Source organism: Quercus robur, chromosome 2, assembly GCF_932294415.1.
Source record: "Quercus robur chromosome 2, dhQueRobu3.1, whole genome shotgun sequence".
NCBI classification, from domain to species: domain Eukaryota; kingdom Viridiplantae; phylum Streptophyta; class Magnoliopsida; order Fagales; family Fagaceae; genus Quercus; species Quercus robur.
In genome coordinates, this window is record NC_065535.1 from 42,545,310 (window position 1) to 42,617,398 (window position 72,089).

Below are 72,089 nucleotides of genomic sequence, written 5' to 3' on the forward strand. Positions count from 1 at the left end.
TTTTTCTTTCTAGAAGGTTCCTTAGGTCACGGGTGCCCCTCCCTCCTTCTTCTTCTTCTAGGATGGGTGCCCCTGGAGTCCTCGGGGCGAGGCTCTCATCATCTGGTTCTAACTCATCATAGAACATTGTTTCTACAAAGTTTACTTCTCCCTGACTGAAAGGGTTACGGTTGGCAGGGATTCTCACGGGCCTCCCATTGCTTATGAAGCCACGGGCGTCCTAACAACACATGGTAAAATACTTCTGCATTAATCACATGAAATCTTGTCAAGGCTACTATTGGCCCTACCCTTAAGGCTAGCTGCACGTATCCTTCTGTTGATTCCACCGATCCTCCAAATACTGTTATTTCCATGGGAGCCCCCAGAATTCTTCTGTCAACTAAGCCCCACAGCTTCTAGGGTACTCAAGGCTATGAGATTGAGCGACGCCCCCATGTCCACCAGTGCTCTTCTGATTTGGACACCGTTTATGGTGGCCATTAGATAAAGGGGCCTATAGTGGTCTGGGTGTTCAATCTCCATGTCTTCATCGGTGAAGGTTATTGCATTGGTTGTCTCCAGGAAAGCTTGACTAGCATGTGACTCTGCTATAAAGCATTCCATTTCTGAATCCGCTGCTATGCTCATGAGAGACTCTGTGGCCACCCTTCTTGCTTCTGGTCCGAATCCCAGTTGGTTGAATAGTGACCTGAACTTGGGATTCTTCTGGAGGGTCCTGACTGTGCTCGGGTGGAAGGATCCTTCGACTTCTCCTGCTTCTGTCGGGTTCCAATGAATTACTACTGCTACCACCCCTTTCCCTTTATGGTTAGGCAATGGGTTTCTCTGTACTTCTGGCTCCTTCTGAGTGAGTTCCAAGGTTCTTTCCCTCAGTTTTTTGTGGAAGAGTCTGCGAAGGGTCCAGCAATCCTTGGTGGAATTCTTGACATAATTATGGATTCTGCAAAATAAAGGGTTCTTCCTTTCTTCTTCAGTTGGTGGCCTGGACACAATAAATGGCCTAACAACTCCATCTCCGATCCATTTATCTAAGACATGGCTTAACTCTTCAGCTGTACATGGGATCACTGGTGGTTCCTCGAACACCTTCCCATCTGGCCTCTTCCTTTTTTCTCCTACTGATGTTGTCATAGCTTGGGACACGGGCATCCTTTTTGTCCTTATAGTTTGTGCTGTCCTTCTGGTTCTTTGTAACAGGTCAGCAAACTGCGTGATACACAGATTTTCAAGGTTGAGCCTGTAATCAAAAAGCATGTTGGCTACACAGGTTTCCACGAGCTCCTTTTCTTCGTGGTCCCCATAGCAATCTAGGGACACATCTTCAAATCTTTTAATGAATTGGACGGGATCCTCTCCAGGTCTCTACCTTACCATCTGAAGGTTCTGGAAAGTGATATTGTCTTCACCAGGATAATTTTTGGCACAGAATCTTTCCATCATTTCATCCCAGGTTTTGATAGACCCGGGTCTCAGTGTGGTGTACCAAGTGTATGCCCTATCCACTAAGGATTTGGCAAATTCCCTTAGATATAGTTCTCTGTCTCCTGCATAGGGGCCCATAGTGTGAATAAACCTACTCACATGTTCCACAGCACTTCCACTTCTTTCATCGAAAGGATGGAACTTTGGGGGTTCATACCCCTTAGGGTATGGTTTGCCAAGAAGTTCTGGAGGGAACGAGGGATCCTGAGAGAATTGCTTGGGAATCCTCGAGAGTTTTTCCCTTTCTTGTTCCAGGAGGGCATTGACATCTGCTAGTGTTAAGTATTGAGGGTTGGCTCTTCCTCCCACTACTGACCCTCCTTCTGGCTGCGTTCCATCTTGGTTACCAGCAGGGGAGACATTGTCCCTGATTTCCTGTGTCCTGCCTTCCTTGAGAAGACGAACTTCTTGCTCCAAATCCATCAACATTGCTGTCATCCTGGCCATGAGGTCTGGTTCTTGCCTTGTGTGTCTTTGTCCTGACACAACCTCCTGTTCTACCAGGGGTACCTCGCCTCTTTGCCTGGAAGCTACCTCGTTTTCTCCTACAGGCTTAGAGGCCGTAGGTGGCACATTAGTTCCTTTGCTGTTTTTTTTGTCTTGGAGGCATACTCTGTGAAGGGATTGCTTCTTCCGTCTTCTTTGCCCAGTCCCCAGTGAAGTCGCCAAAATGTGACTCGCCTTTTTTTTGTTGACACTCAGGCCCAAGGATCCCGGGCCTAATAAGTGGTTTGGTGGACCGGGCCTTGATTCACCACAGCTAACAGGCTGTTTAAGAATTAAGTGATGCACAGGGGATGCTTCCTACAATACATGTAAAATGACAAGCAAGTATATTCGTATTGAAAGACATATCAAAAACAACAAGGTAAATGCAGAGAACAGGATCAACAAAGGAGCATAAAATAATGTTATAAGGATCTTTGAATCAGTGGGACATATTTCATTAATATGTTCTTTGTTATGGTTACAGAATACTCACTAAGACGTGATACAAGGTTCAATCAAGCTCAAAAATTACAGTCTTGAATGGCTATTTCAGCCTTCAAAACTTGCAAAGTTTGATTCTCTTTGAATCCGAGTATGTGCAATAGTGACTTTTTACAGGATACCGGGAAGCAATATTATTAACTTTCCCTCAGTTTTCCCTTCTTTTACAAAACTTTACTGATAGTTTTTTCTCTCTAAAAATCCCTGCCTTTTCTTCGTAACCTACCCCTCCTTTTATAGTGAAATTCTGGCATCCCAGGGGAACCATTGGTTCCCCTGTTTCGTCTTATGGTTAACAGAGCCTATTCCGTGCTCATCACTCGGTAGGTTCTATTTCATGTTTTTTTTTTTTTTTTCGTTCTTTCCCTCTTTTAGCTTTGATTCCTTTGAAAGTCCATGGCTGGTTACCTACTTCGGGATGTGCTGAGGTATGCCTTTCTCGATCTCACCGTTTGGCAGTTCTCCCTTTTTGCCCTTTTTCCCATCTGGGCGGAATCCCATTTTGCCGACTTGAAAGTCACCTGTTGCCATTCCCCTTTTCGTATTTCTCCATTTTGGTTCCCCGAGACGCTTCGCACTTATGCCATGAGAGGTCACTGGTTTTTTCTTCTTTTTTTGCTGGGTCTTTTGGCGCTTGTGGCTTCTACTCTGTTTCTTATTTTCTTTTCTTGTCCTTTTCTTTCGAGCTGTCTTAATCTTCCTTTGATTGTGCTTATGTGCCTGGAAGGATCCACGCCTCTTGGTGGTTGCTAAGGATCCTGGCTATTTTCTTTAATCTCTTGCCGTGGGTTTCTTTTCCTTCTTGATGTTTCTTCTTTTGGGCTTCAAGCCTCCTGGGCCTGCCATTTCTTTTTCTTTCATGGTCCCCTTGCACCTGCTTCCTTGGACTTGGCTTATTTTCTTTTGGGCTTGGCTCACTTCTTTGGGCTTCTCTCACTGTGATCCTTTTAGACCTCAACAACATTTAACACCTCATAAAAAGTATTAATTTACCCAAGGTTTGTGATTCGAGGAATCGAACATGGTTGAAGTTCTGTTTAACACTTAACCAAATAAGAAGTACTAATTTACCCAAGGCATGTGATCCAAGGAGTCAAACATGGCCGGGGTTCTGTTTAACACTTAACCACATAAAAATTATTAATTTACTCAAGGCATATGATCCAAGGAATCGAACATGACTGAGGTTCTGTTTAATGCTTGACCATATAAAAAGCATTAATTTACCCAAGACATGTGATCTGAGGAATTGAACATGGCCGAGGTTGTATTTAAGACTTAATTATATAAAAAACATTAATTTACTCAAGGCATGTGATCTGAGGAATTGAACATGGTCGAGGTTCTATTTAACACTTAATCATATAAAAAAACATTAATTTACTCAAGGCATGTGATCTGAGGAATCGAACATGGCTGAGATTCTATTTAACACTTAACACCACATAAAATGCATTAATTTACATGGACACCAACTAGGGAAAGAAACTACAAGTCACAAAGAGATAAAAGGATGACTTTTAAGCCTTTCATTAATAGTAATATCTTCGAAGATTATTTACATTCCATAGGCGTGGTATAACATTTTCATCTAAATCCTCCAAATAATAAGCCCATATTCCAGCCACCGAGGTGACATGATAAGGTCCTTCCCAGCTAGGCTCTAATTTTCCCCATGATGGGTTTTTGGCAGTGCCTACCACTTTCCTCAAGACCAGATCTCCAGGTACGAGCAGTCTTGTTTTGATTCCCTTGTCATACCATTGCTTGAGTTTTTACTAATAATGGGCCAATTGGACCATGGCCACCTCTCTTTTTTCCTCGGCCAAGTCTAGGCTCGCCGAGAGTAGTTGGTCATTTTCATTAACATCGAATTGGCTTGTTCTTAAAGTTGGGAATCCAGTCTCAAGAGGTATGACTGCCTTAGAACCATATGTCATTGAGAATGAAGTTTCTCCCATTGATCTTTTGGGTGTGGTGCGATGCATCCATAACACGTGTGACAGCTCATCTACCCATTTTTCTTTTACCTCATCCAGCCTCTTCTTCAGCCCATTAACTATGACTTTGTTGATGGCTTTAGCCTACCCATTCCCTTATGGATAGGTCAGAGTAAGGTAGCTGTTCCTAATGCCCAACTCACTGCAATACCTCTAGAATGTTTTACTGTCAAATTGGAGTCCGTTGTCTGAGATTAGTGTATAAGGGACTCCGAACCTAGTGATGGTATTCTTCCATATGAACCTCTTTGCATCCAAGTCCCTAATGTCGGAGAGGGGTTTATCTTCAACCCACTTCGTAAAGTAATCAGTTTTAATGAGGAGCCATCTTCGGTTTCCCATTGCCCTTGGGAATGGCCTAACTATGTCTAAGCCCCACCGCGCAAATGACCAAGGGCTAGAAAGGGGATTCAAGGTTCCTCCTAGTTAACAAATGTTCAGAGCATACCTCTGACATTGGTCACACTTTTTGATGTAATCTTGGGCAACTTTTTGCATACTAGGCCACCAATACCCTTGGGTGAGGGCTCTGTGTGATAGAGACCTCCCTCCTGTATGACTACCACAAATTCCCTCTTGGAACTCTTCCAGCAATGGTTCCACTATCTTGGGATGGACACAGAGCAGGTATAGCCCAGAAAATGAGCGTTTGTACAATTTCTGTTCCTCGGAGAGCCAATATCGTGGTGCCTTTCTTCGGATCTTCTTAGCCTTGCTTTTGTCCCTGGGCAATGCTCCATCACTTAAGAATGAGACTAATGGGTCCATCCAATCTAGACCAACTTGTATGCTATGTATCTCGACTATGGCTTGATCATGGCAACTAGGAGTCACTAAATCCTCAACAATTATGACTTGTGGGAGGCCTTGCCTTGGAAAGGTGGCCAAAGTGGGCAACGAGTCGGTCTGAGAATTCTTGCTTCTAGGAACTTGCTTTATGAAGAAGGCTTCAAATTTGGATTGCATCTGTTGGTCTCTTGCCTCAAAATCACCATTGATCTGCTCTGCTACTAGTCTCGAATCTGAGAAGACCTCTACAACCTTACCTTCTAGTCTCTATACCATTGTTATTCTAGCTAACAAGGCTTCATACTTTGCCTCATTATTCGTGACTAGAAAGCCTAATCTTAAAGACTTTTCCATGGTTATCTTTTTAAGAGATACTAGAACGATCTCGAAACTAGATCCTTTCTAATTAGCTGTCCTGTCAGCATAAATCTCCTATGATGGGGGGCAGGGAGTGGAGATTACCAAAACATCTAGGCTCGACACTTCTCTCTTCTTGATTACAGTCTCCTCAGTACCCTCGATGATTTCTACAACCAAATTCACCAGTACTTGCCCCTTTATAGCTGTACGGGGTAGGTATTTAATATTAAATGCTCCCAACATTGTCCCCAATTTAGCTATTCTCCCCATATAGTTCAATCTCTGTAGCAGTGCTTTCAGGGGGAGCTGAGTGAGGACCATGATGGTATGTTCCTGGAAGTAATGAAAAGCTTCCTTGTGGCATGTATGATAGCCAAGATTTCCTTCTTGAGGGGTAAATAGCGGGTTTCTGCCTTATAAAGAGATTTACTAACATAATAAACTGGCTTCTACACCCCAGCATTCGTTCTAACCAGGACTAGGCTTATTGCATGATCAGTAACCATTATATAAGCATATAAGACCTCTTCCTTCTCGGGCTTAGAAAGAATAGGAGGGTGCAACAAATACTTTTTCAATTCTTCAAAAGCAATGCTACATTCCTAATTCCATTCAAAATTTCTCCATTTATGAAGGAGTTGGAAGAGGGGCCTACATTGATCAGCTGACCGAGAAATAAATCTGTTCAAGGTGGCAGTCATTCCTATCAACTTTTGTACTTCTTTGGGGTTCTGAGATGGGTGTAGGTCATTTATGGCTCTGATTTGATCAAGGTTAACTTCTATTCCCTGATTAGTAATCATATACCCTAAAAACTTTCCAGAACTGACACCAAAGGAACATTTGGACCCATTGAGGCGTAGCTTGTATTTCCTAAGCACTGAGAACACACTTCCTAGGTCATTTAAGTGTTCTGAAACCTGCTTACTTTTCATGACCATGTCGTCAATATATGCGTAAACATTCTACCCTAATTGAGATTCAAACATCCTCGTCACCATTCTTTGATAGGTTGATCCAGCAGTCTTCAGGCTAAAAGGCATTACTCAATAATGGTAATTCCTGGTAAGGGTCAAGAAAGTTGTCTGTTCTTGGTCAGCCAGGGCTAATGGTATCTGATGGTAACCTTGAAAAACGTCTAAAAAGCTCATCTGAGAATGACCAATCGTCTCATCTACCAACTAGTCGATTCAAGGGACTGGGAAAGGGTCTCTAAGGCAAGCTTTATTCAATTCAGTGAAGTCCACACAAACCTTCCATTTTTTTTATTTCTTCTTCACCACTACTGCGTTGGCCAACCATTCGGGATTAAATGTTTCTTTGATTGCTCCAGCTTGCTTAAGCTTGTTCACCTTTTCTTTTACAGTCTCGACATGCTCCTTAGAAGAGCGCTGATGTGGTTGCCTCTTAGGTACAATTGTTGGATTTACATTCAGGTGATGGCATATAAAATTTGGATCCATTCCGAGTGCCTCATACACACTCCACGCAAAGACATCTATATTCTCCCTTATGAACCTTAACAATTCTTCCTTTTTAGCAAGAGTTAACTGGGTACCAACTTGAAAATATTCATCCTTGTCTAACCCAATGATTACTTACTCCAGCTCTTCGCATAACAAACTCCTTTCTTTGGTTTCGTGCAAATCTTTGTACTTTGTTAATTGCTACGAGACCTCCTCTTGGCCACGAAGGACTCCATCTATTGATTGGTGCCTGATAGTAGCCACTAAGCATTGTCTGGTCATTGTCTGACTTCCCACCAATTCCTCAACTCCTCCTACAGTGGGAAACTTCACCTTCATATGCATAGTTGAGGACACTACTCTATAGCATGGAGCCATGGCCTTGCTAGAATGGTCGTGTAGGGAGAGTAAGCATTAACCATGATGAATTCCACCTTAACCACCTCGTACCCCGTTTGCACGGGTAATTTAATCATTCCCTTGGGAATGACCATTTTTCCATCAAATCCCACTATGGGGGAGTCATACTTGCTTAGGTCCCTAGGCTTTAGATTCAGCCCGTGGTACAAATTCGGGTACATAATTTTAGCCCCACTTCCTTGATCCACCAATACCCCCTTCATGTCATATTCTCTAATGCGGAGGGTCACTACCAAGGCATCATCATGAGGCTGGAAAGTTTCAATCTTATCTTCATCAGAGAAACCCAAGGTTGGCTGTATTTCTATTTTGCCCTTCTTGGATTCTCGGACTTGCTCCTCGAGGTCTGGCCTTAATGCTATGGATATGATTCTAGAAGAGGGACCTGCATCCCTGCTCGGGGTAGCAAAGATGACGTTAATAGTCCCCAATAATGGCTGAGAAACAGCTTCTCTCTAGTATCCTCATCCAGACTGACTTCCCTACTTGGAAGGTTGGTGCATGAGCTTCTTCAACTTCCTTGCCTTGACCAACTACTCCAAATGGTCACATAGGGTTTTGCAATCCTCGATAGTATGTCCCCAGTCTTGATGGTATTGACAATAGAGACTTTGATTGTACTTGGATGGGTCCCCTCCCATTTTATTGGGCCATTTGAAATAAGGCTCATTCTTTATCTTGTCAAGGATCTAATAAATTGGCTCCTTGAATACCGAGCTAACTACCTGGGCGTTAACTCGCGAAGGTTGATTGGTGAAGTCTCTCCTAGGTCGATTATGCTGTACTCGTCAGGCTGAGGATCTCTCTTTTCAGGAGGGAAGATTTTGGAATTTCCATTCCCTTGCAGCTGATCCTCCTCAACCCGCTTATGCTCATCAATACAATTCATGAGCTGGCACATACTCCGAGTGGGCTTCATGGTTAGTGATTTTCTCAGGTCATGGTTCATGGGAAGCCCCACCTTGAAGGTTCTTATAGCCACATCCTCAAAATCTCCATCTATCTCGTTAAAAGTTTCCCAATATCTGTCAGAGTAGGTTTTCAAGGTCTTTCTTTCTTTCACCGCCATGGACAACAAGGAATCCAAAGGCTTGGGAACTCTGCTGCATGTCACAAATTTGGCCCCAGAAGCTCTAGTTTACTTCTCGTAAGATCTTATTGAATCTTTTTCTAGTCCATCGAACCATCTCATGGCAACAGGTTTGAGGCTGGAGGGAAATACTTTGCACCTAAAGGCCTCATTTCTAAAGTGAATGGCCATTCTCTAGTTGAAATGACTCATGTGCTCTACAGGATCAGCCTTCCATTATAAATGGTAAAGGTCGATTGGGTAAAACGGTGTGGGACCTTGGCCCTATCAATTCTCCGCGTGAAAGGTGACCTGGAAATTTGATGTAGAGCTTTACTCATCGTGCCATTCCCCGTATTCCTAGGAGGTGAGCTCTTGCTTCTTCTCCTACTGTGTCTTTCCTCCTTATCTAAACGTGAAGACACAATGAAGGACTCACTAGGAGGAGTCCTTGACCTCGGCCTGTAGCTGCGATCTTCTTTTGAATAAGATTTTGAGCTTGATGGGGGTGTTCTATTTCCCCTGACATGTACCCTACGATGCAGCTTGCGCAAATGGTCAATTTCCAACCTGAGATTTCGCGTCTCCTGGTCATGGGAAATATGACTTCCAAGCCTTGACTGACTCCTACCGGTATGGTCTGTGTAATCCGTTTCAACTCGGACACTAGGAGTTCAATTAGCCTCATGATCGCTCCTTCGCTCTAGGCTGACAAAATGGCCAACACGCTATGAACCAACGGATTCCTCTCTATTTTTCCTAGAATTCTCCAATTTTTTATTATTTATTTTTTTAAAATATAAGAAAGAAAGCCTATATAACCAAGGTTGCAGATGCCCTTCCCACAAATGGTGCCAATTGTAAGGACTCGAAATATGGCCTAAGCCCACTTACAACAATGGGACCCAATATAGCAAGTCCAACACAATAAATTTGTAAGAGAGTGGGTTCACTGGATTAACTACAATACTAAGTAATTACAAACTTGTGGATAATAGGACTAAAGTAAATAACTTGAGTGAAAGAGACACAAATTCAAGGTAAGTATTTCCTCGGGCAAGTCTGAGGATAGGTTGTTCATTAAAAGTCAAGGCTGATCTTATTACAACAAGTTTCAGTTTTTTCCTTTTTCTCTTTCTCTCTAGAATGTTCATCCCATTTCCAGTGGAGTTCCTTTCTTTATATAGCCCTCCCAATTGCATCTCAACCCTTAATCTATACGTCTTAGGGGAATAATTCAAATGCTTGTCCCATCAGGATCCTTCTGGAGGTGGTTGAGAGGTTTGTGAGAGCTATTGAGTCATTGTTCAGGTGTCTTTTTCCTCATAAATGCGGCCAGTTCAGTTGGTGTAGAGCATTAAATGTGGAGGTGATAGCCACCTTCTCGGATATTTCCCCTTTCTGTTGCTTGCACGACTCTGATGTCTTCCACAGTACTTTACTTTTTGGTGTAGGGAGTCGCATAAGGCACTCTTGAGGTGCATTTACTCCTTGAGCTCCTTAGATGACGAGCCATTTAGCCTCCTTTCCTCAGACCTCTTACTCTAAGTCTTAGCTAGGTTCTACGTGGTCTTGACGCCTTCCCTCCTCGATCTTAGCCCACTTGTCAGACTTGGGTTAACATATGCATGGGCCTTTGGTCATCCTTGGTTGGGGCTCACAGTTTAACGATCCAAGGAAAAACGCTAGCCACATCTGTGCTATACCTCAAAAAGACTAGTCATAATTGAAGCTCCTTGTAGTTGTTAATCAATCAAATTAGGGTATCACAATCTCCCCTACTTAAATCCCTAACGTCCTCATTAGGGCCCACTTTGTGAGGTAGTGTCTCTGAGCTCACACAGGATTACCAAGTCGGCTCTGATACCATATGTAACGACCTAAGGAAAAACGCTAGCCACATATGCACTATACCTCAAAAGGACTAGTTACAATTGAGACTCCTTGTAGTTGTTAATAAAGCCTAGATCTACCTAGTAAATAACCGATGTGGGACTCATCACACACCCATATACATCACACAATCAATCAAATTGGGGTATCACACATGGGCCTTAATGTGTCCTCGGATTATTTGCTCCCACAAGTGCTACTACACAAAGGAATATGGAGTTCTCCAAGCATTCTGCTTCAAGTAGCCTCAATTTCAAAGAAATTCTCAAAAATGGAGGTCAGACACGGCTCAGGAAACCCACGAAAGATTGTCCCCTTACTTTTTGTTTAAAGTCTTGGTTCTTGCCTGCCTGTTTTGTGTTAACCTTTTCTCTATTAGCAAATCCTTGTAATTTGATGCCCTAAAAAACCAAGCAATAGACAAGAATACATCAAGGGTTGAAGCGTTTTAATTAGAACGTGCAATGAGCAACGTAGGGTATGTAAAGTGTACTTTTTTTTTGAGAAGAAAAGTGTACATTTGAATTAAATACACGCTAATATTTTTTAATTAAGGTAAATAGTTTGTAGTATTCAAGTTTTCAAAATTTGCAATACCATTAACAATTAATCTAATTAAATAATTCTTGTTATAAATAATCTATATGGAAAAATTCTAAAACCCTACACACACACATATATATATATATATATATATATATATATAACCATTTTAGATAAACGCTTGAAAGCCAAAACCTTAAAAAAGCTTTTGACTTTTTATTATATTTATACAAGTCAAATAGAAAACATAAATTATAATAACCTTTAGACGACCTACATTATTCCAAAGAGAGTTTTAGAGTTTTAATATAGATGCCAAATTAAGGGTACGTTTGGTATGCTGTAATAGCTCCTGTAATGGAATAGTTATTCATATATAATAGCAATTCGGTCATTTGGTTGTATCTTTATTACATGGATTAGTTATTATATTGTAATGACTATTCTTTAAATTGAAAAATAGCTATTCCTCTTTAAAATGGATGTAATAGTTATTCCTTAGTATATATAATAGATTTTAAAATTAATATATTTCCAAAAATATAAAGTTTCCTTATACATCGTATTTTACAAGCTTTCCATATATAACAACCAAACTTATAAATAATAATAGTTATTCCATTACAATGTATTTTATTCCTAGTAATAAAGATTACTATTCATAATGTAATCTACATTTAGTGTACCAAACGTACCCTAAGAGTTTATGGATATGGACGAAGCAAGTAGGTTATAAGTTTAGAAAGCGATATTTGTTGAGACTTGAGACAAATTTTTTTTTTTTTTAATCCTAATTATGGACCGTATTAATTATTTAAAAATAGTAACTTTGAGCCCTGGTTTGGTTATTTATGGCATTTTTGTAATGTGATAAGAATAGAGGAAGCAATTGTCAGTTAAATTTGTATGTCTTTCCCGGGCTTTAAGCCCAGCATTGACCTCGCAACCACTCATTCCCAAAACAAAAGCACAATCTCGAAAAAAAAAAACAAAAAACAAATTAGTAATTACCATCCGCGTTTTGTTTTTGTATTTTTTTTTTTATTTTTATTTTTATTTTTATACTTGTTGCTTACAGCGACCCTAACTTTTTTGTTGCTCGAACATGCACCCCACGTTTGCCAAAAAAAAACAAAAACTTGAACTCAAACCACTAAAAACTCTCTCCCTTCTCTATCGTCAACTTTGCAAAATAGTAAAAACCGTTCCATTTTTCCACCTCTAACCTCTCTCGTTTTTGGAGAGGAATCTCCTCTTTCTTTTCTCTCTCTCATACAACACAACAACAACAACCATTAACGGTTTTGTAACTTGATTAAGGTTTTCTAGTAAACATAGTCAGGTTTGTTTGTTTCCTGACTTATATTTATTTTGTTATACAATGGTCCGAGCCTTTGGACGCCAAAATACCATACAGAAGTCAAGATCTTTCAATCTAAAAAGGATGTTTGAGATTCCGGGAAGACAGATTCAGAGTTTGATATTTGAGAATGGACATGATTGTGGTGTTGTAGAAGAGAAAATTATTGCCAAAAGTTTTGATGTCAAGCGTGTAGCTAGTCCATTGGAGCCCCAACACATAGGCTGGTCGCTTAATCATGACATGGGTCCAGTTTCACGCTTGGAAATTGGAGTTCCAGCCAAGGTTGGAAGTCCACATACCAAGCCAAATTCAGGTAAAATCATCTTATTCATATTACATGCATGCACTTTAAATTGCATCAGTTCTTTCTCAATCTCATTATCCCAGTACAATGACAGTTTCTGTTGTTTTTAACGGATATATTTAACGTTGGAATCTCCCTTCCACTGCTTAAAATGTATTTAAAAAGTTCTCATTACCGAATAAGTGAAAAATAAGATAATGTTCTTGGGTAATCATCATGCTGGTGCTATTTATGGTGTGGTCTAGGAAATCATTTCTTTAGCCTAATGAGCTGTTTAATAAAATTTATATGCGGTTCTATTCAGATATAGAAATGATGAAGGAAAGGTTTGCTAAGCTTCTTCTTGGTGAAGATATGTCGGGTGGTGGAAAGGGTGTTTCTTCGGCTTTGGCTTTGTCAAATGCCATCACAAACCTTGCTGGTACTTTCTTTTTCTTATATAATATTTGTTCACAAAAGAAATGCTATATTATGACAACTGGAAATGGTTTTTTTTTTTGAAGAAACAGGATTTTTTTTTTCTTCCTAAATTATGTATATCTTAAATTCAAACATTGCTCTAAAAAAAAAAGTATAACATATACACTTCATGCATGGGGTTCTTCTCTATTGCATGATGCTATCAAGGTTTTAGGGCAAACAATGATTTTGGTCTTTAAATTATGTGTTAGAGTTTAATTTTGTTCCTAAATTATCGTTTGTGTTAATTTAGTCCATAAAATTTTGAAAACAAAATGTCATCCTTACCTCCAATTTTCTGTTAAAATCCTTTAAATTACTTTATAAATTGAGTGATTCATCATGTTATTAACATTGATTTGTAATAATATGAGACCAAAGAGCTTGAAAGAAAATGAGTTATAAGATTTCAATAATTTACTTTGATGGCAAGTGGGGAGGAAGGGTAATATTGAACCATTTTTAACAATCTATACTTCGTAGACAAAACTGAATTATAATACATAATTTAGGAAACAAATTAATAGTTTGTCCTATTTCTTAAGATTGATAGGGAAGAGTACACCTAAAGGATGGGGATGCTAATATATATGCTATTTTCTCTTGTTGTTTTACAACAATGCAGCATCTATATTTGGTGAAAAATCGAGGCTAGAGCCTATGTCTCCAGAGAGGAAAGCAAGGTGGAGAAAAGAAATTGAATGGCTTTTATCTGTAACTGATCACATTGTTGAATTTGTTCCATCACAGCAAAAATCCAAAGATGGAAAAAGTATGGAGGTGATAAATCTCTCTTTATCTCATAATCCGTGTAATTTTGACCATGTTGATTGCCTCTCAAATATTTTTCTATCATGATTTGATAGATAATGGTAACTCTCCAAAGAAGTGATCTTCTAATGAACATCCCTGCCCTCCGAAAGCTTGATGCTATGCTTATTGTAAGTAATAAGTACTGCTCCTCGTTTAAATATATAGAGGTTTATTCTTCCATCATATAGCCTAGATTTCTACCTTTTGCTGATGAAACTATAATGAACAGGACTACCTGGATAACTTTGGAAACCAAAATGAGTTCTGGTACGTGTCTAAAGATGCCGATGAATCTGAAAATGGTAATGTCCCAAGAAATGAAGACAAATGGTGGTTACCAACTGTCAAAGTTCCACCAAATGGGCTATCAGATATATCTCGAAAGTGGCTGCTCTTTCAGAAGGATTCTGTGAACCAAGTACTAAAAGCAGCTATGGCTATAAATGCTCAAGTACTATCAGAAATGGAGATCCCTGAAAGCTACATTGAATCCCTACCAAAAGTAATTAATAAGAGGAAAGATTCATTATTGATTAGCTTTACAATATTGGTTTTGTTACTTTGATTTTGATTGTCTTTGTTATGTTTCTACAGAATGGTAGAGCAAGCCTTGGTGATTCAATATATAAGAGCATTACAGTAGAGTATTTTGATCCAGAGCAATTTCTCTCAACCATGGACTTGTCAACAGAGCATAAAGTACTTGACCTTAAGAACAGGATCGAGGCTTCAATTGTGATTTGGAAGAGAAAGATGACCAACAAGGATGGCAAGTCTTCCTGGGGTTCAGGTGTGAGCTTGGAGAAGAGAGAACTCTTTGAGGAGAGAGCTGAAACCATCTTGCTCCTACTAAAGCAGCGGTTTCCAGGAATTCCACAATCTGCACTAGACATATCTAAGATCCAATATAATAGGGTAATAACAATATTGCAACTAACCCCACCCCCCCCCCCCCCCCCCCCCCCCCTCTTTTTTTTTTTTAAATTTCTAAATGTTTCTCAAACTACTTAAGACACAGAAACCTATTTTCTGCTAAATATGTGCAGGATATAGGGCAGGCTATTTTAGAGAGCTATTCAAGGATAATAGAAAGCTTGGCATTCAATGTCATGTCTAAAATTGAGGATGTCCTTTATGCTGATTCTCTCACTCAAAACCCGTTATTAGCAGAATCCAACAGGAACCGTTCAAGGGATCCTTCAACGTTGACTGGTGAAGAGGCAGACAAGTGGTGTGCTGCTGAGACACCAAATTCGAAGACACTCTCGGATTTCATGGGTTGGAATCTCGATCAGGGAGCTACTGACATGAAGAAGAATGACTCAACAGGTTATATGGACAGCCCAGTAAGAGAAGAAAATGATACCCTCAAGAGCAAGATAGCAAACATTGTGACCACAAAGAAAATATCCTATTTAGAAAAGCTTGAGAACCTAAGTGGTCTAAGAAGTCCAACAGCTCGCCATTAGTGCTAGTAGCATTAGAAGAAACAAGATGAAAGAGAAAAGGAGGAAAAGGTAGAGAAAGATAGTAAGAGGGCTATATATCCTGTCAATGTAAATAGTCAGACCCATGTAGGATTCTGTTGTGTTTGTAATTCTTGTATCGTGCTTCCTTCCTGATGTAAATGTGGAAAGGGAAGTCAGCATTTGATTAATGGGTTTGATGCATTTGGAATGTGCTCAGCTTTCTTGACTTGTAGCCCACGTACTCTTTTATTTATGTACTCTTGGTTGATTTCATCTTTACTCTCTCAACATTTGGTCTTAATGACATATGGCCAGGAAACTGTCTGCATATATAGGACTGCCTTAGAAAGAAAGAAAGAAAGAAAGGAAAAAAAGAAAAATAGAATTTCTAATTGAAAAATTCCTGTGAATTTGACAAACCACAAATTCATGAGGCATTTAGCAAATATCTATTTACCATAAGCATTGCAGGAGAGAGAACAGGATATTCATTGCTGACAGTTAAAAATTTCATTGTGACGTTTCACTTCAGCTGAGTTTTGATTGAGTTTGATGTTGCAAACAAATTTGGTTTCCTATAGCTTCAAGCCTTAAGGTGCAAAATGAACTTTGATAAATTGAAATTTATTTTTCTGAATTTTATTATTTAATATACATGAAGAATATAAATTTTAATCACGCTGTAGAGTCTTCAAAACCATTATTCTACACTCATAATCAACAACTTTCAGCAGTAAAAATTCTCAGAAAGGAACATATCCTTAGCTTTAGGAGCAGTCATAACAAATAGAAATTCCTAATTTGGTTCAAATTCTATGGCATTTGTGTTCTCATGGTCCTAATTCTGTGATGAACTCCCAACAGAGTGACTTCATACATTTGCAGTCTGCTAAATAAGGCATTCCTCCAATACTAAAATGCCATTACCGGAAGGCAAAAGAAAAACATGCAGACCCTTATGATTCATGCTGTTCGTTTAATTCTCCGTATGAGGGACAAGATGTCACCACCCGGCGCTGACTTTCTATGACGTCCAATTGTTTGAGTACCCTGCAACAAAAGAATGCAAAATGATAGAAATAAACAAGTGATGCAGTGGTATAACAAGGATCTTAAATATAACTTCGCCTACCTGGAAATGAAACGTAGGATTTGAACCTTTTGACAATACTGACAAACCATCGTGAACAGGCAATACTAAACAAGCCATGCAATAGAACAAAAATATTAGTAGATAAGCAATGTAAATCCCAATTAAAAACACATCCGTTACATATGAGAGGAAATTTTAACCTAATGATGAGTTGGTAGTCTCTTTCTCAAGAGATGGCCTCTGTGTGTTTGTGTACAAGAAAAGTGGCACGTCCTCTTCACTGTTAAGTTCATGTTTATCTATCATTTTGCTGTTAGTTTGATCAACGATATCCCTGCATTTATAACAAATTGATCAAAAAGACGGAAACTCAAGTTTTATCCCAGATTAAGTGATGACATAAAAAGTTCATTTTGCATGGTAAGGCTGCCATGCAATGCTTATACGTGTGCAATATATGTATAAAATCCTCATTGCACTCCAGGTTGTATCCTTTTCTTTGTTGCTATTTTGTTAGTCTTACTTAAGGAAGTATCGCATGCATGCTCCACATAATTGATTAAAATAGGTTCTCTTGTTTGAAGCTTTTTAGTCATTTGACAATGTGAAGCCATGCAGGTAAACATCCTTAATTTCAGTGTCATGTATTAGAGAGAAAATTTGTACCTTGAACCTTCATTTGATTTCTCAACATTTTCATTTTCTGATGAATGAGGGAAAAAAAGAAGCATCATAAATTCAGAAGAGATAAATATGCATTGATATGAGACAATTCAAAAAGAACAATCAAAGTTGCAAGAAGAAACTTTTAAATTTTATTGAAAAGAACCAGAGGGTGATATGAGACAGTTACGCATTGATAAATAACATCGAGAATATCTTGTCAAATTCTCACTCCACCGTAGTTTAGTTAGAGCAAGCTTGTGAGCATATTGTTCACATAAGAGAAGTCTCTACCAAGCAAGCACCAAAAAAGTTAAAAGGATTAGTACTTAATAATTTTCCAATGATATCTGAATGGCATTATGTGACTGAGCAAAATAATACTACTAACTTGCTTTAGGCAATTGATTCGAAACTCAGCCTCCGAAAATGCATTAGTCTGAGAAATGCGACAATCAAGGTTGGCAGAGGCGCTTCCAAGGTGGTCAACAACAGTAACAACAGCCCTGCATATGTACTCTTTTGTGTTTTCCATCACACTGCAAAAATATGTTAAGGAATTAGGGGGCCACATATTAATAAACGACCAACCGTTTTCAAATACCACAAAATGGCTGACCGTTTTAAAATAATACAATGACCTACTGCTAAACCACTGCCCGCCTTTAGCTATCTTATCAAATGTCTTTTTTAAAAAAAAAGACCATAGTATAAAGTATAAACGACAAGCCGTAGGGGCCTTTACACAGAGCAAAGCAAATTTGTGGGTCACTCATTCACTTGTTTAATGGGCCACTATAGTGAGCCAGTTCCCTCCATTATACAAGTATGAATTCTTGAGAGATCTCTGTTGTCTTTATTGGTTTCATGCTGACATTAAACCATTTAATGGGCTTGTGTGAAGAGATATTAAGCCCAAATTGATGGGCTTGTCTTACCACATTGAATTTGAGCTGAGTCAGAGTTATCTGTGTGTGTTAAACCATTTTTTTTTTATGAATTCTGTGTGTTAAACTAGTCATTAGTCATTAGTCATCTTTTAATTCTCGTAACTGTTTGATACAGTTTATTTTTCAACTTTTTGAAAATAAATTTTTTTTTAAAAGTTGTACCTAGAAAAATGTAAAATTTAAAGATGTTGAGATTTGAAACCACAATGCTTATTGACAAGCATTCGCAATTATTGGATATAAAACACACTAACTATTTCCCAAAAATTATAAATTTTTATCAAATTAGAACTAGTAACTAAATCCCAACACTAAATTATTGAAAAAACCCATAAGAGGGAGTAAGAATATTTATTTATCCGCATCTATGATGAGCTTATTTTTATGAATTTATTTTGTTTATTGGGTAAAATCACAGGTATGCCTTGAAAGATGTGAACCCATCCGCAGGAACTAAAAAATTACCTTCAAAATTAGAGTTTGGGCCGTATGAGTGCTGTCCACTCACATTTTGAGCTAGGAACACCGCGTCAAATTAGGTCCACCAAGTGGTGGTCCCAGATATTGACTTTTTTTTAAGAAAAAAATTATATTATATATATCATCAGTTTTTTTTTTTTTTTTTTTTGAGAATATATATATATATTTTTTTTTGAGGAACTTTTTGAGAATATATATATCATCGGTTTGGGGGCTAAATAAAGTATATTTATGAAAAAACAATGTTTTAAAAAACTGTAGATAAAAAGATAAAAGCTATATGCTAGAGCTGATGCTTGTATGGTATGTTAACAAACACTACTTTTGTTTTGTTTTCTTAAGCCCCAAAAAGTGGCAGCCCACTATACTATCACATTAAAATGAGAAACAGATGGTATAATGGTGGACAGTATAGAGAATTAGAGAGTAGAACACTAACACTTTCTTCTCTTTAGCATTCAAGAAAGTGGTTTCACTGTAATCGGCAGCATAATGAAGCTGAGAACGTAACTCTCTAAGTTCCTGCAATCACAAAACTATTAATGATATAGAATCAAAACGCACAAAATATACACACAAAAAGAAAGAAAGAGTAACATGGCGTCGTGGAGATGAAAATAAAAGTACACCTGGAGAGACTTTTCAAAGCGTGTGATGTCCTCAGACTCATCATCTAGACTTTGAAAGGAAGAACAAGACTTTGAGTTCTGCATTCTCTCTTGATTTCAGCTAAATGCAGCTGAACATAAATGTAGAGAGAGGGGAGGGTGGACCTCAAGGATATAAATACAAGCTATCCAGCTTATCACTATCTCAAAAAGCCCGTGGATGAGTTGGTTGGAGTTTTTTAAAAAACTGAGAGAGAGAGAGAGAGAGAGACAGGTGAGTGGAGGCTCGTGATATATTGTTCTGGTTATGGTATGGTATTTGGAAAAAAACAACAAAACCCCATTAATGAGAGAGATTCTTATAGTGCTCTAGATGCTGCTACATGTACAGGATGGAGGAAGATGACAAAAACAGCTTCAGCCCCGTGATTTCTTTTTCGCTCCTTTCTAAAAGACCACCTGACAACATCACTCAAATACCAAGGATTTGCCTTTTTCCTTGCTTTGTGTTTATTATTATTATTATTTATTTATTTTAGTTTATATATATATATTTTTAACTAGGAGAAAAATTGAAAAATAACATCAAGTTCTAAAAGATTTTGTTAGTTAGCAATATTTTCAAATTATTTAAGAAACTAACATCTTGAGTGTAAGAGAGTCGATTTTGCTCTTTGAAATCGAGTCACAAAGACTTGAGTTTCAGTGGAACTCGAGTATGAAACAATCGAGTTCCATATTGAAACGACAAAGAAGAACAAGGCAATGAGGAAGCCAGAGAACAAAGAAATTCAAAGAAGAAATAACACAACAAAGAAGGCAGAGATTAACTAAAAAAGAAGCAGATGCAGATCAACAAAAAAGAAGAAGGCAGATAAAAAACAACAAACCCAAACCCCTAACAGAAACAATGAACCCAGATCTCCTTAATTACCCACAAACCCAAATCGCCCTCAGATCTGCCTACGAATGGCGAAGGCTCCAAGCGGTAGTGGCGGTGGCGGTGGCAAGGGCTCCAAGTGAAGGATTTGTTATAGAGCTTTTGTTCTTCCTCATTTGTTTGGTTTTCCTCTATCTCTTTTTTCTTTAAATGTGCAGAGCAGGAACTCGAGTGTTTCATACTCGAGTTCCACCGGAAAAATCATAAAACTCAAGGCTTTGTGGCTCAAGTTCAAAGAGAAAAATCGAGTCCCTTAGACTCGAGATAATAATTTCCTAAAAAGTTTAGAAACGTTGCTAACTAACGAAATTGTTTGGGACTTGGTGTTATTTTCCAAATTTTCCCTTAGACTACAATTTAGGAGTCCCACACCCTTCATTAAATTGCCCCGTGAAGCAACTTTTTTAAATGATATGTCATTTTACACTTAAATAAATTTATATATCAACGATCGCAAAAAATAAAAAATAAATAATAATAATAATAATAATAATAATTGAAAGCTCGGATTTGTGCTAAAATACAAGAGCTTGTTTAGACCTCCAATTAAAAATTATGACTAGATTGCTTTTACTCTAACTTAAACAAAGTGTAGAACAAGAGTAAATATGTGCAATGAACTGATAAGACTACTCTAAGCCATATTCATCCACAATCAACAATAAAATGAAAGTTTAAAGAGTAGGAAAGAGAAATGCAAACACAAGATAACATCAAGACGTGTTATCAAAGAGGAAACTAAAGAACTTGGTGAAAAACTTCTTTGCGACCCTCCAAGTCAAAATTGATCCACTAGAGAATAAAGTTGGAGTACGCGAAGAACAAAAGACTCTTTAAGCTTAGTCTACCCAATGTACTTGAGCCCTCCAAGCTCCTGCTACCAACGGATTTCTTAGAATCTTGACTTCACTAGCTTTCTAGATCCCACAATACCGCCCGATTGCATCCACCAAGCTTTACCGGCTTCTTTTGGCAAATCCCCAAAGTTTCCTAAGTTCTAAAACACTCTTTACATTCTAAATAGGTGTGGGTTGAGTTTAGATACAAATCTCCTCTCAAGGTATGAAAATGGGATAGGGAATAAGAAGAGGCTACAATGATTTCTCACTAAAGGATGAGTAGCTCTCTCTCTCTAAAAGATGGGTGTGTTGTGTTGTAGAAACCACTCTAGGGTTTTCTCTCTAAATAATAGTGTAGACATTTGATTTTGCACCCATAATTTAATCTTGGAAGATGACTAGAGTGAATATTCATATACCCAAAAATTTAGAGTTGCATTACATGCATTAATTCATTCATTGCATATCATAAAAATGATCTTGAGATTCTAATGATCGTGACGGTATGTCCGATTTTCAAATTAGACCGTCTGATTGAAAGATATCACATGATCAAGTTTTCACGGTCTGCATGCATTTTGTTTGAGTGGATCCGATCACGTATGATTAATTGAAATTAATTCTGATTGGTTAGAAAATTCAAATTAATTAAATAATTTTGTGATTGGTTGTTGTTTAGTGTCAAAAATAGGTTTGCTTGCATGTGAATAAAGTGGATAATCAAATAACAAAGAAATTGTGGATAATCAAGTCTTTTTGGAATATTTATCTACAAGATAATTATCACTTTAAAGACTTGAATATCAAGAAAAAAAGATTAATTTTTAGAATATGCATTAAAAACGTGTCTAGGTGCAATTCCCAGCTAAAAAATCCCCAAAAAAGGAATCCAAATTGGACCAAAACTCAAACGCGGACCTGGCACTCAAGAGGGCCATTCGGCACTCTTGGAGTGCCAATCGGCACATGGTAAGTGCCGATTGGCCCAAATGCTCGGCCCGGCCCGGAAACTCCCTGATTGAGATGAAGCCTATCTTTTTTGACTTTTTAGATATAAGGACGCGCTCCAGTTCATATCTGATCTCATTCAGCTTATTTTTTAAGCATCCCAATTTCTATAAATAGAAAAAAAAAAATCAGAATTAAGGGCTCTTCTCTTTTGATTTTTCAATTCCTCTTACGTTCAAGACGTTCTGGAGGCTTTTGCTTTAGGAACTTCTTTTTTGTAAGTAAAGTATTTTTGACCTTAAAGTGGTGAACAAATTTCTTTGATTTCTAAAATATTCATTCATTAGATGAGCACACTCATGCAAGAGGTATTTTGTTTTTATTTTCTTTTTTCCATTAATTAGTATGTTATTTTTCATCTCATGAATGTGATTAATATGCTTAATTGTGTCTTGTTCTTAATATATATAATTGCCATGCTTAGATACTTTGCTAGAACTTTCTTTGCATGTTCTTTAGATGATTGTTTATTGTAATTCATTCTCTTAAATTTCAAATTCTGCTAATGACTATCAAAGCTTTTTATTATTATTATTATTATTTTTTATTTTATAAAAACTCAAATAATCTGTATTTTCAAATCTGATTTTTTTTCTAAACTCAACTAATCTATATTTTCAGATCTGATTTTTTTAAAACTCAAAACTGATCTGTATTTTCATTAAATACAGATCTTATTTTTTTAAAACTCAAAACTGATCTGTATTTTCATTTAAAATAGATCTAATTTTTTTTTTCTAATCTCAAAACTGATTTGTATTTTCATTAAATACAGATCTGAAATTTTTTCTAAATTTTTCTTTGTCATAAAATTGCAGATTTTGAAATTTCAAAGAAAGAATTAAGAGTTAGGTTAAGTTTTTCTTTTTTTAGTATGTGATGCATGCATAATAAATTTGTCTCATGAATGTGGATCCTCTTTCAAAAAGCCTTTTTTATTTGTTTCTAACAATAGATCTGATTTTTCTTTTATAAACCTAAAATCAATCATTTATTCTTTAGAAGAACATATCTGATTCTTTTTAACAAAATTTCATTCTTTTTTCTTTTTATAAAAACAGATTTGATTTCTATAGATCCAATCTTATTTTCTAAACTTAACATAAAACAGATCAATTTTTCTTGATAAAATCTATCTTTCTTTTATTTAACCCTTCACAAAAACAAATTTAATTTTTTACAAACTTTGTCTTATTTTTTTTTTTAATTTCCAAAATAGATCTGAATTTTCTTTAGAAAGAGGACACACCAATAAGGCAAATTTATTTAAGTTAATTTTTGTCAAGTGTTTGTCATGTGCATTATAACATATCTTGCAACATCATTCAAAAAAGGGTATATTGGTCATTAGAGTCTAGAAAACTAAACTCTGTTTAGGCAGAATGGGTGCCTAACACCTTCTCATTTCGTAACCTAGTCCCCAAGCTTAGGATTTTTGGATAGGTAGATTAGTGTTTTGTCTTTTAATTTTGGTAGATTGTAACTAGGACCGAAGCTTTGTATTCTTTTGCATAGATTGTAACCCAAAGCCTTGTAAGGTTAATTTACCAAAGTTGTACGTTTCTTTATTCAATCAATGGCAATGAAGTATTTTGAATATGTAATTTGTATTTATATTTTTTCTTATTTTTTTTTTGTATAAAAAAATAAGTGGCGACTCCACACCACCATCCAAAAGAGAGGTGCCCTTAAAAGCACCCAAACCTCTTTTTGAGAGAACCCAATTTTACGGTCTCTCACAAATAGCCTTTTCTTTCTTTTGTGGGTAATGAGGGTATATAAAGTATGAGTGAAGGGTAATAAAATCACACTTAAAATCCTCCAATCAGAGAGTTTCGCTCACGAGATGGCCTATCTTGTGAAGTACTCGCGAAATGCAGCCTGACACTTAACTCTTTAGCTTCCAACATGTGCTTCTCACGTAGCCTTTTCACAGGAACCTTTACTCGCAAACTTCTTGCGAGCTAGTTGCGAAATTGTACTAATCTTCATTTCATGCTTGATTCTTCACCAACTTAATACTAAACCCATTACAATAAAATCCCACAAAATAAAGGAAATAAATTAGTGCAATTACAACACTTTTTGTCATGGAATAAAGCCAACATAAAACATAGTTGTAAATCACAACTTTACAATAATAATAATTATTGGTCGCAAATCCGTGCAATGCACATAAATACTTTGCATAAATGTATAATATAAATGTTAAAAGGTTTTATTAGCATGTCAATAACTTTGTAGTTTAATTGAGACCTGATGGTCTTTCAAATTGAGACATTCAAGATTTACATCAATATCTCCCAACTATTGAATTATCTAAAAAATAAAAAGTACCATCAATAACTTTACCATTATTTCTTCTCACAACTTATTCAAACTACATTATACTTTTTAAAAATAAAAGATAGAGTAATATATCATACACTTCATATTTCTCATATTCCATTGTAATTATATCATCGTAAAACAAATCAAGATTTAGCTAAAATTGTATAGTTATACTTTTATAGCATGTGTAAGTTAACTAATGTCAAAAGTTTTGTAGTTTAGTGGCATAGTATACTTCCCTTTATAAGAAGAATCAACGTTCAAATTCCTCTCCCCCTTATAAATAAATAGAGGTAGGTGATCAATTACCATCTAATATAAGTTACACTTTTGCATACAAAATTCAAATCTTTCATTCTAAATTGCTATCTAACAAAATCTCAATGGTTAAGTGTAATCACAGTAAAACTGCTACCATGAATCCTCTTCCAAATATACTTATGATACAATAGACAAAAGTTGAAAAAAAAAAAAAAAAATCAGTTTAGTAAATATAGCCAATTATGAATTAATAGTTTTGTAAAGTATCAACCAATATTCAATCTTCTTCTCGAAGAAAAAAAAAAAAAAAAACCAATATTCAATCTTATCAGCAAAGATCAAAAGTATGTTAAATAATGAAACACATACTGAAAGTTTTAAAATTAAAAAGTAAAAAAAAAAAAAAATAAATAAATAAAAGGGGAATGAGAAGCATGCCAAAGATTAAAGAGTTTTGTCTCTCAAAAAAAAAAAAAGATTAAAAATTTTTGCTGTAGTGGCTAAAAGTAGCTTCAAGTTGTTTCTACGTTGTCTTCTATGCCAACCAGGATAAAACAAAGAAAAAGTTCCTTGACTTTATTGAAAGTTGAATGGGTTATATTGCCTCAAATATTTTTGCTATTGCTGTTAGTGTTGTCGCAACAAAAAGAGAAAGAACCTTGCTGGGTTTTCAACTACAACATCACAATTTCATATAGGTTATTGTTAGGGTTTATACCTTAAAATCCAATTTATTAGCATGTTGTAAATAATTTGTTAGGACATATGTGATTCACTTGTTAGGAACATATGTCACTATTTTATGTAATTGGCTAATCCTTTGACAAAACACACTTTATTTGTATCTGGGTAGAACTAGGATGTGTTTAATACTTCAAGAAACTTTGTTTTAAGATCAAGTGTTGAAGCCATGCAAGTTTGTCCAAGATTCAAGTCTAAAAAGTGCCTGTCATTAAAGCTCGACAGCTAGCCATCTATCGAGCTTGAAGAGCTATTCAGCCCCGTAGCTCAACAATAGCTCGACAGATAGGGTCTCTGTCGAGGTTTATGAAAAATAGAATTTCAGATCCGTTTTAACTCTAATCCGTGATTGTATGTTTGAGCTTTCTTTTCTCACAACCCTAGACATATAAAATGATTATTTTAAGGGCCGTCAATAATGACACAAGTTGCATAAGTGTTGAGCAAAGTTTGTTCAATCAAATTATGACCGGAGATAGAGTTTTGCCCAAGTTCATCGTTCTTGTGTAGAAGTTGCCGTGTTTGCGCATCGTAGGGTTTTGTGACCAAGCATCTTCTGGATCTTCATCGTGTGATAAACTGAAGAACTTTGCAGCCAACAACTTTCTCTAATTGGTGATTGAAGTCGCGTACTGGGATCCGTGCAATTGGTTAGTCACATATTGGGAGCCGTGCATTACAAGGAGAGATTATCACTACAGAACAAGTCTAATTGGGTATTGGGGTAAGGATTCAACTGTAGGTTGGTATAAGGTATTGAGATTCATTTACTTGTAACCGCTTGTTGTGATAATAGTGGATTCTTGGGAATGGTGACCTTAAAATTACCCGGTGGGGTTTTTACAATGTTGGTTTTCCCAATTCATAAACAAATCACCATGTCAATTTATTTTCTACTGTATACTTAGTTTAATTGGTAACTTGTTTGTGCTACCACACGTTTGCATGTTAATTTGATTAATTTAATAATCTTGACTAATTAATCAATAAATTTATCACAAGGGGTTAATTCATTTTTTGGCCTATCATAATTAAATTGTTTAATTATATGAGACTATTTGTAAATGAACTACTTGGACATTATCATAGTCCTTGAGATGCATTGTATGTGATTTAACTATAGAAAAATATAAATCACAAGTTCCTTATAAACTCAAAATCTAGTACATAGTTGGTGATGAAATTAGGCGTTTCATCTGTGAAAACTATAATACATCAACTAAGATGGTTTCTTGATCATGGAAGTGAAGACTTCTACTTGATGTGTTGATGTGTCTTAAGTGTGTAAGACATATTGAACTAGACCACTGTGAGATTAATTATTCAATTAACAACTGTCACCTAAATAATTAATCTGACGACTTCTAATTTCATAGACTCTCAATCCTGAGAGGATAGTGAGTCTGATCATGAAATGTAGGTTACTTTGATATATCAGAAGTGAGATCTGTAAGGTTGAATTTATTCAACCATCTAATTGGCTTTATTCCGTGCCAAATTTGCTTGTAATTCAGCATTTAGTAACCCTGTATTTAGGTGGGTTTGTTGTAAGGGTAGTGGGTGAGATAGAGTGAAGATTGCTCAAGAGTGTGCAAGAAAACAGAGACTCGCGGCTGGGACTCGCGGGTGACTCGCGGCTGAAAGCCGCCAGAAGCAGCACACGTGCCAAGCATGCTGGAAGATGAACAGTCATGCTAGCTGGAGCACTACAGGACAAAACAGGACAACTGGCCATACGGTTAACTCGCGATTGGATCTCGCGACTTAGTCAAGCCGCGAGCCACCTCTGTTTTGTAAAACCTGACGTTTCACATTCCTCTTCCACTCCAGTATAAATACCCCTTTTACCCACGATTGAAAGAGAGCTTCCAGAGAGAATTTTGAGAGAGAAACCCTAAAGAAAAAACCAGATTGTTTCACCCACAATCTCTACCTTAGAGTCTCTTCAAATTCCTCAACTCTCTTCCTCTCCATTGTCAAATCCTTGAGAGGCATTATACCAAACCTGGTTCTCACCATCATCATCACTGTGAGACAGTTGTTTGGCTTTCTGGGAAGCAGTTAGGAAGGAACCAATCTTCATTGGTTGATGCTACGGTCTAGTAGCGGAATCCGGGAAGCTAGAAAAGAAAAAGGTTCGGCGAACCTCGTTGGAGCAAGAAGCTTGGAGGGCTTAGGTGCACTGGGTAGATTAGGCTTGGAGGGTCTATTGCTGTCCTTGTATCCCAACTGTATTTTCTAGTGGATTGTTTACCGCTTGGAGGGTGGCAGAGAGGTTTTTGGCCGAGGACTTCGGTTTCCTCTTCGATAACACATCGCGTGTTGTCTTTGTGTTTGCATCTTCCTTCCTCTCTATCTTTGCCTTTTTATTATCTGCTGTGGTTTTATTTTGTTATGGCTTAGATAATCTTTAACCAATTTCGTATTATAGCATGTGTTAAGTTTCCGCACACTAGTTGTTTGACATATTGCTTGTATTGGTTAAGTTGTAATTTTGGGGTCTAAACGTTCAAAGGTGTTTTGTACACGTTTTTGAACTTTCAATTGGTATCAGAGTGGGTACACTGCTATTGGTTTCATTACCATTGTGTGATCCTTGACTCCCTTTTGAGATGGATAGGTCTCAATCCCTAAATGCACCTCCATATTTTGATGGTAGTAATTATGCTTTTTGGAAGGTTCGCATTAGAGCTTTTCTGTGTTCTATTGATGAATCCGTTTGGGATGCTATTGAGATTGGTTGGACCAAACCTGAGACAGCCAAATCCACATGGGATAAGGCAGCACTTGCTGCATCTAATGCTAACAGTAAAGCACTCAATGCTATTTTTTGTGGTGTGTCTCCAGATGAATTTCACAGGATTTCTCACATTACCATTGCCAAAGAAGCATGGGAGATTCTGGAAACCACCTATGAAGGCACGAAGAAAGTGAAAGACACCAAGTTACAAATGCTGACCACTCGGTTTGAGGAGCTCAAAATGAGTGAGGATGAGTCTTTTGACTCTTTCTATGGGAAGCTAAATGAGGTGGTTGTCAGTAAGTTCAACTTGGGGGAGAAAACGGAGGACTCAAAGATTGTAAGGAAGATCCTTCGATCATTGCCGGAAAGTTTTCGTGCTAAAGTGACAGCAATTGAAGAGAGCAAGGACCTTGATGACATCAAAGTACAGGAGCTGGTTGGTTCTCTGCAGACTTATGAGATGTCGCAGCCCAATCAACGGAAGAGTAAATCTTTTGCTCTAAAGACCATTAATGAGAAGGTGGAAGATCAAGACTCATCGGGAGAAGATGTGGTTGACAAAGATGTTGCATACCTTGTCAAAAATTTCAGAAAGTTCTTGAAATTCAAAAATAATGGCAAATTTGATGATAAAAGAAAATTCCAAAGTTTTGGAAGGGAGAAGAGGGAATTCAAAAAGAAAGATGGAAAAGAATCCCAACCCACACAAGGTGTCACTTGTTTCGAATGTAACGGGCATGGATACTTTAAGAAGGAATGTCCGAATTATTTGAAATCGAAAGGTAAAGTGTATGCCACGACCTTGAGTGACTCGGATTCGTCTGACTCAGAATCTGAAGAGAGCTGTGATGGAGAGGGGAACTATTCAGCTTTTATGACTATTGCTCATGTTGAGTCTTCAGATGAGTTGAATCTGCTTGTACAAGACCTTGGAAAACATAGTGATGATGAATCACTAGGAATTGTTGAAGAATCAGATGCTGAAGAAGATGAAAGCACGGCAAATCTTCAAGAAAATTATAACTCACTCTTGGAGAAGTCAGGTGAGTACACAAGGGTGGCCAAGGCTGCTGTGAGAAAAATGAAGAAGGCTGAGGAGGACTACAAAAGTCTCCTAATCCGATATAGGGAGGCCAAATGTGAGATAGAAACACTGAATGGTGAGTTGTCCGAAACTTACACAAAAGTGAGATTTCTTGAGAATGAGGTTGTGCAAGCGAATGCTAAAATAGAGAGGGTCACCACCAAGAAGCTAGATGATGTTATATCATCTCAAAAGAACTTTTCAGACAAATCCGGATTGGGATATACCGGAGGAAGTAGTTCATCTGGAAATGTCACTAAAGAAGTGAAGTTTGTAAAGGCCAAAGATCTAGTTGTAGTTGACCTTACTGGTGAGAAGCTCGAGGTGGAGGAGAAGAAGAATGTGGTGAACCAACGAATGCTGAATCCCCGTAATCAGTCTGTGGGCAGGTCTGAATCTCGTGCCAAGTCACGTCCACGACCACAAAGAGGTCCTAGAGGAACTTATGTGTGCCATTATTGCGGACTTCAAGGGCATACTCGACTAAATTGCCAAAAGCTGAGAGCAAAGAACAGTGCAACTCCTCAAAGGTCAGGAGGACCCAGAAATGATAGGAGAATTTGGGCAGGTGATCAATCTAGAGATCAAAATGGAGATCCCGGAATGATGAACGTGATGAAGATGATTGGTGCATTCACCAACTGCTTGGAAAGCTTCTCACGAAGGTTTGAAAGCCCTAACTCCCGTACCCAATCCTATAAGGAAATCACCCCAAACGCAAGTGACGTGTGGGTGAAAAAGGGTACTCATGCATAAGCATTACAACATGTCCATGCATTAATACTTCCTATGCTTTGTGACAATGTTTGTTTGGTTTGCTTGCTGTTTTTGATGTTGGTTGTTTGCTTTTCTACTTGTGAATATTTTTAATTTTGTTTTATCAATCTTTTTGTTTCTTGTGTCAAAAATTCAAAAATCACATAAAAAAATTAGAAAATCAAAAAGCTTGATTGACTTTGTTGAGTTTTGTCTCAAAACTTGTTTTGTCTTGTACCTTTGTGCTAATGGTTTTGTGCATTTTCGAGCATTGCTTGTTTTCATGCACTTATATCACTGTGGGAAAAATCTTGAAATCTATGTTATTGTTGTAAATAGATCTTCAAACTTGTCATGAATGATTAGTGAATGGTTATGTTGATCTTGAGACATGCATAGACTTGTGTCTATATATCTTCCCACTCTTTATTTTTGTTTTGCTAAAAAGAGCTCACCAAATGTAAATCTCCAAATGAAAAGAGATATTGAGCTGCAAAAGCCTGTCGCACATTCTAGTAGTCGACTAGGAAAAAGGGTAAGCGACCTTATATTAAAGTGAATGTTTATTCAAAAAGCCAAAGGCTTGTTCATTAAAGTGAAATGTCAAATATCACTCTCACAATGAGAGGTGATTGCCTCAAAAGATCAAAAAGATCAAATGTTATGATTAAAAGTGGAGTAAAATGTAAAGCTCCAAGTCATGTTATCAAGTTTTGTGGGAGGTCATATATACATATTTCTATAATTGAGATAGGTCACATGATCTAGTGCTAATTGTGTATGCATTGGTCGAATCGATCATTGAAGCTTCACATTAGACAAAGGACTATCTCATTGTTGATATCCACACACAACACACAAGTTTATGTTTAATAAATGCCATAATCATTTGTGTGATTGTACTTGATGAAATGTGTTTTCACATGCTCAATCTTTGTTAATTCAAGCACAAAAAGATTTTTGAGTGTTTTAGGTGTTTTTGGAAAGTATTTTGTTTTGAAAAATCTGAAAATTTCAAAAATCCTATTTTGCCCTGTTTTGGCGGCTCAGTCGCGGGTATGTCAAGTCGCGAGCCTCAGTCGCATCTTCGCTGGTCATTTTTGGCGACTTGTTCGCGAGTGGAAGGTCCAGTCGCGAGGTTCACTCAGAGATTTTCGCAGCTCAGCTCGCGACTCACTCGCGGGTAGACCTTCCAGTCGCGAAAAACACTTAGAAAATTTTTTCAAATTTTTGTTCTTGAGTGCTTTGGCAGCTTGAGCTGGTGACTGTGTGGCGACTTAATCAAGTCGCGAAAAACACGTGTTTTGCAGAAACAGAAGCAGTTTTTAAACCTCTTTTCAGTTTTCCCTCGAACTTTTGTGACTGTTCATCTTCTCTCTAAACTATCTTCCTTCCAAACACTTCGTGAATCCATTTTCAAACCTCATTGGTGCTTCATTTCTTATCCAAATCATCAAGAAAAGGTATGGGTTTTGCTTTCTCAATCTCATTTTCCTTTTTCCTGCATATTTTTGTTACCGTTTGGACTGATATTGCGTTCGAAATACTTCTCTCTTTGTGTAATGGGTATGGCGTGTCTTGTTTGATATTGTTCTCACCTGTTTTCATGCTGAGCGGTCACAATGTGTTTTTCATTGTTCTGATATTTGCCTATTATTGAGTCTGAAAATCTTTTCTTAAATGGGTTTGGTGTCTATTTGACTTACTCATTTCACTTGCTTAAGTATTGATGTTGGTGTTTGGTATTGGTTACTGAGTTTTTATGATAACATAATGTATGTCTCTCAACCATGTGCTCTAGTGTGGATGATTGGTTTCTTCATGTTGAAATATTTTCCCCTTGTTCATATCTCTGGTGGAGTGATTTATGTTATCTGTTCTAAATGTTCGAATGCTGTATCTGTTTGCATATCATGGTCATGATAACCTGTCTCATTGAGAGTTTTGTTAGTTGTGTTGTCTATCTATGTCTTGGTGCACTATCACCATTTTGCTGCACCTGTTATTTTGTGCTTCTTTGTATTGTTGGAAGTTTGGTTGAGTCTGCACTATCTTTAGTTTGTGTTTATATATTGAAATTTTGTTTACACTGAATCTTGTTGACAATTATCTTGTGTGGTATTGTTGTTTGGCTCTTTGCTGTGGGCCTGTTCTCTTGCAGATGTCTCGTCGATCTTCTAGGGGTAAAGACATTGTTGCTGACGAACCAGCAACACCAGTTGCTAAAAGGACTCGACTATCATCTCAGGCATCTCAAGATCCCAATGAGGATAGGTTCAGACTTCCGCTTAACTCACACGTCTACTCAAACGTGTTTGACAAGTCAACCACTATAGTGGAACGGGTGGTAGAGTTCAACACCTTAGGGACCACTTTCATCCCTCGAATCTTTGAGAAACGAGATTGGGCAAACTTGTTCGGGAACTTTGATGATCCAATGGATGAGCTGGTCAAAGAATACTTCTCCAATGCAACTGATCTTGGACCTGAACTCATTTTCTGGGTCAGAGGAACAGAGTTTAGTGTTACCCCAGACTCCATCGCAGATCTTCTCGGCATCACCAGACCTCAGAATGTGAATATAACTCCTTACGATGAATGAAATCCAGAAGTTGGAGAAATTTTACAAATCCTAGGATACGATCATGAAGTATCCAGTGCAGGAACATCCATCAGCACCGCAAAGTTTGCACCTGAGCTGACCACACTAAAGTTGATCATGTTCACCAATCTCTACCCACTGTCCAACACTACATTCATCAATCTTGGGAGAGCTCTATTTCTTTGTGACCTTATTACAGGAGCCCCCATTGATATATGTGCTCACATCTACTACACCTTGAGGAAGTCCGCGTGTCGATCTGCAGCTCGAGAAGTTATTCCATTTTGCAGTCTCATCATGAAGCTCATTCTTCGTGAAGGCATTATTCCTCCTGCAGATGGAAAAATGTTGACTCGTCAACGTCCCATTTCCTTGTTCACTCTTCAAGCTAGCAGAAGTCACTCCTCTAAATCACCAAGGAGTGCTCACATCTCTCCGGTTACTCCATCTGCCCCTGACTCAGAGACACTTGCACATACCACATTTACATCACGTGCTGTTCCTGAAGCTTCACCGGCTAGTATTCCGCAAGCACAGACTGCTCCTCATACTGATAGAGTCGGCAGTGTACTTGAGCATATTCAGAAACGCGTTGATGAGCTTGTGGCACTTCTCTACTCCACAAACAACCATGTCCAAATGCGTCTCGAGACTATGGAGAATCAGCTAGATGATATTCAACGAAAGTTGGACGAGAGCCTTTAGCTATTCATGACAAAAAGGGGGAGAGCATTCAGTAAGGGGGAGAAAAGTTCAAAGGGAAGTGTGCATAGTGATAGGGGGAGTACACACATACTTTTGTCATACTTTTGTTTTTAGTCTTATCCTCTAAACTTATGGTTTTAGGTTTATGTTTGTTGGGTACTATTTAGTGTTTTTATGGTTTTGATACACTGTGTTTTGGTGTATAGTTGTTTCTAACTCATTACTTATACTCTTGGTTTAAACTTTAATATATTTTGATGATGTTATTCAGGATGTTTTTGTGTTTGTACCTATGTGCTTCTGTAAGCTTTTAGGGTTAATGTTTTATGCATAGTTTGTAGGCTTTATGGTATGTACCTTGCTTAATGCAGCCTTTATGCTATGTTGAAATCAGTACTTTAATCTAAATGTTCTGCATTTTGGTTTATGTACTGTCACTCTTGTGCCCTTGTAGGATTGTTCCTAGATGCATATGCCTTGTGTGTTATGCATTGGTTGAGTGTTGAGCATACAAGTGTCTTGCCTTGTGCTTGTTAACTTGTATGTCCTTGTGTTCATTCCAAGTGTGAATGAGCACTGTGATCACTACCTTGTGGTGTTCTCTTGGTTGATCAAGCCATGGCTTGTTTCTTAACTCCATCTTTGCTTGATCACATATTGCCTGTTTCATATGCATTTATAATTTTCTGCTTACAATGATCATGGTGTATTGTTGTGTTTCAGGAGTATTATGTTCATATGATTCAAGTGCTTCACAGCTTCTAGAGTTAGGTGTGAGTGAGTTTTGTTCAACTGTTCCCAACTCACATGTTAAGTCTAGAGTCTGTTTTAGGGTTTTGTCATGGAATAGCCAAATGGGGAGATTGTAAGGTTGAATTTATTCAACCATCTAATTGGCTTTATTCCGTGCCAAATTTGCTTGTAATTCAGCATTTAGTAATCCTGTATTTAGGTGGGTTTGTTGTAAGGGTAGTGACTGAGATAGAGTGAAGATTGCTCAAGAGTGTGCAAGAAAACAGAGACTCGCGGTTGGGACTCGCGGGTGACTCGCGGCTAAAAGCCGCCAGAAGCAGCACACGTGCCAAGCATGCTGGAAGATGAACAGTCATGCTACCTGGAGCACTACAAGACAAAACAGGACAACTGGCCATACGGTTAACTCGCGACTGGATCTCGCGACTTAGTCAAGCCGCGAGCCACCTCTGTTTTGTAAAACCTGACGTTTCACATTCCTCTCCCACTCCAGTATAAATACCCCTTTTACCCACGATTGAAAGAGAGCTTCCAGAGAGAATTTTGAGAGAGAAACCCTAAAGAAAAAATCAGATTGTTTCACCCACAATCTCTACCTTAGAGTCTCTTCAAATTCCTCAACTCTCTTCCTCTCCATTGTCAAATCCTTGAGAGGCATTATACCAAACCTGGTTCTCACCATCATCATCACTGTGAGACAATTGTTTGGATTTCTGGGAAGCAGTTAGGAATGAACCAATCTTCATTGGTTGATGCTACAGTCTAGTAGCGGAATCCGGGAAGTTAGAAAAGAAAAAGGTTCGGCGCAACCTCGTTGGAGCAAGAAGCTTGGAGGGCTTAGGTGCACTGGGTAGATTAGGCTTGGAGGGTCTATTGCTGTCCTTGTATCCCAACTGTATTTTCTAGTGGATTGTTTACCGCTTGGAGGGCGGCAGAGAGGTTTTTGGCCGAGGACTTCGGTTTCCTCTTCGATAACACATCGCATGTTGTCTTTGTGTTTGCATCTTCCTTCCTCTCTATCTTTGCCTTTTTATTATCTGCTGTGGTTTTATTTTGTTATGGCTTAGATAGTTTTTAACCAATTTCATATTATAGCATGTGTTAAGTTTCCGCACACTAGTTGTTTGACATATTGCTTGTATTGGTTAAGTTGTAATTTGGGGGTCTAAACGTTCAAAGGTGTTTTGTACACGTTTTTGAACTTTCAAGATCTAATTTAATGGTCAAAATCTCAGTATGTTGGGTAACCACATGTAGTGTTGAGGGAACACATATTCTCTAGATAGAATTCCTAATCTCTTTCATAGAGACACAAAATATCTCCTTGAGATGAGTTTAATAGGAACTGATTATTCAAAGCTAGCCACTTTAGTAAAGAGTTACTAAAGTTTCTATTTATTGAAATTAGATTTCATAAATATGAATAACTAAAAGATTAAACCTGGGATTTAAGGAATAAAATAGTTGTTTACAAAGTGATAGTTTGTTATGACTTTGTTCACTATGGATATTTCATGGAGGGGTCAAATGATATTATATTAGAGTCTTGGGATATAATTTATTAATAAGGCCTAGAATGCAATTATATTTCCATAGTGGTACTTTTTATATAATTAATGATAACTTTGGGTTTGTCAAGAATTGACAAATAAGTCTAAAGCCCATTGGAGTTAGAGCCTTATTAGTTCCTTTGGTCCCATCCCAAGCCATACACTCAAACCCAATTAGGCTGGCCTAAAAGGCTAACCTAATTAGATAATCAATTTTTATTTAATAAGAGTTATTAAATAAAGTAACTACTAAGGACAGTTAAAAAAGTACGTATAATTAAAAGAAGAGAAAAATAGTTTTTCTCTGCAAGTATCTTTTGAATACACCTTCCTTTCAAAAAATCAACGTATTTAAGAACTGATTGAGAGATCACTCATCTTGGGTACCATGTTGAATTGGGATGAAGATTGAAGGTATTCTCAAGTCTTGTTTTTGAATTTTACTGCATCAAGGTATGCTTTCTCTTCTTTGTTCTAGAATTCAAGGTTATGTGTCATCTCTCATGAATGAAGTAAATCATTTTGTTTCTTCCGTTGTGGGTTTTGTATGAGAAGGAAAACCAGTTTTTCCAACAGTTATATATCTTGACAGTAATTTGGATTGATTGAATTGATGTATTTTCAAGATTCATAAGGAATATTAGGAGAAAGGGGATGCAAGTTTAGGTTTGATGTGATGGTTGTGATAGTGATGTAGGGAAGAGAGGGGTTGGAAATTTAGGAAACATAATATATTCATAAAAAAAAGAATACATAATACAAATGACGGGAGGAACAGAGGACCTGATGTAGTTTTCGTGAAAGTCAAGGTGTTTTGCTAATTCAATTGGGTAGAATATTGAAAACTACGAAGAGAAGCTTTTGAAGGCATTGACATGGAGAGAGGTCTTTTTTTTTTTAATTTTTTTTTATTATTATTAAAGAAAATAAAGCATAAATAAATAACTAGATAATATTAGTGATGTGGAAATTATTGGAGTCTGCAAAGATTATGTGTTACAACCTAAGGAAATCAACCACTGGTCAAATTAATGGAGATATATTCCATTTTTTGGGGATAGATTTACATTAATAGAGTTATTATATAGTTTGTTAAGAGTATCTAAAAATTCTCTAATTAGGTGATAATTTAAGTCTCCTTTAAGTATACTGGTTGTATGGCACCAAACAACTAAATTTAATTTAAAAAAAAAAGAAATTTAATAAATTTTCCACAATTTGGTGCTATAAAATCAAAAGAATTAAATCAAATTAAAATATATAAGTAAAAAATGCTGATGTGGAAAATTGTGGAGAGGTCAACCAAAAGTCAAAGGCTTTGGTTATAATAATAACTAGTCGCTAACTCGTGCGATGCACGGGAAAACTATTAGAAAATAATAAAGCATGCATATATTAAACTGATGTCACAGGAAATTCAGCCACATAGAAGTAATATATAAATCTCTTAAAACCTAAACCTAAACATAAGGACTAAATATATAAACAAACTAACCTTACAAAAGCTGAACTTTATAAGCTAAAATCTATACATTGCATTGTAGATCTTAAATGCTTTAGGGCTTCCTACGTCTGGAGAGAGAGAGTTTGCAGAAACCGTGACTTTATATTTCTTAACTTGAGAGAGGGGTAAGGTTGCTAGGGTTTTGTAGATCTTGAATACTTTAGGGCTTCCTACGTTTGGAGAAAGAGAGAGTTTGCAGAAACCGTGGCTTTATATTTCTTAACTTGAGAGAGGGGTAAGGTTGCTAGGGTTTTGTAGATCTTGAATACTTTAGGGCTTCCTACGTCTGGAGAAAGAGAGAGTTTGCAGAAACCGTTGCTTTATATTTCTTAACTTGAGAGATGGGTAAGGTTGCTAGGGTTTTGAGGAGTTATAATTTTTATTTATTTTTTATTTTTTATGCTGACGTGGAAAATTGTGGTGCCAGCAAAGGTTTCGGTTTTATATATATATATAGACTAGTCGCTAACCCGTGCGATGCACGGGAAAGCTACTGAAAATGAGATCAACTCTAAAATTAGAATCATTTTGCAAGTTAGACTACAAAATTATGTAAAAGAATTAATTTCATGTTACAGTCAGTTTTTTTATTGGTAGCAGAATCACTTGCATGATCGAATTTGGTCTCAATGGATTAAGTGCAAATCCTTCATCAAGACATTCAAGTATTAGGATAAATGATGTGTTTTTGATAGGTAAAAATTAAGATAAAAAAACAATTACACATATACACAAAACAAAAACAAAAACAAAAAAAAAAAAAAATTGTTTACCAAAGAACCTCAAATATGTAAAATTTGCCAAAAAGATGCATCACATATTAATGCATAAACACGTCTACATAAATTTTGAATAAAAGTGCAGCAACATTAGAATCAACCTTTAGGCTTCTTCACTATTTCAAGTGGCTCCTAAACAATGTCATATTTACTTCTTAGTTCTATTCATCATTCTACAATATAAAAAGTCACAATCAACACGTATGCATCTCATAAAATCCATAAGCAAGTTTTTGTTTTTTGTTTTTTAATTTTCCTTCACCCTTCCCAGTTTGACTAAAGAGAAACCGAAGTGAATAAAAAAAGTTTATAAGTTAAAGCTAAAAAGTTAAAGTTTACTTCTTTATGGTGTTTCACACAGAGTAGATACAAAACCATGTCTTTTTTATAAGAGTTCAAGTTAATTTCAAAACACAAACAGGTCCAGTTCAATATGACGTAGCAAGAACCTTTGAGAATGAAACTACAACATACTTCAAATAATGATGAAATTGCCCATTTCCGTAATCTGACTCTCTTCCCTACAAATAAGAGGACTCTTAATGTTGAAAGAATTTCCTCTTCTTTTAGTGGGTAAAACAATAAGATCAAAAGTATTATGTGTAACAAATATTATCATATTAAAGTGAAAATAAATTGGTTAAGCAGAGATATTCAGCTGACACAGATGTATCTACATCTTCTGCATCATTAAGATATCAAGACCCTTTTAGAGATGATCATACAAACAAAGATGGAATGTCACCATGATACCTGAAAACAAAGATATACAAAATGCTAAGCACACTGCAAAAGTACAATAAAATATAAAGGTAACAGAAATACCTTGAAAATCTGTTTTTTATTTTAAATATTCTTCTTCTGTAGCATATGATCTATATCAAGAACCAAGTATAGCTTCTTATGGTGTAATAAATCTGCTTATTTCAAATTGACAATTTCAGCATTGTGAAGCCGTAGTCCCAGCAAATAATGTTTAAGCTTAAATGAATTACTATTTAAAAAAGAAAAAAGAAAAAAAAAAAGATCATCACTATACTTTATGATTCTATTATTCTTGAATAGGAATAGATTTATAAGTTCAAAATTGATTTACATCTCTCCAGTTGTAATTTAAAAAATAGTTTCATATTAGGGGAATATTACTTAGTGAATGAGCAGTGACACTGTATTGCATTATGCAGAGAAGCATAACCAAAATTCATAACTCCACTAAATAGTCTTATCTCAAAGAAGGTTACCTTATGAATGTAACCCAATGCCACACCAGATTTGGCCAGCAACCTTTGCCCACAAAATTTACATGTTGTCATCTTGCAATTCTTGAAATCTTCAAACTTCAAACTGGTCATCCAAATATCTCTTTTTATTACCAATGAAACCCATCATCAGAATTTATCTTTACCTACCAAAATAAATAAATAAATAAAAATAGATTGGTTAAACTCCATTTGTTCCAACAAAAATACCTTCATTTAGTTCCATTAATGTAACAGTTCCTCATGCAAAGAGCCATCCCAAAGCTATAATAAAGCCGTGCAAAAGAATCATATTGATATCTGTAACCATAAGGCATAAACTACATCTTCTTATATGAATTAATAAGTACAGCAAGTAAAAAACATATAAAGAAGAAATCATACAGATTAAAGAGGAAATTCAAAGTCCATAGTTCATCCAGATTAATCCAACATCATTCAAAGCAAAAACCTTCCTCTAATAGAGGGAAAAACAAAAACAAAAAGTCGACCATGAAACAAAATTGATGAAAATCTTCAATTGGGTAGTCAAAATTCTATGGAGAGTGAAGCAGAAAATCTGAACCACAAATGAGAAGGAAAACAGCCTCAACTTAAAACACAAAATTCCTATATCAAAACCAATACACCCATAATACCCAAACCTAAATCACATTTAACGCTCAATAAAGGGACAAGAAAAAAACTTTACCTGCAGCAGTTCCAGCCATCTGATAGTGGCGGTAGACTGGTGGTGACAGCCTTCTAAACTCTCTCCGCACCCTTACGAAGTCTCAGGAAAAAGCACAATACGGTAGCGTGACAGTGTGAACATCAAAGGGAAGGAAAAAAAAATTGAGCCACCCAAATTACACAAAAAAACTCTCACTTAGAAGGAGAAGAAGATTAAGAAAGAAAATCCCAAGTATTACAACTGAAAGGGGAAAACGCAATGATGGCTAAATACAATAATGTAAATGTAAAGTAAAAACAAAAAAGTGTATAGGAAAAGAATTAAGCTTGCAACATTTACCTACTGGATCTGTGGCGACTTTCCCTTCAGTCATAAAGGCTTTTGCAGAAGCATGCAATTTTCTTTTCAACAAATAATCATGAATGTAAACATCAAGCCTACCACAAGAAAAGGAAACCCAGCCAAAAAAACATAAATTCAGTAAATTTAGCACAGCAAAAATGAGTTGGAACCCACTGAAACAAAATTCAGAGTGTACATACATCTTATCCGCTTCCCAATTACTCTGTTCCATGTTATTTCGAAGTTAGAACACAAAAACCAAAGAATGAAGAATCAATAACTGTTACCGCCTGCAAGTAAGCCATCCTTAGCATCAGATCCCTCATAAAAACAGCATAATACAAACCTGTTTGGTTCCCAAGAAACCACAATAAAAGAAATTCTAAAAAGCGGTTTTCAGCATGCCAGTTTGAACTTCTTTTCTAGTGGTTTCTTGGGAACCAAACGGAGTGAAACCAATTAACTGAATCACATAATTCTTTTAAACTGTTAACGATAAAAATAAATTAATAAATAAAAACTATACCTCATAAAACCCTAACTTGTACTAAATCTTTCAAACCAGAAATTCAAACCCAAAAAAAATATATATATATAAGAAATTGTTAATTCCGCAGAGTAATGAATTTTGCGATCTGAAATCCTTACATGGTGATATAAGAGTAATGAATTTGCGTGCACTGTTATTATTGTAATAATGATTTCGGCAATCTGTTCTCGGGAAAGTGACGAAAGTTCATTGATGAAGTTGAAGTAGAACCGCTACAGCTTTCACCTTCTCCAGCTGGTCGATTTAAATTCTCAGAGATGGACTATGCTGAAAGGCAGGACTCTGTTCTTGCAGGACTCTGTTCTTTATCTTTGCCGGCTGGAGAAGGTGGAGTCATTGAGTTGTGGGAGAGGAGGACCGACGGTGGTCTGGGTTTTGGTTTCAGAATATCGGGTTAGGGTATTTGGTTTGAGAAAGGGGAGTATATATATTTAATAAAAAGAAATAAATCAGATTTAAAAATTAAAAAAAAAATGCTGATGTGGAAAATTGTGGTAGCTTCAAAAGTTTCGGTTTTATATATATATATATAGATAATAATAATAATAATAATAATAATAATAATAATAATAATTTAAACATTTAATTTTGAGATGGTTGAAATGGGCCTATCAATCATACTCTTCTTTTTTTTTAGTAAACTAATCATACTTGTAGGGGGGGAGGGGTGAATGTAAGGTCAGTCCATAAACCAAAGCTCGAGAAGTTAACTTGAGGGATGGGCCCGACCCAAGGTATGGTTATAGATAAAACATCCCAAGTGGAAGGAAAGCATCCAGGCTTGCAACCGTGGAGATCCGAGTTGGCTACCTCTCCTAAGACTCATAACTGAGGTGACAACTAGAGCCTTCTCCCTAAGGTAGCCAGGGAATCTCAAATAGTGCTTCCCTTAGTCAGCTAGGATCTCATACTTTCCAAATATACCTTAAAGGACACGATAGAGAAAAGGCAGAGCCCAATGAAACAGTCACCTCTGCATTAATGAAACCCCTAACCTAATGTCAGTCACATTCAATACTAAATGACTAGCCCAAATAGTGGAAGCACCCTCAAAAGTCCTTCTACATGATCACTAAGTGGTAGTGCAGTGGGATAATGGGATAAGTATCCCCCAAATCTAGTTAGGAATTGAACAGTTGGAGGATAAGGGGAAGAGGAGAAGTGGCTATAAAAAGAGGAAGGAGGCAATAGAGGAGTGGGTTCAGAAATTAGAGAGAGCAAGTCTATGCAAGAACAAGAGAGAGAACTAGAGAAATTGTTTCTAAGTTTTTATCCTTTGAATCCTTCTTATGTACCTTGGGAACATTGTTCCTTCATATATGAAAGCTTGATTTAGTTCATATCTGTCTTTAACTTACTGCTGAACCATCCATTGTGGATTTTTCCCATCTTTAGAAATTAGTTGTGTACATCAATTACTTTTATCACTGTTCACTTGTTGGTTGTTTTGTTTTTTACTCCCACAATTGGTGTCGTCTATGGGAAAATCCACCAAGCAAAAGGATTAAGAGCCAGTTGAAGTAGAAAGATAGCAAACCAAGCAAGGAATCAAACTTCCCACCCTTCTCATCCAAGTATAATGGAAGAATCAGTCTTTTAGAATTGGCAACTACAATCTAAGGTGAGGAAGGAAGTCCAAGAGGAATCCACATGGAATTACAGCAGGGAGCTAGAATTCCCTTCCTATGTTGAGATCAATCACCAACTCTGCGAAATCCTCTAGTTTTAGTAAGGATCGATAAATGGATAGGTTGAGGGCACAAGTGTTGGCCTTATAAAAGGATGCCATAAGGCGAGAGGAGTACCATATTCGCAAGGTTGCTAGCCTTGTACGGGACTATTCCAGGAGAGGAGAGAATAGTGTGGGGAGTCATCAAAGAGAGTGAGACAGAAGGAACTCCCCACCTTGGAGATATAGGGATAGGTCAATTTCACCACCTGGGAGGTACAAAAGAGTGGTAGTGAGAGACAGTGGAGAGCCCTCGACTCTGTAGAATATGGTTAACGATGCTATGAGTAAAGCGTTGCAACAGATATCACTCTCCCCCACTCTCGGATGAGATAGAAAGTACGGATCTTCCGCAAAGGTTCGTCAAACCCATACTCACAAATTAGGCCTAACCCCAAAAGACTTGGCTAAATACAATACCCCCTAGTGGCTTTTGATGGTACAATGACGACACTAGAAGGTCAGATTCGACAGTCCGTGGAGATAAGAGGAAGAAAACAGTTGGTGGATTTCATAGTTGTCCACTCCTACTCCCCCTACACGGACATCCTCAACCGCCCTTGGATCCACTCCATGGGGGCTGTGCCTTCCTCCTTGCACCAGAATGTGAAATTTCCTACTGACCAAGGATTTATGAGCTTCAGGAAGACTAGAGTATAGCCCTACAATGCCTGATAGTTGTTATTGGACATAAGCAGCAGGCAGAATCTAAATTACCTAGGTAATTATAGCAGTTACAATTCACCCTGGAAAAGCAGAGTGAGCAACTGGAAAAAGTATCTATAGACACCAGGAACAAGTATTTTCAAGTCAGTAGAAGTCTTTCGACTTCAAATAAGGTACAACTGTTATTATTTTTGGCCCGTAATATCGACGTTTTTGCATGGAGTCCATATGAGGCCCTAGGGGTGGATCCGAAATTCATCTACCATCAGCTTAATGTGGATTCTAATTGTATTCCTAAGAAGAAAAAGCCGAGAAGATCCTTAGACATTCACTCGGAAGCTGTTAAGGAAGAGGTGGACAAGTTAAAAGAGCCAGAAGCCGTTAAGGAGGTTTTCTACCCAAAATGGTTGGCAAACGCCATGATAGTACAAAAGGAAATTGGAAAGTGGTAGGTATGTGTGGACTTCAAGGATTTGAATAAGGCTTGCCAAAGTACCCCTTCCCGATACTTAAGATAGACTAGCTTGTAGATGCCACCTTCGGGCGTCTGAAAATGAGTTTCCTTGATGCCTTCCAGGGGTAACACCAGATAGCCCTAGCCCTCGAAGACCTAGAAAAGACTTCTTTCATAACCCCAAGGGCAATTACTATCACAAGGTACTGCCCTTCGGGTTGAAAATATGGGTTCACATATCAGAAAATGGTCACTAAAATGTTTGGGGGACAATTAGGAAGGAACATGGAAGCCTATATTGATGACATGGTGGTAAAGAGCAAGGTGGTTGGAGATCGCCTTTCAAAGCTAACAAAAACTTTTGAGGTCCTCAGGGAACATCAATTGAAGTTGAACGCCTCCAAATGTGTCTTCGGAGTAGGCTTGGGAAAGTTTCTTGGATTTTTGATCACATATCGAGGTATTGAAGTAAATCCTAACTAAATTGTCACTTTGTAAAAATTGAAACCACCGAGGAATCCAAAGGAAGTGTAGCACCTCACTGGGATGACTGCTATTCTTAATTGCTTCATATCCAAGTTTACAGACAAATGCAGGCCTTTCTTTCAAACCTTGTAGAGTGGAAGGACTTTCAATGGACAAAGGAGTGTCAAAAAGCCTTCTCCAATCTGAAAATGTATTAGGCCCAAGCTCCAATTCTTTCCCAACCAGTAACAGGTGAAACTTTGTACCTGTATTTGGCTGTCACCAATCACGTAGTCGGTCCATATCCAGATAGAGTAGATGTTCAGAAGCCAACATACTATGTAAGTAAAACTCTCCTAGAGCCGAGATAAATTATCTTCCTTTGGAGAGAGTAGCACTGGCCCTTGTTCATGCTATTAGGAAATTACCTCATTACTTTTAGGCTCATACTATGATAGTACTCACAGAACACCCCCTGCAAGCCTTGCTCAAATAGGCAGATTTCTCAAGTAGGATAGCCAAATGGGGGACGTCCCTTAGGCCCTCTAACATCAAGTACAGCCCAAGGACATCGATCAAGGTGTTGTGATTAAGAGCATTCGTGGGGAAATCTCTGAACAACCGAAGAAGACTCTAATATGGTAGGTGTATGTTGATGGGTTCTCCAATTGCCAAGGGGCCAAAGTAGGTATAGTATTGGTTTCACTAGAGGGCCCAAAGTGGAAAAGTCTTTCAGATTGGGCTTCCAAGCCTCCAACAATGAAGCAGAATACAAAGCTCTCTTGGCTAGACTACGGATGGCTAAACAGGCTAGAGCAAGTAGAGTGAGGGTTCTATGTGACTCTAGGCTAGTAGTAAATCAAGTTAATGGGGAGTTTGAGGCCAAAGAGCATAAAATGATAGATTATCTAAAGGAGGTTAAATTGCTCCAATCCTAGTTTGAGGGTGTGGACATCTTTTAGATCTCCCGTGGAAGCAAAATTCATGCAAACTCCTTTGCCATATTGGTTTGATTGGTAAATGGCTCACTTCCTCGGATCATAGCTGTGGAAATTCTTTCGTTTTTGAGCAACAACCACCTAAAAGAAATTGCCGTGATGGGTATTGTGGGCACAAGGGAAAGAGTGTCGGAGTCGCCACCTAGTTATATGGTCTATGAACCATGAATATAGCATTCTTTTGAGGAAGGACCTTTGGTCTTACTACTAGAGTATGAGTTCGGAGTTTAGGTATGCTCTTAGGAAGGTGTTAGGCACCCAAGATCGCCTAACCCTAAGGTTAGCCTCCCATCATTGTGTCTTGCATCCTAACCTTATTAAAAATATGTTCAACACTTGCGTCTATACTCACACACACACTAGCATACATCTAAGCATACAATCATGGCATCATTCATCCCAAAACACATATCCATCCTTAAAGCAATAAAGAGTCAAACACATATGAAAAACCCTAGCTTGTGAAACCCTATCATACATCTCAAGGCAAGGCAGCAACCCAAACATGCCAGCAAAGCAAATCACATCATAAATCAAAACAAGGCATCAACTTCATATATATATCAAGGGAGGATTAAAAAATCAACATGCATGTTCATGTGAATGCATGACTTACCTTACTTACCTCGCAGCACCTCAACACCTTTGGCATCATGAATGGGCATGTGAATGTATGTTCATGGTATTGAAGCAAGAAACAAACATAAAACAGTAATCTAAACATGTGATTACAAAAAAATATGTTAAAAGATGGAAAAACAGTTATGGGGCTTAAAATATATGATAAAGAGACTACACATAACAAACATATAAAAGCAGAAACAAAACAAACAAAAATTAGGGTTTTTGGGTAATAGCATCATGCACACTAGAATAGGTTTGCATATGCATGAGTTCAGTTTGCGTGCACAGGCTAGATCATGTGTACGTAGATCCTTACCTAGAAAACCCAATTAACATAGAACAGAGTAGAAATCAAACAAAAAAGAAAAAGAAAAACGTAAATCTAGCAACCTAACATGCTAAAAAAAACATAAAGAAAGCCTAAAACTAACCTAAACAAATATATATAAACATAAACTAAACAAATAAACAGATTAAAGGTAGAAAAGGAAAAAGCAAAGTTCAAAATAATACCTTAAAGCAAAAGCTCCTAGGCTTGATTTTTAATCGTTCCCCTCAATCAAGACTATCACAATTCAATAAAATAGTGATTAGTAATCTTAAACTCAAAGGATTGGGGCTAAAAAGTGTCTCAATCAAATAAAAAACACTTAAGGGTGTTTTGTGAAAAAACTCACTTTTGATTGAATCTTAGGTTTTTCCCGTGGGATTTCTGTGTGTTTTGAAAATGTACCATGTAAGGCTTTTTGTAGTTAAAAAAATGGGGTTTGGAATAGCTCCCAAATGATATGGGATTCATTTCAAACCTCATCCATTATTGTAGAAAACTTGCCTTTCATATGCTTCTGAAACCCTAGTAGCATACGCAAGAATGTGCTTGCATATGCATACTTTAGCTCGTGTACGCAGGCTGTGACTCATATACGTAGGCCGAGGACCACTTTGGTCATTTAATTTTCCAAAAATAGATTTTGCTCATTTAAAAGGTTATATTTTCCATTTTAACACTCCTTAACCAATTTAATATCTAATTAGGGTCTAAACTGACCTTGGGCCTTAGAGTTCGAGCATCATTTGGGAACGGGTGCCTGAGTCGTATGGTCTATAAAATGCGGTGTCTATAGATACCCCTCTTTTGATTCGTGAGCTTCACTGATGGAATCAAAAGAATAAGAGACAAAACATTTTGTTTTGTCGTACAACTCGGGCCCAACCCACGTACATGACACACATCACGTATACATGGGGCAGGGTGCAACTCTAAAGAGCTGCGTGGGATTCATATATCCGAAGTCCCACCTTTGTCGCTCAGGAAATGAGCAATGACAGGTTCACTATCCTAGAACCTGTTTTGCCACTTGCAAGCAAATGACAAGTGTGAAGAATAGTGTGACCGGAAGCCTGTTTTGCCCTAGTTCATCTTTCTCTTGAAGAAGCTATTGTGTTTGTACACTGTAGGGTTTTGTAACCAAGGAGCTTCTTGATCTTCATTGTGTGATGAACTGAAGAACTTTGCAGCCAACATTCTTCTCAAGTTGGTGATTAAGTTACGTACTAGGATCCGCGCATCTATTAGTTAGTCACGTACTGGGAGCCGTGCATTGAAAGGAGAGATTGTCACTACAGAACAAGTCCAATTGGGTATTGGGGTAAGGGTTCAATTGTAGGTTGGTATAAGGTACTGGGATTCCTTTACTTGTAACCACTTGTTTTGATAATAGTGGATTCTCAAGAGTAGTGACCTTAAAATCACCCGGTGGGATTTTTGCCGTGTAAGTTTTCCCCATTCACAAACAAATCACCGTGTCAATTTATTTTTCATTGCATACTTAGTTTAATTGGCGTTTTGTTTGTGCTACCACACATCTTGCATGTTAAATTGATTAATTAATAAACTTGACTAATTTATCAATTAATTCATCACAAGGGGTTAATACATTCTTGACCTATCACTGGGGACGGTTCTTGATGTGCTCGAACCACTGAGGAAGGTCTTTGATGTGCTTAAACCACTGGGGATGGTTCTGATGTGCTTGAATGATGGAAGAGTCTTCTACTTCCTTTATTGCTCACTAGGGAGTCCTTTGATAATTTGTATTAAATTGGGGTAATCTTGAGATGTTCTTTTTCTTTTCTTTTTTTTTTTTTTTTTTTTTTTTTTTAAGTTTTTTATTTTATTTTATTTTATTATTACTGTTCATGTCTAAACTACATGTAGTTTAGTGGTGAGGTCTAAACTACACGTAGTTTAGCCATTAGTTGTGTTCCCGCCTTTTCATTTCCCAATGGTTACCAACCGTTTCTTTTCTTCTTCTTCATTCTCTTCATCTCCCTCACCATTTCATATTCTTCATAACTCCTCTCTCTTCTCTCTCTACAAAAACCTCCTCCCCTCTCCCTTTTCCTTACTTCCTGATTCTCTTATCCTTTTAAACCCTTTCATTTTCTCATTTTCTCTTCTTCTCTCATCATCTTCTCCAATGGCACCCAAGGCCAAGAAATCTTCCTACATCCTATCTTCCTATGCCTTCCATCTCACCTGCTAGAGTGGAGCCATGAGGTTGGTGGGACCTCCACCATTGACATACTGACCGGAGAACCACATTCCCATGGGTGAATTCGTAAGTTTTTTCATTTTTTCTCATTTTCAAGTTTCTCTTGATTTTTGGTTTAAATGTGTTTTTGGCTATTTAAATGCTTGGGTTTTGCTGTGGGATGAGTTTAGATAAAAACCTAACACCTTAGGAGGGGTAGGAACATGTCTAGGATTGATTTTGGATGATGCTTCTTTGAAAATGTCGAAGAACTGCTTCTGTCAGTGTTCTTATGTGTGTGGGCTTGGGCCTATGTACGCAGCTTGTATTCATGCATACGTAGCTCTATTCTTGTGTACGCAGGTATGTTCTTGAGGCTCTGTGTATGTGGGAATGGACCTGCGTATGCTTGTCTGCGTGCGTAGGCTTTGACCCGCGTACGTGGGACACCTGGCAAAAGCCCTACTCTTCCAATTTTCACTCATTTTTCAACCTTTTCACCTCCATATGCAATTCTAACACCTTTTTTCATCATTCTTGCATCTGAAAATCATTGTATCATTCTTTTTATCTTCATTCTTGCATCAAAACATCATATCCCTAAATTTCACTTAAATCGTGAATCTAATGTCATCTTTCTTTCTGTAGTCATCATCTCCTTATGCTGGTAGGGGAAGCACTAATAAGGGGGTAGAGTGGTTCAACCTACTTGTCCCCGAAACCAGGGGTTATATCTAGGAGGAGAGCTTTGAGCCTATCATCAGTCTTCTTCTTGAAAAGTCTGTGAGTGCTACCTTGGTGCAGCACCTCATTGAGAGGTGGTGGGACAATACCCACACCTTTCATATTGCTGAGTGGGAGATGACTATGACTCCCTATGACTTTTATTGCATGACTAGCCTTAGCTTCGAGGGGGCTATCATTAGTTTAGATGACGTGTCGGGTGTCCAGCTAGGCATTGACATGTTGGGGAGGATGTACTCTACTGAGACTACCCGCTAGTTCGACTTAGTGTCGGATTACATGTTCCTCACACAGAGGACTATAGAGGAATGTGTATGTATGGCTAGGGCTTTCCTTTTTCACTTGTTGGGGGCCTATTTCTTTGCCAATGGTGGGTAAACGGTGTCTTTGAGATGTCTAACCCTCTTCCAGCACTTTAGGGAGGTATGGAGGGCCAAATGGGGGCAAGCATGTCTTACTTATCTTTACTCCACCCTCGACACTCTCAGCCGGGGCACCTTGCGGCAAATTGTGGGGCCTTGGAAGCTCATTGAGGTTAGTTCTCTTTTCATCTTGTGCACTATTATTTGTAGCTTGTAGTCTTGCAAGCTGTATTGTCTTGAAAGCTATCATCTTGCAAACTGTCATCTTGCATCTAACTTTTGGCTTATGCTTCTTTCTTGCAGTGGTGTGTTGTTAGGTACTGCCTCATAACTCTAGGCACCAATCTAATTCTAAGGGATTTTCACCAAGTGAGGGTACATCTTGCGGGATTGACTTTAGATGAGATAAATTTAAGAGTTCTAGTTGTTTATGCTTCTTCCTGTGTATTACCCTTAGGATACTCTTTTCCTAACCTTGTGCCTTTATAGGTAAACTGGGCTCGTGGGCTGGCCAACCCCTTCTTGCTGCTCGAGACTCGGAGCCTCCCACTCTCATTGCTTCGAAGATTACCCGACCTCTTGAAGGAGTGGGCTTGAGGGCTCTATATTTGTCGGAGAGGGTGAGGTGCCAGTTGATGGGTAGCGATGACCTACAGATTTCGTTAGACCCACCTGAGTTCATGCATGCCCCACACTCCATGACTGATGTTGAATACAACTATGGGGGAGTGGTGTTTCCTATGCTGAGCGGCTTCTTGAGGGGTTGGACTATAAGGAGTTCAACATCACTCGCCTCATACCTTTTCTTACTATTCAGGTGGATGCCTAAACTCTTGTACTTCTTCTCTCTCTTTTTTTCTTTGTTTGTCATGACTCCAAATGTGAGAAATTTTAATAGGGGGGACTTGCTACCGATGAGCCCATTGATCCTCCACATATTCCTTGGAAGGTTTATACTTATGGCCTGAATGGCTTTGCTAGGGAGCGTGTCATTCCCTAGAACCCTAATCTTGTGGGTTATCCTTTCCCTCCCAACACTCAAACTGTGAGTTATTTCTTCCCTTTGTCCTTTCTCTTTGCCAAATTTCTCTTCTTGTTTCAGTCACTAACCCTTCTTTCTTCAAATTGTAGCCCACTATCCAAGAGCATGAGGAGTTGGTATGGCTGACTGCGAATCTTAAGTTGGAGGTGACCAATTACTCAAGGGAGCTATATGGTCCTAGTAGAGTAGCCCACCTAGGCGGTGGTGATGATGATGATGATGGTGGTGGTGGCAAGGAGAAGGATCTGAAGGCGACTCCTAGCTACCAGCCAAGGAAGAGGCGGCACCGTTAATTACCTGCAGTCACAACATATATACAACAAACAACAAACAACTTTTTCTTCTCTTTTTTTTTTTTTTTTTTGCTTTTAATGTTTTATTTTATTCCCTTTAGTAGACATTTGAGTTTGGTTTGAGACAAAGGATTGTATTTAAGAACCTCTTTTTACATTTATGCTTTTGATTGGAACTTAGTACTTAATTTACAAGATAATGATAAATTGTATGTTTCTATACAACTTTGCTTCTTTGATGCTTGCAACCTGATGCTTGGAATATGTCTTGAATGGTTCTTTAGGTCACAGGAACCCTAAAATTTCTTGTAGAAAACTCTGTTTAAAATAGGGGAACATGGGCTTTTGCCAAGCACCGTGCGTATGTGGAAATGAGCCTGCATACGTGGCTTTGACTTTGCGTATGCAGGGTTGATTCTGCATATGTGGGCCGTGAAACAGAAAACTAGCCGACTTACTTAGGTATAAAAGTAGCTGTTTGAGTCTAAAATCTTCATCAACGAATTTCCGACCCAGAGAACACTTTTTTGAGGTCTCTTAATGGCAGAAAACTCTCCTCTTGATGTCTCCACTTGGATTAGAAAGCTTGGTCTTGATTTCAAGGATTCTACTGCTCCTTATAGCCTTTCTTGCATCTTCTCTTACCATCAAATTAGGGTGGATAAGCCTTTTCTTCGTGCTGCTGCCAACTACTGGGTACTTTCTTAGCATGTATTTCACTTCAACAGAATAGAATTATGCCCTACTATTAAAGAATTTGCTGCCATCATAGGTGAATTGGAGATTGATGATCTTATCTTTCCTACCATGGGTGGAGATCTTCCTTCTGCTACGAGTTGTGTTGGGCGTCCCTGAAACCACAACCAATAGGTGGTATGTCTTCAGCAAACTCAACCTTAGGCTTGTCTTTGATTACTTTTCCGGGTTCGGCCCTTCTTGATGGTGAGAGGTTGTTAGGGACACATTTTATGTAATTGGCTAATCCTTTGACAAAATGCACTTCACTTGTAGTTTGGTAGATCTAGAATGGGTTTAAGACGTCAAGAAACATGTTGTTCAAGTCAAGTGTTAAAGCCATGAAGATCTGACCAAGAAACAAGTGAAGAAGAGTTGTTCATCAAAGCTCGATAGATACCTCAACAGAAACAGTATCTATTGAGATTTAAAAACGAAGCTCGACAAAAGTTGAATCTGTCGAGATCTACGAAATCAAAATTTCCAGATCTGATTTTCCCCTTTCCTAAAATATTTGTATAGGGTTTCTTTTCTCACAACCTTAGACATATATAAGGCTTATTTTAAAAAAGCCGTCATACATGGAAAACATATGCAGAATGTGGCTTAGTTCATTATTCTCTCTAAAGAAACTACTGCATCTTTATGCCAAGGGTTTTGTGACCAAAGAGCTTCTTGATCTTCATTGTTAATGAATTGAAGAACTTTGTAGCCAACAACCTCTTCAAGTTGTTGGAGTTAGTCACGTACTGGGATCTGTGCAAATTAGTTAGTCACGTATTGATATTCGTACATCAAGGGAAAGATTACCGCTACAATACAAGTCCAATTGGGTATTGGGGTAAGAGTTCAACTATAGGTTGGTATTTCAAGATAGGCCAAAGGGTTTGGTAAGATTCCTTATACTTGTAACTACTTGTGATTTATAATAGTAGATTCTTAGGAGTGGTGACTTTAAAATCACCTGGTGGGGCTTTGTCTTGGTGGTTTTCTCCATTCATAAACAAATCACCTGTGTCAAATTTAATTTCCACTGCATTTAGTTTAGTTGGTGATTTGTTTGTGCTACCACACTATTGCACGTAATTGAACCTAATTAATTAACTTGGGTAATTAATTAAATTGCAAGGGGTTAATTCATTTTGTCCTAACAAGTGGTATCAGAGCAGGCACACTTTGATTATGTTTTAATTTTTACTGTGTGATCCATTGACCCCTATTTGTCGTGGATAGAGGACAATCTCTTATTATACCTCCTTTATTTGATGGCACTAACTATGCATACTAGAAAGTATGCATGAGAGCTTTCTTGCAATCTTTAGATGAGAAAGTCTGGCAAGTTGTGGAAGTTGGCTGGGTGAAGCCAAAGGAAGCACCGACTAATTGGGATGAGGCCAAGATCAAAGCGGAAAACTTCAACAGCAGAGCATTGAATGCCTTATTCAGTGCGGTGACCAATGAGGAGTTCAAGAAAATATCCTTAATTGAAACTGCAAAGGAAGCATGGACGATCCTCTAGACAACCTATGAAGGGATTAAGGCTATCAAGGATTCAAAACTCCAAAGGCTTACGAATAGCTTTGAGGAGATAAAGATGGAGGAGGATGAGACGTTCAATGAGTTCTATGCCAAGCTGAAGGATATAGTGAACTCAACATTCAATCTTGGTGATCATATTCCTGAGCCCAAGATTGTGAGAAAGGTGCTCAGATCTCTCCTTGAGAGTTTTCATGCCAAGATAACGACGATTGAAGAATCGAAGGACATTGATACCATTCCTTTGACGGAGCTGATTGGCAATTTGTAAATCTATGAATCGGGTTTGACTAGACTTGGGAAAGGAACCTAAAGTAAGAATATGGCACTAAAGGCCAAAAGTAATGAGACTGATGAGTCTTCAGATGATGAAGATTCTAAGATGAAGTTCTACATCACTAGGCAGTTCAAGAAGTTCATGAAGAATGCCAATGTGAAAGGTTTTGACAAGGACCGTAAGTAATCCAGTTCTTCTCAATTCAAAAGTCAAGATAGAGGGAAGAAGGATGCTAAGGATAACGGTCAGTATACTATTCCCTCTGAATCAAGTGCTTCAGATGTCAAGGTTTTAGACACATGAAACAAGAATGTCCAACATATCTCTAGTCGATTGGGAAAAGCAAGGCTCTTACTGCTACCTTGAGTGATACTGAGCCTGAGATTGAGTCAGATGACAGTGATAATGAGGGAATCTTGAGTGCTTTCACTGCCACAGTGGATCCTACTGAGGGGATCGTAGAAATAGTGGATGAAGAAGAAGACTTGGTGGAATCAAGTTCGAGAAGATGGATGAATAGGATGACATCCATATTGCTTATGCAAAGTTATATGAGGTATCTGAAAAGCATGAGAAGTTGTATAGGCTGTCCACTAAGAAGCTTAGTGAAGTGGAGTTGGAACGAGAGGAGCTGTCCACAAAGGTTGATGAAGCCAATCAAACCATTAGAGCACTAAGGTTCGAGAACAACTTATTGGTTGAAGGAACTAAGAAGCTTGAAGCAGAATTGTTCCAAGTTCGAGCTCAGTTGGAGAGGACTTCCAGTGCAAAGCTGAATGAAATGCTGAACCTCCAGAAATCAGCTTCTGACAAAACTGGCTTGGGGTATGAACTCTCTAACTCTTCTCATGTTGCCTTCTCTAGTAAGACTATTTTTTTTCTCCCCTACTAATAATGAAAATCTTGAGAAAAATGAAACTAAAACTGAGATAGCTAGTGAGAACAATCTATACAAAGGCAAATCTATTATAGGAGCACCCCCTAAGATAAAGAAGAAAGAGACTAGAAACCCTATGAGTAATAAGACTTAAAATAAGAAGTCTCAACCAACGAAGCCGCATTTCTGTCATCATTGTGGAACTTTAGGACACACTCGTCCAAATTGCTATAAGTGGTTAGCCACTCAACAGAGCAATAGTGTGTAATCATCTGGTGGTCAAGGTTAGATTCCACCATCTTTGGGTCCTCTTGGAGATCTTCTTAAGGCCCTCATGTTCCTTTCGAACTTGAATGGTTTCAATCCTTCCCCCTTACCTCCAGAACAAAGGTTCAACTCTAAGAAAGGATCTTCCTCCAAAACCAAAGTTTGGAAAGAAAAAAGGCTCAAAAAGTGATTCAGTCACTTTTTCTCTCTCTCCCTTTATGTTCTTGCATAACTTGTTTGTTTTGCTTTCTAGTTGTTTTTTAGCCAGTCTAGTCTTTATGCTTTGTGTATTTTTTTTAACATGTTTTTGTTTGTTTGTTTTCAGTTTTATTTTATTTTGTTTAATATAAAAAAAAATTGAAAAAAAAAATACAAAAACAATGTGTTTGTGTATATTGATACTTGTGTACCTTGGATGGCCATTGGCTATTGAAGCAAAGTTTTCTAAACTTTGTATCTCTTGTATCTTAGATGGGTATCTCTATGCACAACTAAGTATGATCAAGCGATCTTTCACTCTTTATACTCTAATCACTCTTTTTGACGGGAAGGATTAGAAAATCCTAAGAGAAAGGCATAAATAACCATCTCACCACTAAAGCCTGCCAATCATGTATAACATATGTGTGCTTTGGCACAGCAAAATTGGGATGTTAAACATACATAATTGAGTATTTTCTTTTCTCTCTCTTATATGCCCATGCATGCTATGCTCAAAAAGAAAATATGCAAAGAAAAAAAAAAGCAAAAAGAATCAGAATGCTTTTAATATGGTTGCAAGCATGTTTCTAGGAGATGTGGGAGTTATAGGATGTACCTCGAAGGTGATAGTCCCCATCAAGTAGTTATGATTGTGTGTGAGTGTAATTGATTTTCTCTAGTCTCAAATCTTCATAATATGAGACATTTATGCACTCTTACTATGTTTCACACACAACACGCAAACTCTTTGCTACTTTTGATACATGTGCAGGTACAATGTGATTTGGCTATCACAAGGAATACATGTGTTGATATATGCTCACTAAACTATCTTAACTTATTTTTGAAATATAAAATTGATTAGGTTTGTTTAGTGTGTGTGTGTGTGTGAGTTCTTGGATCTATGAATGCTTTGCATCTATGTTGAGTTGAGTTTTGAGAGCTTAATATGTCACTTGGATGTTTGGTTGATAGCTTGCTTGTTGCATTCATCTCTCTGTGTTTTTCATTTCTTGAAAAAAAACCTCTTTTCTTCAAGCTCGACACTTCTCGACACATTCTCAACAAAAATCCTTTCTATCGAGACTCCTTTTTGTGACCTCGACAGATCCTTGATAACAACTCGACCCATTGAGAATTTTCCTATGCTCTCTGTCTTCTCGACAAATCCTTTACAGATTCTCGATCCATCAAGATTTTTAGGTTACTTCTCGATAGATTCTCGACAGCTTATTTGATCCATCGAGACAAATTTATGTGCTCTCTATTTGCTCGATAGATTCTTGATAGATCCTCGATCCATCAATACCATCCTTTAGCCATCAACAGATTATCGATAGATCCTCGATAGATTATCTTCTGTCAAGATTTAGTGCCCAACATATTCTTGATAGAAATCTCGATCCATCGAGCTATGTTTTCTATATATAGCTGAGGCGCGATTCAGATTTCATTTCTCTCCTTTTCTCTCGACAAAACTCTCTTCTCTCTCAATCCAAACCTCCCTTTCTCACCAAAATCCATCAACCCACTCCTTTCTCGGCCTAATCCAATCTCGAATCACTTGGTAAGACTTCTCAATCCCTCTTTTTACATGCATTCATGCATTTTAGACCTAGGTTTTTAGTTTTTGGGAATTTTTTTTGGGTTTTTGAGATTTTTGTGAAATTTACGGGTTGGGGTTTCTGATATTGCTATCACATGCTCATGCATTGCATATTCCTTGCATTATAACTATGGTTCATGCATTTTAGGAGTGTGTGCTTGATTATAAATGTGAGTGGTGATAGGATTGGATAGGGTTTTTCTTATGATGCTTTTAATTTTTGCACATCAGATGTTCATGCATTCTTCATACATACGTTCTTTCTTTTCTTTCCTATTCTAAGCATGTGTTGTGTTTTGTTGTGTTCTTTCTTTCTCTTTCTTTCGGATAGATTGTGTCATGGCACCCAAATAGTGCAAATCTACTCTAGCTCGGAACCCTCTTCATGGTTCTAGGTCATCTCTTTTGTTCCTTCTTCTGTTCGGTTTCGTGATGAGAAATCCAAATCGGATTTCTTTGAGAACTTTTAGAATTGTGGTGTTCATTCGGAACGCTAAGTCATCTTGTCGAATTTCTCTGATACTGCTCTACCCGAAGTCATTCGGACTAGGGATGGAAGTCCCTTTGTGGGAAACCCGAGAGGTGTTCGATCGTGTTCATTCAGGATTTTTACTCCAACATGCACGCCATCGATACCTCTGTGCCTTAGTTTGCTACGACATTCAAAGGTACACGTATCATAGTTACCCCAGACCTTATTGTCAAGGTGCTACATGTTCCTAGGGTAGCGCATCCTGACTACCCTAGTTGTGAGCGTCTCAGGACGGCGTCTAGAGATGAGCTTATCTCTCACTTTTGTGAGAAACCTTCTCTTTAAGGTAGTTTTCTAAACACCCTTTGCTCAGGCTTTACAAAAGGTCCAAGATTTTTGAACAAGGTGATGACCTTCACTCTCACTCCACAGTCTCACTATAACTCCATCACTGAGCCTCGTGCTCGTTTTCTTCTTTCTTTGATGCAGGATCTTACCATCGACTTTTCCTCTCACTTCATTACATCTATCATAGATGTGTATCAGGACACTGCTACCTGTGATAAGCTTATCTTTCCTTCGGCTATCATGCGGATCCTTCAGCACCTCTCCATTCCCATTCCTTTCTCTCCTCTCTTCACCATCATGGATGCCATCAACACTGGTTCTATCTGGCAGAGTGAGGCTCAACTTCGACCGAAGCAGCCATGAGTGGAGACGACTGATCCTGTAGCTTCTACTGTTCCACCCTCTTCCGTGGCTCCTTCTTCCTCCGTGGTTAGTGGTGTGACCCTTGAGGCCATCATGGAGTAGCTTCAGTAGATGCAAGCTGACTTTGGTGGTCGTCTTGACTATCTCATTGATGAGATGTGTCAGATGAACACCCGAGTAGGCTGCATTACTTACCGACAGACTTGCATTGCTAGTCTTGCTCCTTCTCCCTCCTTCTCTAGAGGCCTCACCTGATGATGAGGTTGATGATGATGAGGATGATGCTGACTCTTTTAGTGATGACGAGATGATGACCTCTCAGTGACTTGCCCTTTGTCATTCATGACAAGAAGGGGGAGTAGCTTTGGGTTTTTGAGAGTAGTCTTGTACTTAGGGGGAGAGTTAGTATATGACATTTTTTATAGGGGTATATAGTATTGAGGGATGTAGTGAAAACTTTATGTATTTTCTTTTCTTCTCTTTTTACATTAGCCTCTTGTACACCGGTCTTGTGACCATTTTATTACATACATTGTACTTATTCTTATATATATGATGATGATGTGTGTTTCTCTTCACCTACCTCTACATGTGTTGTTTATTTTCTATCTTTATACACATATTTCTTTATTTACACAATCCTTATTTTTGTTTCACACATGATGCCTTGATTAGTTTTGTTTAAGTGTTTCAGAAAGACAGGTTGTAAAAGTCTATCATGTTGTTAACTCTTTTCTTGCAAAGTTTTTCAAAAGTTTGTAGTAAGGATAGATTTATTTTGTAATACAACAAGTGGATATGAGTTTAGTGATTTAAGACTTCTCTCATGATTACTTGTTTTGTTGTGGTTTTGTCACGGATTGCTAAAGGGGGAGATTCTTAGGGACACATTTTATGTAATTGGCTAATCCTTTGACAAAATGCACTTTACTTGTAATTGGGTTGATCTAGAATGGGTTTAAGACTTCAAGAAACATGTTGTTCAAGTCAAGTGTTAAAGCCATGAAGATTTGACCAAGAAACAAGTGAAGAAGAGTTGTTCATTAAAGCTCGACAGATACCTCGACAGAAACAGTATCTATCAAGATTTAAGAACAAAGCTTGACAAAAGTTGAATCTGTCGAGATCTATGAAATCAAAATTTCCAGATTTGATTTTTGGCTCATGTTGGAATATTTGTATAGGGTTTATTTTTTCACAACCCTAGACATATATAAGGCTAATTTTAAAAATGCCATCATATGTGGAAAACATATGCAGAAAGTAACCTAGTTCATTATTCTCTCTGAAGAAACTACTGTGTCTTTACGCCAATGGTTTTGTGACCAATGAGCTTCCTGATCTTCATTATTGATAAACTAAAGAACTTTGTAGCCAACAACCTCTTCAAGTTGCTACAGTTAGTCACGTACTAGGATTTGTGCACATTGGTTAGTCATGCAGGATTCGTGCATCAAGGGAAAGATTGCCGCTACAATACAAGTTCAATTGGGTATTGGGGTAAGGGTTCAACTGTAGGTTGGTATTTCAGGATAGACCAAAGGGTTTGGTAAGTTTCCTTATACTTGTAACTGCTTGTGATTGATAATAGTGGATTCTTGGAAGTAGTGACCTTAAAATCACTCGGTGGGGTTTTGCCTCGGTGGTTTCCCCATTCGTAAACAAATCACCCGTGTCAAATTTAATTTCTACTAAATCTAGTTTAGTTGGTGATTTGTTTGTGCTACCACGCTATTATTGGGAAAAACTGGTTTTGCATCTTATACAAAACACCCAGCGGAAGCAACATAAGTATCTTGTTCATTCATGTAAGATAACATGGAATATCTAGAATTTTAGAAACAAAGAATAGAAAGGCATACCTTGATGGAGTGAAATTAAAAACAAAAGAACTTCAAACTTGGGAAGACCTTCACTCTTCACTCCAATTCCATAGATGCCCAAGATGTGTGGTCTCTCAATCACTTATATACACACTTGTTCAAGAGAGAATATATATATATATATATATATATATGAAAACTGTCTTATTTCTCCTTTTATCGTACGTACATTTTTTTAAACTGTCAAAAGGCAGTTACTTTATTTAATAACTCTTATTAAATAAATAACTGATTATCTAATTGGGCTTTAGTGTGTGGTTTGGGATGGGACCAAAGAGACAAATAAAGCTCTAGCTCCAATGGGCTTCGGGCTTATCTGTCAACTCTTGACAAACCCAAAGTTACCATTACTTATATTTAATATCACTATATAAATATAATTGCATTCTAGGCTTTATTAATAAAATTAAATCCCAAGACTTTATTATGTAAACAATTAACCCTTCATGAAAATATTCGTAGTAATTCAAAGTCATAATATATAACTGTCACTTTGAAAATTACTACCTCTTGATCCTTAAGTACCCAGTTTAATCCTTTAAGTTATTCATATATATTTATGAAATCAAATTTCATAAAATATAAACTTTAGTAACTCTTTACTAAAGTGGTGAGGCCTAACACTCTGAATAACCAAACTCATTAAACTTATCTCAAGGGAATATTTTATATCTTTACAAAGAGACTATGAATTCCATCTTGAGGATATGTGTTCCTTTAGCACTACGTGTGGTTGTCCAACATACTAAGATTTTGACCATTGAATTAGATCTCACTCCTGATATATCAAAACAACCTACATTTCATGATCGGGTTCACTATCCTCTTAGGATTGAGAGTTTATGTAAATTAAAGTCGTGAAATTTATTATTCATTTAACAGTTGTTAAGAGAATAATAAATCTTACAGCGATCCAGTTCAATATGTCTTAACTCTTAAAACATATCAACATATCAACTAGAAGTCTCCACTTTCATGATCAAGACAAATCATCTTAGTTAATATGTTATAGTCTTCATAGATGAAATGCCCAATTTCATCACCGACTACGAACTAAAATTCTAAATTTACAAAGAACTTGTGATCTATATCTTCTGTGACTAAATCACATAAATCACATATTATGCATCTCATGGACTATATGATAATGTCCAAATATTCATGTTACCATTATTTTAGATATTAATAAAACAACTTTATTAATCATAACATTAAATCATACATAATGTCATATATAGCATGATACAATAGGATTTAAGGGCACTAATTCTAACAGCTATTGCATGTAATTGAACCTAATTAATTAACTTGGCTAATCAATTAAATTGCAAGGGGTCAATTCATTTTAACCCAACAGAGACCACAATCGTACTACCTTCCTGCCTTTTGCTTATGTGTCCTTGCAAGGTATTTCTTGGTCCAACAGTCATATTATGTGGACCTTTGGATGTGCATGGTGGCTTATGAGCTAAAGAGAGGTAATATGGTGGGCTTGATATTGGTGGAAACTCTCAATGATTTGGATGCCTTTCTGTGGAAGGAAGTAAGCTTCTTTGCAGGAAGTCCTCTTCTTCTTCAGGTATAATCCCTAACTTTTGCCTAGGTTCTCAACCTAGCGAGATTCCTTTAATTTTGCATGGATTGCCTTTCGGTTTTCAACCCATCAAGGCACCTTATATTGTCTTTCATCATTTTTTTTTCTATTTCTTTCTTCTTCTTTTTTCATGCTCTCCAATCCTTTTTTTTTTTTTTTTTTTCAAATATGGCTACAAGAGAGGATTTGGTTGCTTCAACCTCCTACTATGCCCCTCAGAACCTACCTTCCTAGGCATCTTAGAGACTGCTGGCTTCAGAATTTCATGGGCTTTGAAATGTACGTGGAATTTATGGGTCGCCTCAAAGAGACCGACATTTAGTGGATTGTGGAATGGTGGCATATCTCAAGCATGGTCCATAGTTGCTGCAAGGATCACTGTGTGACTTTAGTTGGGCTTCGATGCTGTTCTTACTACTCTACTTGTCATATCTCAAGGCAATTTGGAGAGTGTTAAGGAGCTCTTGATGATGAGGGTGCCTTTCATACTGCGTTGTTCACCAATAGGATCTTAGGCTAGATTAGTGAGGGTTGGCCACATCATAGGGTGACGAAAAACATTGTTCCTCCCAAATATATCTACCCCACTGCAAGCTACAAGCAATGGTTAGAGGAAGACATGAAGTGGATTCCTAAGAATGAGAAGGTTTACATGAAGACTAGCAAGAAAATAAGGAGGACTGAGTGACCACCTTGATGTGCTCCATGTTTTACTTTTCTGCACTTTTGTGATTCTTATATTTTGTTTTTGAATTTAATAAATGATTGGAATGTTCCAAATCCCCTAGGAACAATGAGAGAATTTCCCTTTTTTATTATCTTTGCTTATTGTCATCTCTTTTATTATTTCTTTTCTTTTCTTTTCTTTTTCCTTTGCCATGTAATTTTTGCCCATGACGTCCTTTGAGGAATTTTTACCATGCCCATGGTCTTTTCCCCTAACTTTTGCCTAGACCGCCCTTTCAGGTTTTCAATCTAGCGGGGTTCTTTTGCCTTAATTTTTGCCTAGGCCACCCTTTCAGGTTTTCAACTTAGCAGGCTTTTATTTATTTATTTTTTCTTTTAAATGTGGTATTTTTGGAGCCTATCCATGTTAATGGGGTGAAGCATCTCTTCCCCATCCTAATCTATGATTCTTGTAGCACCTATAAACATGATCTTCTTAATGATAAGAGGCCCAGACCATCTAGACTTCATTTTTCCTCTTGGATAAAAAGTTTCATCTCTAACCACCTTTAGGACCAAGTCCCCTTCTTTAAGGTTTCCTAGTTTCACTTTCTTGTTGAATGCTCTAGCAATTCTCTTTTGGTACCCTTGTGCATGGTATTGTGCTCTAGCTCTCTTTTCATCTATTAAAGCCAATTATTCATACCTCGCCTTAGCCTAATCCTTTTCTAGGACCTTGGTTTCTACCGATACCCTCAAAGATTGTATCTCCACCTCAATAGGAAGTACCACCTCACTACCATAGACCAAGGAGTAAGGTGTTGCCTAAGTCGATGCACGGATAGAAGTCCTATAACCCCATAAGTTAAATGGGAGCTTCTCAACCCAATCTTTGTATGTCACTACCATCTTGGCTAGGATATTCTTCACATTCTTATTGGCTACTTCTACGGCACCATTAGCTTGTGGTCGATATGGTGAAGACTTGTGATGCTCAATGCCATATTCTTCCATGACCATTTGGACTTCACCTTTAAGGTGGGAACCATTATCGAAAATGATCTCTTGGGGCACCCCAAACCGACATATGATGTTGTTTTCTAAGAATCGAGCCACATGTTTAGCCTTTAAAACATAATAGAAGGCTGCCTCCACCACTTAGTGAAATAGTTGATTGCCACTAAAATGTATTCATGCCCATTTAAAGCCTTAGGAGCTATCCTTCCAATTACATATATGCCTTAGACCAAGAATGGCCATGGAGAAGTCATGCTATATAACTCACTAGGTGGTATATGGTTCAAGTTGGTGTGTGTCTGATAACCATGGCAACTTTTCTCATAGTATACACAATCGGTCTCCATTGTATCCTAGTAGTACCCTATCCTTAGGATTTTCTTGGCTAACATTCTCCCATTCATATAAGGGCCACAAATCCCTTGATGAACTTCTTTCATTACTCTCTCGGCTTCTTCTCTCTTCAACCAATAAAGGTGTATACCATTGTAGGACCTGCTATAGAGTTGTACACCACATAGGATGTATTGAGCTGCTAACATCCTAATGGAACGATGTTCTCTCTTGTCAGCACTATCCAAATATGTTCCTAGTTCCAAGAACTTCATGATGTTATAGTACCATGGAACTTCCTCTTCCTTTATGGCCATTACTTACTTCTTCATAACTTTGCTCAATCTCCAAGGGTCGTGTATATACTCATTCGGGTATTTCAACCATGGAGCTAAAGTAGTTAAGGCATTCGCAAATTGATTCTGAGCTCTAGGGATGATTGTGTACTCAATCTTGTCAAAGGTCTTGGTTAAGTCCTGTAATATTGTTGATAAGGCTTCAAATGTTCCTCCTTCACCTTCCACAACTTTTACGTTTAGGCTATAACCAAAGTTGAGTCCCCAAAGACTTCGACTTCTTTTAACCCCAATTCTCGAAGAGCTTCCATTTCGGCAATGCAAGCCTTATATTCAGCCATGTTGTTAGTTGCTTCAGAGTTCAATTTAATTGACAAAGGTATGTGAGACCCATCCGAAGTGATCAAGAGTATCCCTTTTCCATTCCCATATTGGTTTACAGTTTCGTCAAAGTACATCTTCCATGTCCCTAACTCAACATCCAAAATGTCCTCATTTGGAAAGTCTTCTTTACCACCTTCCCCTTTTATAGGATTCTCGACATAAAAATCTGACATGACGCTTCCTTTGATAGTTTTCCTAGCCACATATTTCAATTTGAATTCTGCTAGAAAAATCAACCATGCTGACAATCTTTGTCACACCCCAAACCCGAAAGGGTCCAAAGCATGAGAAAAGCATCTCAAAGGTACTTGTAGATTTGTTCCTTTTGGCAATTCAATCCAAATAAAATCATAAGAAATACCAACATCAAGAATTATCCTAATAATTCCATTAAATATATTCCCAAAGTAAGTTAGAGCTCTATGCAATAAATACAATGACTATTGGTCACAAAAGAATGGAGGTCTAAATAAATAATTACATAACATCAACTTATCCCATTAGTGGAAATAAAGGCATAACCACTATTAGATACAGAAGAATTGGGTCAAGCCTACTCTAAGTTATAAATCATCAATTATCTCCATCACAAAAGTCAGCCTCCATCAGCAATTAGTCTAACTACTACTAGCCACCAAAAGGCCGTCTCAAAAAGATAATTGCCTACTCTGAAAAAGTTTGTAAAATAATAGAATGAGACAAAGTCCAGTAAGTAGCATAATTAATAGGGTGGGAGAAATGCAAGTTTCATGATGATAACAATTTACAAATCATGTTTTAATTTGGGAATTTTCAAATAATTTCTACAAAACCATTTCCAAAAAGAATATGACAAGAATGAATAAAATGACATGGCACAAAGCTTCTCAAAATGCTCCCATGAAACTACATACTATAATTTGTGAGCAATAACAATACAATTCCAAACCCAAGGCCACATGACAATGCCGTCACAAAGACGGAACTAATTTGCCGTCATAAAGATGGAACTCATCGCCGATACACAGCCGGAACTAAATATGCCGTCACAAAGACGAAACTCATCGCCGTCACAAAGACGGGACTAATATGCCGGGTAATCACACATCACAGCACATGGGTAGAACATAAAGAGCTCACAAATTACCTTTAATTCAAAAATACATAATTCACTTCCAAGTAGTTTCATAAAATATTTGAATGCCCAAGATATTCACAAGGTTCTCAAAGCCTTCAACTCATTTCTTGTCAAAAAGATTTTGTATTAACTTCCCAAATAACATAGGTCAAGATAAAGCATCTTTATATGTTTGCAAATAATGCAATAAATCCATAAAATTCATTCTCAAGAATTTAATCAAGATGCTAGCTTTCCCATGCTAACAAATCATGCAATTCCCCATATGTAATAAGAATATGCACTTTCATATATATAATCATAAATAGTAGGGTCAAAACACAACACTTTTTAGAAAAACCTAGTTCCACCATTAATTTTCCAAAATGTGTTTGACCCAAAAAATAATGTTTTTGCAACATGGTTATTTTTCAAAAATCCCATTAAAAAGCTACTTACCTTGCCACCCATAATTTTCCAAGCTCCAAAAGAAATTAGCTAGAACCTAAGCAATACCAAGAAAACCTATCAAAATAAGCATAAAGCTTGAAATTGTATCAAGGCATTGACTCCAACTTATCATCATATCATTCCAAGCTTCACCTTTACCATAAGAGATCCTAACACTTTATGAATTTCTTCCTCAATATACATGTCATTTTCAGGAGACCCACAAAACAACAACATATATAACAATACCCACCACTACAAACCCCAAATGTAAATCCTCTACTAGCTCCAAATACACAATCAAAATTAGATTCATCAACTATTTCACATTAGAAAGCCAAAACTCCCAAATCTTCACCACTTAGCTAACCACCATTGCAAAAATCATAAACCCACTCATCAAATACATCCACCAAGTCCAAAACCCATACATAAAAAACACATAAATATCACTTCTAGTGCTCATAAATCACATGTGTATTATTATTAAAGCTTAGATAAACATAACCTCAAGCAAAAGCATATAAACCCATAAAAAGATTAGAAATTTTACTCCAAATAGTAGAGGTGAGTGAGCCTTACCATTTTCCTATGGAGTTTTCCGGTGATCTTGCCGGAAAAAGATGGTGGAGGTGATGAGAAGTGAAGGTGCTGGTGGCAGAGTGAGGGAGTATGAGAGAGAAGTGCTTGTATTGTGTGAAAAAAAAAAAAAGAAAAAAGAAGAAAAAAAAAAAAAAAGAAGAATATGGTGGAAAGGAGTGATGGCCGGTCAAAGAGGGAGGGAGATATTTGTGAATGTGTGGTGAGGAAATAAGGGGTAGGTGGGTCACACGTGTGGCTCCTTAAAAGAAATCTGACTTCCTTTTTTTTTTCTTGATTTGGGCTGTGGCATTAAAATCTTCCACTCAAAGTGGGCTTTTCAAAGAGGTACTTTAGTGGGTCCATTTTTGCTACCACCCATATTTGGAAAGGTAAAACAATATGCCTCAATTTCTGTATGGCCTAAACAAGTGCAAAGCATGACTTTTCTATGGGAGATTACCTAGTCTCGTAATCATGGAATCTCTTGCTCAAGTAATATATAGCCCTTTCGTTCTTCTCATCATCTTCTTGTGCAAGCATACTTCCAACTGCATCTCCTATGATGGAGAGGTATAGGACTAGGGGCTTTACTTGTTGTGGGGCACTAGGATATGCAGGTGGAGGAGATACTCCTTGATAAGCTAAACGCTTTTTGGCACTTATCATTCCATATATGTGGTTCATTCTTCTTTAGGAGTTTGAAGATGGGCTTATAAGTAGAGGTGAGCTTGGCAATGAATTGACTAATGTATTGTAGTCGACCTAACCCCTTATTTCTTTCTCACTTTTGGATGGCAACATCACCAATATGGCTTTGCTCTTGGATGGGTCAACTTCTATCCTTCTATTACTTACTAGGAAGCCTAACAACTTTCCAGTGATTACTCCAAAGGTGCACTTTTGTGAGTTCAATCTCAATCTATATTCTTTAATTCTCTCGAAGAACTTCCTCAATTTTATGGTGTGGCTTCCTCTATTCTTGGATTTTACTATCATATTGTCAAAATACACCTCTACCTCATTATGCATCATATCATGTAGCAAGGCTGTAGCCATCCTTTGGTAGGTTGCTCCAACATTCTTGAGGCCAAATGGCATTACCATGTAACAATAGATTTCCCATTTGGTAGTGAAGGTGGTTTTGGTCATGTCCTTGGGAGCCATCTTGATTTGGTTGTACCCCGAAAGACCATCCATGAAGTACATCAATGCACTTCTTGTCGTGTTGTCCACTAAGACATCAATGTGAGGGAGAGGAAAGTCATCTTTAAGGCATGCTTTGTTCAAGTCCCTAAAATCCACACACATCCTCACCATCCCATCCTTCTTAGGTACGGGCACAACATTGGCTACCCATTTGGCTTGGTGTACGGGTTTGATGAACCCTACCTTTAATTGCTTAGTGACTTCTTCTTTGATTTTTAAGAGCCCTTCGGTCCTCATTCTTCTCAACTTTTTCTTGACAAGTACCATGTGGTCGTGAGTATCAATGTGATGTTGAGCTATTTCGAGGTCAATTCTAGGCATGTCTTCATAAGATCATGCAAACACCTCTTGAAATTCCATGAGGAGTTCTTGAAAATCTTTCTCTTCTTTTTCATTTAGAGTTAAGCCAATTTTAATTAAGTATGGATTCTCATCATTGCCCAAATTAATAGTTTCAAGAATTGGTTCCATAGGTTCAATTTTCTTTTCCAATTGTTTATTAATTTCATTTTCAAATTCATTTGGATCATTGAAGTATAGAATTTCAATGTTATGGGACACATCAAAGTACATTGGAACTTGTATTACAAAACTTTTTCCCCATGTTTTCAGAAAACCCAACCCAAGTCCAATTATTAATAGGCCCCATAGTAGGCATGATGAATTCCTTCTTCTTTCTTTCTCAAGGCTTGCCATTCCTCCTCTTGTCTTTCTTCAGCCAGTCTTCTTTCTTCAAGGGTTCCCACACATGCATAGCTTCGGTCATGTCATATAGATCCTTGCCCTCGTTGGGGAAGTCTCTCCTAACCTCGTCAAGGAACTAGTCACCATCATCATGATCAGATTCATTATTCTCTCAGGATTAAGAGTTGATGTAAATAGAAGTCGTGAGATTTATTATTCATTTATCAGTCATTAGTAGAATAATAAATCTCATAACGGTCCAGTTCAATATGTCTTAATACTTAAAACATATCAACATATCAACTAGAAGTCTCCACTTTCATGATCAAGACAAATCATCTTAGTTGATATGCTATAGTTTTCGCAGATGAAACGCCCAATTTCATCACCAAACACAAACTAAAATTCTAGATTTACGAAGAACTTGCGACTTATATCTTTTGTGACTAAATCATATAAATTACATACTATGCATCTCATGGACTATATGATAATGTCTAAATATTCATGTTACCATTAATTTAGATAATAATAAAACAACTTTATTAATCACAACATAATGTCATATATAATGTTATACATAGCATCATATAATAGGATTTAAAGGGCACATATCCTAACAATCTCCCATTTGCCCTAAAGACTATTGTGCACTAATCTAACTCCCATTCCCTCCAAATGTGACTCAAAAGTCCTTTAGGGCAAGGTTTTGGTAAAGGGATTTGCTAGATTATTGCTACTACTACATCTCCTTGACCAACAATGTCTCAAATGATGTGGTATTTTCTTTCAATGTGCTTTCCTTTCTTGCTGTTCCTTAGATCTTTGAATTGTGCAACCGCTCCACTATTGTCGCAAAACAATGTGATAGAAACTTGCTCCATTCTCACAACACCAAGATTAGAAAGGAATTTCTTGAGCCAAACAACTTCCTTTGTCGCTTCACAAGCAGCAACATATTCAGCTTCCATGTGGAGTCCACCTCATATCGCTTCACAAGATTAGAAAGGAATACAAGATTTCTTAACATTCCTCCAACTTATGGCTCCACCTCCCAAGGTGAATACACAACCTGAAGTGGACTTTCTAAAATCAAGATCTGATTGAAAATCTAAATCTGTATAGCCAATAAGTATCAAATCCTCATATCGGTAAACAAGCACATAATCTCTCGTTCTCCGTAGATACTTAAGAGTATGCTTTACAGCTTGACAAAGTTTTGGTCCTAGATTTGATTGATATCGGCTAACCATGCCAACTGAATAACAGATATCTGGTCTAGTACAAAGCATGGCATACATGAGACTTCCTACTACAGAAGCATAGGTCATTTGTCTTATCATATTTTCTTCCTTAAGAGTCTTAGGCCTTTGGTCATCAGACAGAGGAACTCCATGTATGAAAGGAAGCAATCCTTTCTTGGAGTTTTGCATGCTAAATCGTTCTAGGACCTTATCTATATATCCAGTCTGTGACAAACCTAACATTCTATTCTTTCGATCTCGCCAAAGCTTGATCCCTAGAATGAAGTTAGCTTAGCCCAAGTCTTTCATATCAAATTGGCTTGACAACCAAATCTTTACTGATGCCATTACCCCTACATCATTTCTAATAAGTAGAATATCATCAACATAAAGCACTAAGAGCATTACTACTTTATCTTGATGTCTTCTGTACACACATGGTTCATCAAGATTTTGTTCAAAACCAAATGACTTGATTGCTTGATCAAATCTGATGTTCCATGATCTAGATGCTTGCTTAAGTCCATAAATGGGCTATTTCAACTTGCATACCATATGCTCTTGGTTCTTTGCTATGAAACCTTCTGGTTGCATCATATAGATTTCTTCTTCAAGATTGCCATTAAGAAATGCAGTCTTGACATCCATTTGCCAAATCTCATAATCATAATGAGTAGCAATGGATAAGAGAATTTTGATAGATTTAAGCATTGCTACTGGTGAAAAGGTTTCTTCATAATCAATACCTTCCTTTTGTGTATACCCTTTCGCCATTAGCCTTGCTTTAAGGGTTTCAACCTTTCCATCAATCCCTCTCTTCCTCTTGTAAACCCATTTGCAACCAACAGGTTTAATGCTATTTGGTGAATTTACAAGATCCCAAACTTGATTGGAATACATTGAATCCAATTTAGATTTCATAGCTTTAACCTAATGATGTGCATCTATATCATTCATTGCCTCTTCACAAGTGTAAGGATCAGTTTCAGCCTCTTCTGAGATTGCTTCATAAGTTTCTCGCAGACCTATAAATCTTACAGTTGGCCTAACAATCCTCCCACTACGATGAGGCTCTTGTGTACTAGTCATCTCATGAGTAATATCTTGTGGTGTACCCGATACAACCACATCATTCCTAGTTTCATCCATTGATTGTTCAATTATAGGTTCATTCATTTTAGCCAAAACAACTCTACTTTTAGGAGTATAATCATTCATATAGTCATTTTCCAAAAATTTGGTATTTGTACTAACAAACACTTTATTATCTTTATGACTATAGAATAAACCTCCAACAATTCCTTTTGGATACCCTACAAAGAAAACCACTTCTGTTTTAGATTGTAACTTGTCAAACTTTCCTTTCAACACATGTGCTAGACAACCCCAAATATGGAGATGTCTCATACTAGGCTTGTGCCTAATCCATAACTCTACAAGTGTTTTAGGAATATACTTTGAAGGTACTAAATTCAGAAGATATATTGTAGTATTTAAGGCATATCCCCAAAAGGAAATTGGTAGAGTCAAATAACTCAACATGGATTTAACCATATCTAAAAAAGTCCTATTCCTTCTTTCTGCTACACCATTTTGTTGTGGAGTTCCAGGTGCAGTTAGTTGGGATATAATCCCATTTTCAGTCAAGTAATCCTTGAAATTCCCAAGAAGGTATTCGTCACCACAATCAGGTCAAATGGCCTTTGTGCGTTTACCTAATTGATTCTTAACTTCAGCCTTAAACTCTTTGAACTTTTCAAAGGCTTCGGACTTCCGTTTCATTAGGTACACATAACCAAATCTATAGTAATCATTAGCGAATGTAATGAAATACTCATAGTCACCTCTTGCTTGAATTGACATAGGACCACATACATCTGAATGTACTAGTTCTAACAAATCTTGGGCTCATTTACATTTTGCTTTAAAAGGTCTTTTGGTCATTTTGCCCTCCAAACAAGATTCACAAACTGGAAATCCATCAAATTCCAATAGCTTTATGAGTCCATCTTTGATTAGTCTTTGAATCCTGTTTGAATTAATATGACCCAAACACAAATGCCAAATATATGCATCACTAGTAGAAGGAAACTTTTTCTTTAATGATTTCACATGTGAATTATTATCTAATTCAAAATTATATAATTCATGCTTATCAGGAGTTAAAATATAAAGACCATCAACAATATTGTCAGAACAGATAAACACTTTATCCTTCTTTATTATAACATTGTCTTTCAAGATAACACAATATCCATGTCTACCTAAATAAGTTGCATAAATTAACTACAAACATTAGGTACATATAGACAGCCTTCCAATATTAAAATCCTAGAATCAAAGCATAAATTAAACACTCCAACAGCTACAACTGGAATTTTGCTCCCATTAGCCAAAGTAAGAAACAATTCCCCTTCACTCAACTTTCTGGTCTCTTGGAACCCTTGCAAAGAATTGTAGATATGATTAGTAAAACTTGAATCCACAGACCAAGAATCCGAGGGATTTTGCACTAAACATATTTCAAGAAGGAATGAACTTTCCATACCTTTATTATTGGTAGCTCTAAATTTTGGACAATTCCTCTTCCATTGGCCTTTCTCGCCACAATGGAAACACTTTCCTTTGGCGTAGTCCTTCTTCTTTCCCTTGTTGGCTACTCCTAAGGCAATTTGTTTACCATCTTGCTTGGTGAAGTCCTTCTTCTTCTTCTTTTTACCCTTGCCTTTCGACTTAGGTTGAGAAGTAGAAGCTTCAACCATATTGGCATCAACACTAGATGTACCAAGAATGGCTTCCGCTACCACCAATTCATTCATTAATTCAGACAATGTATAAATCTTTTTGTTCATGTTATAATTAAGTCTAAATTCCTTGAATGATTCTGGTAGTGACTATCATATTCGCTTGAGATTCTCCATCAATATTGGCACCCAAAACCTCCAGTGTATTCAGATGAGAGATCATGCTAAGACAATGCTACCTCACTAAAGTATCTTTAGTCATTTTGGTATTATAAATTTGCCATATAGTTTCTTGCCTTGCAGAATGACCTTTCACCAAACATCTCCTTCAGACTTAGCATTATGTCCAAAACTAGTCCTACATTTAATGCTGTTGAACATTTGAGATAGATGCTAGGATATAGCATTTGACCATCTCATTAGATTTCTGCCAATGATCATATCGCTATTTTTCCTCAAGAGAAGCATCTAATGATGGAAAGTTAGGACATGGTTGAATAAGCACATACTTGTGTTCTTTAGCAGTAAGAACAATGTCCAAATTTCTTTTCCAGTCAACATTGTTGGATCCAATCAGTTTGTTTTGATTAAGAATAGCAACAAGTGGGCTAAATGATGCCATGATTAAATCTGAAAACAATAAACATGAATATAATAAGTAAACTAAACATTATCAATTT

The 72,089-nt window shown here is 37.4% G+C and overlaps 2 protein-coding genes and 1 long non-coding RNA gene across 6 annotated transcripts; 1 reads left to right on the forward strand and 2 right to left on the reverse strand.

Moving 5' to 3' along the window:
- The first annotated feature begins 12,239 nt into the window (after positions 1-12,239).
- On the forward strand, positions 12,240-15,669 carry LOC126713745 (rho guanine nucleotide exchange factor 8). Of its 2 annotated transcripts, none has more exons than XM_050413597.1 (7): positions 12,240-12,691; positions 12,987-13,103; positions 13,767-13,921; positions 14,008-14,082; positions 14,184-14,456; positions 14,549-14,869; positions 15,001-15,669. In XM_050413597.1, the coding sequence occupies exons 1-7, from the start codon at positions 12,397-12,399 to the stop codon at positions 15,421-15,423; spliced, it is 1,659 nt and encodes a 552-aa protein (XP_050269554.1). In that variant the 5' UTR covers positions 12,240-12,396; the 3' UTR covers positions 15,424-15,669. The 2 variants fall into 2 exon arrangements, with proteins under 2 accessions (XP_050269554.1, XP_050269555.1); XM_050413598.1 differs by having other exon boundaries at positions 12,993-13,103.
- Positions 15,670-16,113: 444 nt separating this feature from the next.
- Positions 16,114-19,540, reverse strand: LOC126713746 (probable protein ABIL5). Of its 2 annotated transcripts, XM_050413599.1 has the most exons (8): positions 19,239-19,537; positions 19,049-19,131; positions 17,571-17,718; positions 17,370-17,469; positions 17,183-17,219; positions 16,717-16,850; positions 16,556-16,620; positions 16,114-16,473 (listed from the first exon to the last, which is right to left on the reverse strand). In XM_050413599.1, the coding sequence occupies exons 1-8, from the start codon at positions 19,320-19,322 to the stop codon at positions 16,387-16,389; spliced, it is 738 nt and encodes a 245-aa protein (XP_050269556.1). In that variant the 5' UTR covers positions 19,323-19,537; the 3' UTR covers positions 16,114-16,386. The 2 variants fall into 2 exon arrangements, with proteins under 2 accessions (XP_050269556.1, XP_050269557.1); XM_050413600.1 differs by lacking the exon at positions 16,556-16,620 and having other exon boundaries at positions 19,239-19,540.
- An 18,914-nt stretch (positions 19,541-38,454) lies between these two features.
- On the reverse strand, positions 38,455-40,883 carry LOC126706506 (uncharacterized). Of its 2 annotated transcripts, XR_007648615.1 has the most exons (6): positions 40,736-40,883; positions 40,288-40,377; positions 39,764-40,182; positions 39,283-39,372; positions 39,055-39,175; positions 38,455-38,566 (listed from the first exon to the last, which is right to left on the reverse strand). It is a non-coding gene; the product is annotated as an uncharacterized LOC126706506 (long non-coding RNA). The 2 variants fall into 2 exon arrangements; XR_007648614.1 differs by lacking the exon at positions 39,283-39,372 and having other exon boundaries at positions 38,456-38,566; positions 39,055-39,218.
- Positions 40,884-72,089: the final 31,206 nt, after the last annotated feature.

Excerpts from the sequence above, each read along its gene's own strand:
- LOC126713745 (XM_050413597.1), top strand. The coding sequence starts at position 12,397 with ATGGTCCGAGCCTTTGGACGCCAAAATACCATACAGAAGTCAAGATCT. Across the intron at positions 12,692-12,986 it reads ACATACCAAGCCAAATTCAG|ATATAGAAATGATGAAGGAA; the intron begins GTAAAATCATCT and ends GGTTCTATTCAG. Across the intron at positions 14,870-15,000 it reads CTAAGATCCAATATAATAGG|GATATAGGGCAGGCTATTTT; the intron begins GTAATAACAATA and ends AAATATGTGCAG.
- LOC126713746 (XM_050413599.1), bottom strand. The coding sequence starts at position 19,322 with ATGCAGAACTCAAAGTCTTGTTCTTCCTTTCAAAGTCTAGATGATGAG. Across the intron at positions 16,621-16,716 it reads GACTACCAACTCATCATTAG|TATTGCCTGTTCACGATGGT; the intron begins GTTAAAATTTCC and ends TGGCTTGTTTAG. Across the intron at positions 16,474-16,555 it reads ATCCTACGTTTCATTTCCAG|GGTACTCAAACAATTGGACG; the intron begins GTAGGCGAAGTT and ends CTTTTGTTGCAG.